The 60,948-nt window shown below is 36.9% G+C and overlaps 3 protein-coding genes and 1 long non-coding RNA gene across 13 annotated transcripts; all 4 read left to right on the plus strand.

The window, feature by feature from the left end:
- Positions 1–15,588: 15,588 nt before the first annotated feature.
- LOC122295858 lies at positions 15,589–18,700 on the plus strand. The gene is made up of 2 exons (XR_006238294.1): positions 15,589–16,035; positions 18,123–18,700. It is a non-coding gene; the product is annotated as an uncharacterized LOC122295858 (long non-coding RNA).
- A 641-nt stretch (positions 18,701–19,341) lies between these two features.
- Positions 19,342–52,495, plus strand: LOC122297036 (disease resistance protein RUN1-like). The gene is made up of 6 exons (XM_043106824.1): positions 19,342–20,020; positions 20,859–21,969; positions 22,498–22,782; positions 22,868–23,824; positions 23,908–23,919; positions 52,235–52,495. Exons 1-6 carry the CDS (start codon positions 19,512–19,514, stop codon positions 52,493–52,495), a joined length of 3,135 nt encoding a protein of 1,044 aa, XP_042962758.1. The 5' UTR covers positions 19,342–19,511.
- On the plus strand, positions 47,296–50,362 carry LOC122297657 (disease resistance protein RUN1-like). Its single transcript, XM_043107780.1, has 2 exons — positions 47,296–47,886; positions 49,127–50,362. Exons 1-2 carry the CDS (start codon positions 47,375–47,377, stop codon positions 50,286–50,288), a joined length of 1,674 nt encoding a protein of 557 aa, XP_042963714.1. The 5' UTR covers positions 47,296–47,374; the 3' UTR covers positions 50,289–50,362.
- Positions 52,496–52,689: 194 nt separating the features above from the next.
- LOC122297658 lies at positions 52,690–56,740 on the plus strand. 10 transcript variants are annotated; one of them, XM_043107790.1, is made up of 5 exons: positions 52,690–53,514; positions 53,656–53,760; positions 53,858–53,901; positions 54,038–54,179; positions 56,562–56,740. In XM_043107790.1, exons 1-5 carry the CDS (start codon positions 53,485–53,487, stop codon positions 56,598–56,600), a joined length of 360 nt encoding a protein of 119 aa, XP_042963724.1. In that variant the 5' UTR covers positions 52,690–53,484; the 3' UTR covers positions 56,601–56,740. The 10 variants fall into 10 exon arrangements, 9 of the variants coding, with proteins under 9 accessions (XP_042963724.1, XP_042963716.1, XP_042963719.1 ...); XM_043107782.1 differs by having other exon boundaries at positions 53,675–53,760; positions 54,008–54,179; XM_043107785.1 differs by having other exon boundaries at positions 53,675–53,760.
- Positions 56,741–60,948: the final 4,208 nt, after the last annotated feature.

Here is a 60,948-nt window from a genome sequence, read left to right on the forward strand (position 1 = left end):
CTTTAAGTTTTTAATGGGGTTAAATGATAGTTATGATTCTGTGAGAGGACAGATCATTTTGCTAAGTCCTTTGCCCTCATTGGATAAAACCTTCTCATTGATTTTGCAAGAGGAGAGACAAAGACAAGCAAGAAACATAGCCTTACCCACCTCAAAACCCTCTGCCCTTCTTGCCTACCAAAGCTTTCCAAAGAAAAAGGAAAAATCAGACCTTGTTTGCCATCATTGTGGCAAGGTAGGACATACAAATGATAAGTGCTATAGGTTAGTAGGCTTCCTACCAAATTTTAAGTTTACCAAAATCAAGTTTGGGAATGCCTCTACTGCTCCATATTCTGCAAACCAAGTTGCTGGACAGATTACCAATTCACCTAAGGAAATGCCTGCCCAAAGTGCCTCTCAACTGAACATCTCTCAAGCACAAGCACAACACCTCTTAGCTTTTGTCAATGCTCAATTTCCTCATATGAACTTGGAACAAACCAGGCCAATTTTGCCTACACCTGCTCCTGCCAAGCCAGACCCTCCTGAAACTAGCTCCTCGACCACACCTTACTCAAACTTAGCAGGTAATCATCATTGCCTTTCCTCTCTTTCTATACCTGTAGATCACTCTCATCTTAATGCTGTGAAACACTCTGATATTTATAACACACCATGGATCATGGACACAGGAGCCACTGATCACATGGTGTGCTCTACATCCTTCTTTGACAGCCCCCCTTCTTGCATACAAGCTTTTGTGCAACTCCCAAATGGCACAAAGCTCGAGTCACACACATAGACATTGTTAAGCTATCATAATCACTATCATTAACTGATGTCTTATGTGTGGCTTCATTCACTTTCAACATCATCTCAGTTAGCAAGCTTACTCAAAAACCAAATACCTGTCTATTTTTCTTAAGAGATCTTTGCTTCATTCAGGTCCTCTCTTCATGGATGACGATTAAACTTGCTAAAGTCCATGCTGGCCTATATTATCTGCTGCCTCCTTCTCATGACAGCAGCATCAACCCTCCTTTAAATCTTTCCAATCATGCTCGAGCCAACCAAGCAGCCATTCAACAAGATTTTGACTTATGGCATTTTAGACTAGGACATTTATCTTCAAAAAGAATGAATTTAATTCATTCTCTTGTTCCCAATGTAAAGTCCAAGGACCTGGCTCATTGTAAAATCTATCCCTTGGCTAAACATAAACATGTTCCTTTTTCTTCAAGTGTATCCACTAGTTCATTTCCTTTTGATCTAATTCATTGTGATATATGGAGCCCATATTCTAAAGCATCAATTCAAGGGTTTCATTACTTCTTAACCATTGTGGATGACTATTCAAGAATTACTTGGGGGTTTTTTAGTGAAACTGAAATCAGACACAAGGCCCATCCTGCAATCATTCCTTCAGCTCATACACACTCAATTCAATAGCAAAGTTAAGAAAATCAGAACTGACAATGGTCTTGAATTTGACATGGCTGATTTTTATAAAGATCATGGCATCATTCACCAAAAATCTTGTGTGTATACTCCTCAACAGAATGGTGTTGTTGAAAGAAAACACCAACACCTCTTGAATGTTGCTAGATCACTCCTTTTTCAAGCTGGATTACCCACTTCCTTTTTGGGAGATGCCATCTTAATTGCAGCATACATCATAAACAGGATCCCTACACCCCTCATTTCTAACAAATCTCCCTATGAAAGGCTCTTTTCTTCACCACCCTCTTATTTTCATCTTCGAGTCTTTGGATGTTTAAGTCATGCTAGCACTCCTAAGCACCATAGAACCAAGTTCGAGCCTCGAGCCAAACCATGCATTTTTCTGGGATATCCAGCCAACAAAGGATACAAACTCTATGATATAGAGAATCATTCTACCTTTGTTTCTAGGAATGTAATCTTCCATGAATTTGTCTTTCCTTTTCACTCCACTCCATCCTCTCATTCCTCTTTCCCTCAAAATCTGGTTCTACCTCCTCCACCACCAGATAACCACTTCCCATCTTCCCTTGATGAGCTGCACTCTGATGAACTACCTTCCACCTCCAATTCTACTCCCCAATCTGAACCACCTACTCTTGAGCCATCTCTGCCTGCTGCCTCTTTTGATCCACCTCTTCCTTTACCTCCTCTTGATGAGATACATGCCACCTCAGTTTCTAATCCACCTCCTCAAAAATCCACCAGAGATAGGCATCAACCTGCCTATCTCCAACAATATCACTGCCAGTTAGCAGAATCTCTACCTCTCAATACCTCCTCTCCACCCTCTACACTTTATCCCCTTAGCCATCACCTTACCTACAAACAACTATCTCCATCTCATCAATCCTTCTCTATTTCCCTCTCCCTCTTCTCTGAACCTCACTCCTATAGTGAAACTGTGAAATTTAAACATTGGAAAGATGCTATGCAAACTGAACTCAATGCTTCGGAAGAAAACAACACTTGGATTGTCACTTGCCTTCCCCCAACAAAACTGCCATTGGTTGCAAATATGTCTACAAAGTAAAGCTAAAATCAGATGGTTCCTTTGAAAGACACAAAGCTAGACTTGTAGCCAAGGGGTACACTCAAAGAGATGGTTTTGATTTTCAAGAAACATTCAATCCAGTGGCTAAACTCACCACAATTCATATCTTCCTTGCCTTAGCATCCATTCATAACTGGTTCTTATCTCAAATGAATGTTCATAATGCATTCTTACATGGGGATCTCAATGAGAAAATTTATATGGAGCTGCCTCCAGGCTATCACAATCACAGAGAGCAGATTGAAGGGGAGAAATTAGTATGCAAACTAAATAAGTCACTCTATGGACTTAAACAAGCATCAAGACAATGGTTCTCAAAGTTTTCTAACTCACTCACCTCTATTCGATTTCAGCAATCTAAATCTGACTATTCCTTATTCACTAAGGTTAGTCCAAAGGGGTTTACAGTACTCCTAGTGTATGTGGATGATATCATAGTGGGAAGTAATTCTCAAGAAGAAATTAATTCACTCAAGGCTTACCTTCACAGCTAGTTCAAGCTTAAAGACCTTGGACCTCTCAAATACTTCTTAGGCCTAGAGGTTGCAAGGTCATCTTCTGGAATCAATATCTATTAAAGAATGTATACTCTTGAAATCTTGGAAGATGCAAGCTTACTTGGTACCAAAACAATCTCTACACCTATTGAGTTGAATCATAAGTTGAGTCACACCACAAATAAGATTCTAGAAGACCCCACAGCCTATAGAAGACTCATTGGAAGGTTGATTTACTTGACAATTACTAGACCTGATATCACTTACGCTGTAAATGTTCTAAGCCAATTTATGGACAAGCCCTCACAAACACATATGCACTTAGCTTATAGGATTCTTAGATATCTCAAAGGATCTATAGGCCAAGGCATTTTCTTGTCATCAAAATCATCTTTACACCTAAAAGCATATAGTGACTCTGATTGGGCTGCTTGTCCCGACACTAGGAGGTCTGTCAGAGGTTTTTGTGTGTTCATTGGAGACTCATTGATAAGTTGGAAATCAAAGAAACAAGTAACTGTCTCTAGATCTTCAGCTGAGGCAGAGTATAGGGCACTAGCTTCCACAAGTTGTGAGATTGTGTGGCTTCTTGGTCTGTTAAGAGAGTTCAACATCTACCATGAACAATCTGCTCTACTGTTCTGTGATAACCAAGTAGCTATCCACATCACAAAGAACCCTATCTTCCATGAAAGGACTAAACACATAGAGCTAGACTGCCATTTTGTTCGAGAAAAAGTCCTAGCTGGAGTTATCACTCCTATCCGCATTGCTTCAAGGTTCCAATTGGCAGACATTTTTACTATGGCTCTATCAGCTTCTGTTTTTCAGTTTTTATTGTCCAAGATGGGAATCTTAAATATCTATGCCCATCTTGAGGGGGAGTCTCAAGAAACAAAGCATAAAGAAAAGCATTGCAAGCAAGAAAGACATGGAAACACTGAACACCATAGCTGCAACACACAAAGAAATACATGTGGCAGCAGCAAAGGCATAAATGAAATACTTTGCAATGACCAAGAAGTACATGCAGTAGAGAAAACACACTGTAGCAAAAGAGAAGTAGAAAGCACCTACAGAAATAAGAAAGCACTGATAAAGAAAAGCCAATGATCACTTGTGAAGTGCATGGTTACATGTCAGGGACTAGATATGTAAAGCCATGCTGTCTATAAAGCTGCAATCCATTACTTGTAATTAGAAAGCATATTAAAAGTTGGTTTTTAGATCTTTTGCTTTTCAGCTTTTTGTAATATATATACAGCAGTAACTTTGTATCACAAAACAAATCAATGAGAACAAGACTTCTCTCCATTATTGCTTGTTTATTTTCAAGTTCTGTTCTTATTTTAACAATTTGTGACGCTAAAATAAGTAGTAACAACTCAAATAATGTATAGCATATTCGGAAAGGACAATAGAAGACTGTTACGATATAAAATAAAGAATAAAATCACTATTTATCCCAAAAACTTAAGTTGATAAGAAGTGGTAGATTTTATTATCTATTTTATTCCTTAACAAAGACTTCATAGCATCTCTGCCCCAAGTAGGATAAATAATAAACTCCCTAGATTTATGATTGGGATTCATGATATTATAAGAAGCCCAATGGGAATTGGGATGTATTTTTCTTGGCTTCATGTCATCTGAAATCAACATTATTACTCCACATTAAAGGCAACATTGTTCTCATGGATTGATATGCATAATGCATATTTGTCGTAATGTCTTTGTATTTTGTGTTTTTTTTTTTATTAAAAAAAAAGAGCCAGAAGCCTCACACATAGAGACCCCATCCCAAGTTTATTGAAAAAGACCCTCACTTATGGCTGAGGAAAAACCATATAACAAGCCAAGCCTTTGGGAGGATTACAAAAGGAGCAAAAAGGCTAAAAAAAATGAAAAACAAAAATAACTAAACACAAAACCAACCAATCTAAACAGGCCAATAACAAAATTGAAAAAACCAATCAACTAATGATCTTCGAATATAAGCAGTGCCCATTTTGTCTAATCTGTACCACCCCTTTACAAGAAGAGGCAGTTGAGAACTTTCCTCATAAAACTTATTCTCACCCAAAAATGCAGTGCCCATTTTTATTGCCTTCTCTATAAAAATGGTGAATTGAAAAGACCCATCCCACAATCAAGTCTTTCAACTGATCCCAGAAATCCCACAAATACCACACTGTACATCTATTCTTCAAAACCCAATTAACAACCACCACTGAATCACATTCTACTTCAACATTTGGAAAACCCATCTGCTTGCATAATTTAATTCCTTTAATCAACACCCTTAGTTCAGCTTCATTGTTAGATCACGACCCAAAGAATTTGGAGAAACCGAATACCATAGTCCCCATCTCATCTCGCAAGATCCCTCCCCCTCCCGCCGGACCTGGATTACCAAGACTACTTCCATCTACATTAAGCTTAAAACAGCCTTGTCTCGGCTTCATCCATCTCAATACAAGAGACCAGAATTTATGGGGTTCCCTCACCTGAATATCCAAGTTCCGCAAGACCCTTATATCACTCTAATTAATTAATTTACCAGACTTTAAGTCGGTCGCCACTAACCGTGTCCAATGCTTAATCGAGCACCATATCTCAACCAAGTTTTCATACCTACCCTCCACCCTAGCAACACACCTCCTACGCCATAATCTCCACACAATAATACAAGGAATCAAACCCAATAAAGACCCAATCTGAGATGATCTTGAAGCTCTATTAAACCATACTTGCATCCTTTCCTTCCAACCTTGATGGCTATAGAAAGGAATACCAATCTCAGCTGAAGCTCTATGCCACAACTCTGTAGCAGCCTCTCCCTTGTTCAAAATGTGATCCAGAGTTTCAACATGTCTCTCCCTGCAGCAATTACAAGCTGAAACAATAAGAATTCCAATACGCCTAATATTTTCATCCACTACTAGACAACCAAAAGCAACCTTCCAAACACAAACCACAACTTGGCAAAGAGTTATGCCAAATCCATTTAGCCCATTCAAAATTCGGCACTCTTAAACCTATAACCTCCCAAGCTGATTTTGAAGAAAAACAACCACTTTTATTTGGCGACCAAATCAGTATGTCTTTCTCAGAATGTAAGGAACCAATTGTGTTCATTACCTCTGAAGCTTTCTGATCACCCAGAAACAAGGTCAACCTCTCCACATCCCATTCATTGTTAATCACCAAGTCCTTTACCATAATCTGCTCTATATCATCCACCTCCTCCCTCAAAGGACCGGACCCCAAAAACTTATCAAACCATAATGAGATATTACCTTCCTTTACTTTCCATTTTGAGTTCTCAATTAAAACCGGCAAGCACTCCAAAATTTCTCCAAAATATTGATCCTGTACTACGATTACAGCACACCACATTTCCATTTTTAAGGTATTTGGCTCTAAAGAACCTGGACCATAGGGAATCCTTTGATAACAAATTCTATCCAAACTTCAAAAAGAGAGACTTCTGAACCTCTGCCACATTCCAAACCCCTACTCCACCTTTATCAACTGGAATGCACATCTTTTTCCAAGACCTCCAACTCCTTTTATTTTTTCCTTCAAACTCTCCCCATAAAAACTTAGCAAATAGACCCTACACCTTAGAAATGATAGCTTTCGGAGCATGTACGACATACAACAAGTGCACAGGCATACTGGAGAGAACATGTCTTAAAAGAATTAGTCGACCCCTTGTGAAAGCAGCCTTGCTTTCCAGCCTGATATTTTCTTGGAAATTCTATGAATTAACGGATCGAAATGGCAGCTTTTCAATCTTCCATCCACAATTGGCACACCAAGACAGAAAAATGGAAATTTTCCTTCCTGAAAACCAGTTTCTACCAAAATCTCTCTCCTTCTACCAGAAGTGTGTGATGCCAGTCACAGATTACAAGAGATGCTCATGTTTCAAACCTTTGTAAAATATAGGTATATGATACAAATCTCAAAAGACACATGCACTTAGAATTTAGAATTAACAACCCCACTATTATATAGCGCAATCATGAAGTGCATGTACGAGCAGCAAACAACGACAAAGAAACTAGACAACAACAAAAAAAAAAAAAATCAAACAACAACAAAATAAAATAAAACAAAAATGCATGTAATGTATGTAATGCATGTAATGCATACCTGTCAGTCTACAGCACCAAAGCCATGTGTGGCTTGCGTCTTTCCCTTTTGGATGATCCACCTTGGTATCCATTTTCTTGAGAAGGGCTTTTCAATTCTCTTGGTGTGCCTCTTAAGCTCAAAACAGTTTGGTCGGATGTGACCAATCTTACCACAATGATGACACACGGGGCTTGCTTTGTGAACTCTTTGTCTCAAGAAGGTTGAGACATTCTTGGGGTCATTCATGTAATTCTTATCCCTTCTAGAAGGATAAGCAGTTCTACTGTTAATGAATGCAGGAGCATGCACAAAGTGACTCATTAATTTAAAACAGTTTGGTCTAATATGGCCTAGCTTCCCACAGTGATGACATATGGGGCTCATGTTGCGAGGCCTTGTCTTTTGGAAGGAGGAACAGACTTTTGCACTTGCATAGGCTTCTTACCCTTTTCAGATGGATGAGCCTTCATTTTCTCAGTCATTTCAGGAACAAACACTGTGGTTCTCACATTTTTACAAAAGGCTTTTGAGCTTGAAGGAGCATCAGGATTCTCTTCAAAATAGCCTAAACCACTTTTATCACTAGAGGACTTTCCTAAACTTAGGAGTTTGTCAAGCTGGTTTGTCCCAATGGAGAATTTCTGCGACTTAGTATTTAACAAAGTTAGCTCATTTTCATGAGTTGTCACTTTATCTTCCAAAGTCACATTCCTCTTTTGCAACTCATCTGTTAGACCAATGGCTTCTCTTAGTTTGCCCTAAAGTCCTTCATTTTCTCTTTTGCATAAATCTATTTCCTCAATATGTGCTTTATTGAGTTTCCTCAATTTCACACATTCCTTATACAACTTATCATAGATTTCCTGCAAGTCATCTTCATCCCCAGATTCATTTTCAGAAGCACTCTCAATTTCAACCACAGATACACTGCTATGACTTTTTCCTGCAACAGAGGAAGTGAAAGCCATGTAGTTGAGATTTTTCTTCCTGGGAGAACTCTCTTGTGAGTCACATGACTCAGACTCACTGTTAGTAAAGGAAGCAGCATTAGCTTTCTCTTTGTCCTTTTTGTAATTTGCACACTCAAATCGAATGTGACCAAAACCATGACATTCATGGCACTGAATATTGTCATTGACAGCTCTAGTTTCTCGCTTATACCTCCCTTCTCGGTTTTCTAAACTAGAACCTCCATTGAAACCCTTGTACCTTCTCTTCTCCTGTCTTGGGTTTTTCTGGGCAAACATCTTCCTAAATTTTTTAGCATAAAATGCTATCTCCTTGTCACTCATGGCAAGTTCGTCAGAAGATTCACCAGACTCCTCTCTAATAACATTAAGGGCTATGGACTTGTTTTTCTTATCCATAGGAAGAGTATGTTCATAGGTTTGTAAGGAACCCACCAACTCTTCAATTCTCATGTTGTCCAAGTCTTTGCTTTCTTCTATTGCAGTGACTTTGGGACGAAACCTCTCAGGAAGAGATCTAAGGACTTTTCTCACAATTCTGTCCTCAGGAATTCTATCCCCTAAATTAAAACGAGAATTGACAATATCATTAAGTTTGCTATAGAAGCCATCAAAAGTTTCATCATCCTTCATCCTAAGTTCTTCAAAGCTGGTGGTCAGCATTTGAAGTTTAGAATTCTTTACAGCCTTGGTACCTTCATGGGTAACCTCAAGAATGTCCCATGCCTCTTTGCAATTTTCACACATGGAGATTCTCTTGAACTCCTCCCGGGACACGGCCATGAACATCGCATTCAGGCCTCTGCTATTCCAACTACACTCGTTGACTTCATCCCTAGAGTAATTTTCCACACCCTTGGGGGTTTCGACTCCCTCAATGACTACAACCAGTTCTTTCCATCCCTTTGTTATGGAAGCCCACACTCGTTCATCCACAGACTTAAGGAAAGCTCTCATTCGAACTTTCCAATACGCATAGTTGCTTCCATCAAAAAATGGTGGAGATGTGAGTGATTGAGACCTATCCATTTAAACCACTACAGCAGGATCACACTCAGGAACTAAATCCTAGCGGAGTGAACCCGCTCTGATACCAATTGAAAAAGCAGTGGTTCTACACAACACTACACCTAGAGGGGGGGTGAATAGGTGTAATCTAATTTTTATGGCCTTTTGAAAATTTAATCAAACAAGCAGTTAATGAATGAATCAAATAACACAAATAATCAACACTTGATTTTGTTCACAGAGTGGAAACTCATTTGAAGAACATCTTCAAAATTTAAAACCACTATAGAAATTTTAGTTTGTTACAACCAATTTAGAGACACTCACAAAACCTTTGTAGTAGCTAAACTTGGCTTGCAACACCACGAGTGACCCACTCGATCTCTACACGCATGTAGTGTCGGAACTCCGACCTTCCTATAGCTTCCCACGAGAACCTCTCGATCTCTGCATCAACGGCAGCTCCGGACTCTTCCGGCCAACAAATATGTCCACTTCAATGGACTCAAGTAAGAGTTGATTTTGTGTATGTTGTGGTGGAGAAATGTTTATCCAAGAGAGAATCAACCAAATGGGGGAGAGTTTGCTCTAAGAAGTTCTTGGAGGCCCTTAGGGTTTTTGCTCTGATTCTCCACACATAGAACAGAAGTTAACCTGTTCTATTTATAGTTCCCATCAAATGAGGCGTTCAAAACCCTACATTGTAAGTGATCTGGAACATTGGCTCGAGCGAGGTATCGAGCGAAGGTCGAGCGCCACAATTTGCCAAAGTTCGCTCGAGCGAGTGTCGAGCGGTTGACTCTGCCTGAGTTCGCTCGAGCTCAGTGTCGAGCGAGGGTCGAGCGACCCACTCTGCCTGGGTTCGCTCGAGCTCAGTGTCGAGCGAGGGTCGAGCGGTTGAATCTGTCTGAGTTCGCTCGAGCTGCATGTCGAGCGAGGGTCGAGCGGTGCACTCTGCACAAGTTCGCTCGAGCGCTCTGTCGAGCGAGGGTCGAGCGAAGTCACTTTCTTTTGACCTATTATGAGCACTTCAAGCCTTTTCGCAACAACACTTGTTACAACACTATTTTACACAGGTTTTCACAAGAATATGCCAATACGCTCATTTTTCCCTCAACAAGTTCCATGCATCATAATTGAAAACCAAGGGGTTTGCACACAATTAGGAATGAGTCGACAAAAGAACCCTGGAAATCCAAATGCACATAAAACATGTTGCAAAAAACTCCAATTCACCCTATCATACGCCTTACTCATATCAATCTTCACCATCACATTTCCACCTCTAATCTTTTTATGCAAGCTCTTAGTCAACTCTTGTGCAAGAGTAACATTTTCAAATATACTTCTTCCCTTTACAAAAGCACCTTGCTCAGCCGAAATAATGTCATTCAACACCACCGACATCTTACCAGCCAAAATCTTGGAAAGCACCTTATAAATCACATTGCACAGGCTAATCGGTCTAAACTTATCAAAACTTTGCGGATTTTTAATTTTAGGAATAAGTACGATAAAAGAAGAGGTATAAAAATGAGACAATACCTCTTTGTTGTAAAAATATTACACAGCAGCCATCACATCCATCTTCACAATTTTCTAGCAAGCTAAATAGAACGTTGAACCAAACCCATCAGGCCAGGATTGCTATTATTAGAAATTGAGGCGAGAATTTCCTTAGCATCCTCCTCGGTTGGGCAATCCGAGAACCTTCCCACCATTTCTGCTGAAATCACTGGCTGTATAATAGAATCTAACTCTGGCAGCTGCACCGAATCTTCCTGGTTCAGAAAGTTCTCAAAATATCTCACAGCCCCAACATGAACTGATTCCATACTATCTAAAACCAACCCATCCGGCAAATACATATGTGAAACACTAGGGTTGCATCGTCTATTAGATATCATGGCATGAAAAAACTTGGAGTTATGGCCTCGCTCAGCAAGCCAAGTTTTCTTCGCTTGCTGCACTAACCTAATATCCTCCCTCTTATACCATAAATCTAATTTAGCCTTCGAAACCAGGAACTCCTCTTCAACCTCCTCCTAAAAAGAGGCTTGCAAAGATGATTCTAGCTGATCCTAGCTGATCCAATCTCTCCTCCAACTCTTTCATAATGCAATCAACCCGCCCAAAAGACTCCCTATTCTAAACTCTTAAACATTGCTTTAGCCGTTTCAATTTACCAGCCAGTCTACATAATCCTGAATCCCCCTCTACAAGCTCAATCCATGATTTTTCCATAGCCTTCAAAAAACCATAATGAGAGGTCCACATATTCTGAAATCTAAATGGCCCAGGTCCATATCTACCATTATCTAACACCATCCACACCAAAATAGGTGAATGATCTGGCGTTCTTCTACTTAGCAAACAAGCAGAAATTTCATTGTACCTTAGCAAACACACATTATTCATTAAAACTCGATCCAGCTGGGCCCAACTTCTAGCCAATCCTTACTGACCGTTGCACCAAGATAGTTGTCTACCTTCAAAACATAAGTCCATAAGACCATATCTATTTATACACTCATTAAAATCATCCATGACCAATTGCACTCTATGCCTTCCACCCACTCTTTCATCATTTGATCGAATAATATTAAAATCCCCGATCACTAACCATGGTACAACAACTAAAGAAATACTTGTTAAATGCTCCCACAACTCCTTTCACTCCAAAAGAGAACATTTTGCATAAATGAAAGAGCATAATATAGACTTGCCCCCTTTAGAGAATAAAGCTGTCAATGCCTGATTCGACATCCCCACAACATCCATATGAATATCTTCTTTCCAACATATCCAAATTTTTCCATCTTCCTCAACATTAGAGCAATAATTTGGAAAATTCAAGCTAACAGCCCATTGTTCAAGTCGAGACACCTCCTGAAAAGGCTTAGAAATAAGCAACACATCAATACTATGTTTTCTAACTAGCTTACATAACTTTCTTTTCGATGTACCCAACCCCCTCACATTCCACACCATTATTTTGTCAATCATAAATTCAATTTATGGGGTTGAGCCTTAGTCCTGTTGGACTTCCTTACAGATAGAACTTGAGTGATTTGCAGCTCCGACGCACATCGCGATTGTCCTCCTGGATCCAACGAGTAATCCTTTTTCACATCAACGCTAGCTCATTTTCTTCTTCAGATAAAATTGCAAAACTATTTCTACAAACCACCTCTTCCTCACCACCACCTTCTGCGTCCAACACAGATTTATCCACCTCACAATGCTCCACCTACATTAATGAAACTGCCTCCATGCCTTCCTCTTGACACCCAGATTTAGGCCCCGAATCCTCACCTACCTCAGCTACCACAATATTCATTCCCAACCCATCCTCCAACACCACTTCACCCTCCTCCACAGACTCCACCAAGATGGTAGATCCTTCCCTTTATCTACCAACTCAGATTCTTTGTTCTTCTCAAACACAACCATATCTTGAACTGGATTTACATTCTCAGACACGTGCTTAACACCCATACTCGAACCAATTTTGACAGCCAAGTGGTTTTTCTTCCCCACCTCCTGCCACACTTTCTCCTCCCCCTCCTTCCCTACTCCCTTCAAACCTTGTTTCTTGTTTAATTTCAGCCTAGGCTTCTCCCCAACACGATAAACCACAGAAGTGTGGCCTTGCCTACAACATTTAGTATAGTAGAAGTCTCTCTTCTCATACACAACCTTATGCCATTTTTGAAATTGCCTAGAAACCAACAGAAACCCCTCCATGGGTTCATCTTGTAAGTCAACTTCCACACACAATCTAGCTCCCGTTGCCCATGTCTGATAAAGCGTCACTTTATCAGTACCAAGAAATTTTCCAAACTGAGAAGCCAAGAGTTGCAAGCTATCCAATCTATACAATTGGAGAGGCAAACCTGGCAGAAAAATCCATTGAGGAGCAATGGACGGTTCTTTCCTCACATCGAAATCCATGGACCAATTAAATAAACGAAAAAGGCACCCAGCAACAACCCTCCCTTCTCGAGCCCATGCATGAAAATAATCCTTTTCATTAGTTAAGAGTAACAACACACGATAATCATCCATGAAGCTTATCATCAGAATTTCAAAAAAACCCCAAGTCTTGATAATCTGTCAGCATAAAACATCAATTGACGGCCTAACTGAAAAAAATTTCAAGACCTAGGCAAATTTCAACTCCTCTGCAACTCTATCCATCTCACCTTCCGAGAAGACAAAACCCAGCTCACCATCAATCCACTCAGGTTTCCAGGAAGAGAGTTTGAATTTTGACACCGGCAGTGGTCTCTGAAGTGCTTGAGCGAAAGACAATCTTGCAGAAAATCTCCTAGCTTTACCACCATCTAATCCACTAGACCTACATAGCGCCTCTCCATTAGTAATCTGCTGAGAACCCCCAACAGAAACCACACTGGTACCACCCCTTGTCTCTGCAACAGGGATTGCCATATGGCAACACAGACGGCCAAGGCCGTAGTCCCTCTTGGAATCGCCTCACAACAAAACCCTAGTAGAGGTGAAAAAATCGCCCTGCCACGTCAGATTCCAAGTGTTATAACGATTTGTATTTTGTGTTATTTTCTATATAAATTCAGCATCCAACATTAGCCTCCCTCTGATAATAACCTTTTTGTACGTAACCTTTGTAAGAGTCAGAATAGTATATATGATACACAGTCAGAACAAGGGGTTCTTATATCTTTTGGAGAAAGCTCTTTGTCAATAGCAAAACTTATTCTTATCTTCTTCAAGCACAAACATGCATTACAAGTATGCACGGTGAGCCAACTTGCACCCATTTACACAGCTTTAATTTGAACTAAAGTCCTCCTGCGTGCCAGATCGAACACCAACTAATTATTAATTCCCTGTATGAACTTGAGACTATTTAGATTTCCTGACATGGGAGCATTGAAAATTTATCACATTAAAGTAGTTGTTCCAACATCTTTCGATCTCTCCATGCCAACAATTGGGTCTTTTATGTGACAGCATATTATTAGAAATAATTTAACAGTTTATTTTATTTTATTTTATTGTTCGTAAGTCAAGTAGCACCGCATATACGTACACGGTTTTGAGCTTTTTCAAGTACCTTCATACGTAAAACACACGTTCATAAGGAAATGATCATAGTATGAATTAAGGTGTGTTGAAAGTTCCTAGATGGTTCATCCTTGTAATGTCTATGTCCTCTTGGACCATATGATGTTTGAAGTGACCATACCAATGAATTTCCAACCCGTTTTCTCTGTCCTAAATTAATGCCCGTAAATGCTACGCTCTTTTGGGCTACATCATGTTTAAAGTCAAAGACCGCACCATACCATCAACGACTTTCCCACCTAGTTTATGTGTCCTAAATTAATGCTCGTAATTTCTACGTCATTTTGGGCCATATCATGCTACATGTAATTGTCTTGTACTTAGATATAGAGATAACTGACAACTAATAACTCAAAGGAATTACATCCCCAGTTCTCACCTTTCTTTGACCCACTTCTCTTTATAATTGCACCTCTCTCGTCAACATTAATCACCCATACAAAGAAGATGAATTCTTCCATGGCCTTACAAGCTGGATCTTCCTTCCCGCTTTCGTCCTCTTCTTGTTCTTCTATCCGTCTGTAGACTCATGATGTATTCTTAAGTTTTAGAGGTGATGATGTTCTTCAAAAATTTATTTCTTATTTATTGGCTGCTTTAATTTGCATAAAAGGGAAATCAACTTACTTAGACAACAATCTCAAAAAAGGAGAGAAACTTTCGTAAGAATTTCTCAAAGCAATTGATGGATCAATGATTTTTATCGTTAGACTCTCTAAGAACTATTCAGATTCTAGGTGTTTAGATGAGCTATTGAAGATCCTTTGAGTATAAGGAAATGGTAAAACAAATTCTTTTACCCCTATTTTCCGATGTAGATCCATCAATGTACGCCATATAAAAAGATGTTTTGGAAAAGCATTCTCTAGAGTTGAATATAAGTTCAAGGCTGATAAAGTAAAGCTTACAGAGTGGAAGGTAGCTCTTGAAAAAGTAGCCAATTTGTCATGATTCGAATTAAGAGAAACGTATTTTTAATGAGCTGTCCTTATATATATATATATATATATATATATTCTATTATAATAAGTCATTATCTAACTGTAAACAGTAAATTTTCTTTTTCCTTATTAACTAAGTCCCCATTTCTATTTTCCATTTGTATTCTATTATAATAAAAAGACATTATATTAAGTTACAATTTGCCAAAAGCTCAGTGCCATATGCTGGTCTTTCTCCCCTTCGGTCGGTGTGTCAGCAATAAGTTACAATTGTCTTTTTCTATACATTATAATATGAAAACATTATGATAACTTACAATTGTCCTTTTCTATACATTATAATAAGAAAACATTATAATAAGTTCTAATTTGCAAAGAACACAATATGCTGTCATTTTTTCCCTTTTGTCCGTGTCTCGACAATAGAATACATGCATTGGAAGCTGCAAACAGATGCGCCCATTAGCAATATTTATTATAATAATAGAACCGCCCATGAGTACTATAAAATAGAATTAAAAGTGGGTACTACGTAATTGACTAAATTAAAGTCTAACCATTAATTATAAAAATAGTGCAACCAAAACGAAAACGCCAGGAGGCAACCCAATGGGCAAGTGGTGCAATAGTGAGCTTTAAAGTTCAAATACGAAGAGGCAACTTCCAAAGAAACCGAAGGGTCATTGAATTGTGTTTAGAAAATTCCTTTCATTTGTTTCAGTTTCTTCTCCGCTCTCTCTCTCTCAAATCAGGTGAGGCGAGGCCACTATTATTTCTGCATTCAACTGTGTTTCGGGTGTGGAGGTGCTAAGGTTCAAAGGAAAATTGAACATGTGAGTCTAACTGCTTTTGTGTGTTTATGGTATATCTAGTCTATTTATGCATTACACATGTTTGTTTATAGTCCTAAGAAATGAAGTAGCTGATACCATAAAACTTTTTAAAAAACTGTAAACAAATGGAACAACAGTTAAATTTGTTGGGTAATATTACAGTGTTAAAGATGTTCACATCCTTATAATTGGAATCACAACAAGAACCCTTCATAAGCTCCAAAACAGAACAAACAAAGCAGGCACACATAGACAGAATTAAATAAATTCTTAAAACATTTGTAGTGATGGAGCACAAAATCATAAGTAACAAAAAACAATCAGAAAGTAGAAAAACAACCTTTCTTAATTCCCATGCATCTAAATATATATATATATATGCTTAAAATAAAATAAATAGCTTATGATCTATTGATCACGTCAACATTAATCGACTAAATTATACATCCATCCATATAAAAACTACAAACCATCAAGAACTTCAAACTCAAAAATCTAAAAAAAAAAAGGGAAAAAATGGGAGAGAAACACAGTGAAACACACTGTTAGCACCAACTAGAAAGTATAAAAACAACCTTTCGTAATTCCCATGCATCTAAATATATATGTATATATATATGCTTAAAAATGCTCACACGTACATATGCATCTGATGTAAATTTCGTTATTCTGTACTTAATAAAACTTAAGAGATTAATAAAAATTAATAAAAAAATGTAAACAAATGGAACAACAGTTAAGTTTGGAAAAAACTTATCAAAGATAAGAGCTAGGCCAGGGGGTCTTTTTTCCTCTCACCTAGGCCAGGGGATCATCGTGAATCACAAAAGGTTTCACCTTCTGCTGTCTCTTCACTTATCCTCTAATTTTCTCCAGTTTGTTAGGTGATATTACAGTGTTAAGATGTTCACATCCTTATAATTGGAATCACAACGACAACCCTTCATAAGCTCCAAAACAGAACAAACAAAGCAGGCACAAATAGACAGAATTAAATAAATTCTTAAAACTTTTGTAGTGATGGAGCACAAAATCATAAGTAACAAAAAACAAATCACCACATGAAAAGCTCAAAAACAAATAAAACCAAATTCCTATAGGCAAACAATAAGAAGGAGAAAAATATAGCAGAAATAACTTAAAAAGCAACCACAGAAACTGAGCTGAAAAAAGGAGGCAAGTACCTGGATAAACCTAATACCCGAACAATTTTTTTTAAACAAGAAAAAAAGGAGAGACAGATTAAGCATCAAAAGAAAAATCAGTGGGGTTTATAAGCCACAAAGGAACAACAATAAACAAATGTGCAACCCAGCCATAGATAATCCTGGCTTTTGTTACATATATTAAAATATATATTTCTAAACCGTTCAGGTCAAGTAGAAATTAGTATATATTTTTAACATTTTACTTAAGTTGTTTGGCTAAAGTAGTTAACCAATATTGTCATTGAAATAGGGGTGGTTTTTTCTTTCAATTTCCCCATAAATTGCCTATATGTCATTAACATGATATCATGTTAATAGATTCTTCAAGTTTGGCTTATACACTCATCGTTTTATAAGTTACTTTACAAAAATGCCCCTAATTTAAAACATAGATGTATGAAAGGTTGTAAAAAGTGTTGTATGTCTATTATTTTCCTAACTTTCATATATCCAACCGTTGCCATAGGCTATTCCCTTTAGTGCTGGATAATCTCTTGCATGTCTGCCCTTAGTTGACCATCATCAATCTAACTTTTTCACTTGTGAATGGTTCTGCTAGTACTTGATTTTGTTTTTGTATCTCTTAAAGGCATGCTTGAGTATAATTGATTTATTAGGTTTGAAACAACGATAGCTACTCCAACACTCCCGAGTACTTGATATTGCTGCATCCATTAGCAATCATTTCTAGATGTTTTATAGCTATAATTCATTAAGAAATCAAGGGAAAAGGGTTGAAAACTTGAAGAACCCAAGAGAGAAAAGAACTTGCTACTGTCTGTTACAGTTTTTGCTGGCGTCTGTTTCAACTTTCTGTTCTATTTTGGATTTCTATTGCCTGTTGTTTGTGTGATTTTGTGTGGCTTCTTTGACTTGCAGCTTTCATGGAAGAGAAAACAAGAAAACCATGAAGAGATCTGGAAGTTTGGACTGTTGTTGGACTGGAAAATAAGTGAAAGAGGAGCGAAGGAAATTGAGTTTTAACCAGACAAAAGAAGTGTTGCTTTTGTAGCCTTTTAAAGGAAAAAAAGGTTACTTATAGGAGAAAGGAAATTGGGTTTATAATTTTAATTGTTGAGAAGTTGATGTGATTTTTTAACTGCAATCAGAACAATGTCCCTTTTTTCACCTTTGGGATTAATGAACTTGGTATGTGTGTACCACTAATCATCTATTTAGCATATCATTCTTACAGGGTGAGGGAGTTAAGCTCAAGGAAAATTCCATCCCAGCACCAAGATTGATGAGTACAAGTGAACTTGAGTAATAATATTATGTTTCTGGGATGGAATTGCTGATATTATGTTTTATGCTCCTATGCATTGGGCTATAATACACTGATGATTAATCTCATGTATTCTTTCAATTTTCTTATTGATTGTAAATTAACAACTGACTGAATTACACAATTTTGTTCCACATGCGAGGAGTCACAATTTGTTTCTTGTTTGGACACATTGTTGTCATAATTTTATTTTTTTATTTTTATTTTTATTTATTTTATTTTATTTTTTTCCAACTAGCTAGGTACACTTGCACGTTTACCTACTACTAGTTAATTATAATTTATCTATATTTTATGCTGTTTCTTATATAAATTCAACATCTAAACTACACTTGTTTCTTATATAGTTTATATCATTTAACTAATTTTTGCCTCCTATTTTTCTTTTATAATAATTTTGGCCCCCCACCCCCTAAACTTGATTTACTAGTTTGGTTCTTTTGAGAAAGCTCAGCTCTCTCAATATCCAAACCTGTTTTAATTATATTTTCCTATTACAAATTGAATTATTTCTTTTAAACTAAACATCCTAGGATTATTCTAATTAATTTCCTGTATATAAATTTTAGAATTTTTTTATTTTATTTTTTGACGTGGGAGCATTGGAAATTTATCACATAAAATTAAAATTTCCAACCATCTTTTATCCCCTCAAGCCAATAATGTCGCTTCAATAGAGTAACAGTACTAGTGGGCCAGTGGGGGCTTCTTTCTGGCTTTTGATAGGGTGGCTTCCATTCTCTTTCTTTCTTTGTCCCACTTCTGAATAGTCATGAGAAAATTAAATTGAGACACATCGGGAATATCGGTGAAGCCCACCTAGCCCTGGGCATGCCCATTGACGTGTCACTTTAATTGACTACAACAATGAATTGAGTGGTCGACGTTATTGCCAAGAAGTTGCCGACAGCACTACTCTATAATTAGACCTCTTGGTAAATGGTAATCGCTCATACTGAGAGTTTGTGAGCACGACTTCTTCCATGGCCTTTCAATTAGTAGCTTCTTCCTCCTTTTCATGTCCTTCCATCCATCTATGGAATCATGATGTATTCTTGAATTTTAGAGGTAAAGATGTTCGCCACAACTTTATTTCTCATCTAAAGCGTGCTTTGCGTCAAAGTGGAATCAAGACTTACATGGATGGCGTCGACCTTGAAAGAGGAGAACAAATTTCATTAGAACTTTTCAAAGCTATTGAAGAGTCACAAATTTCGATCATTGTATTATCTAAAAACTATGCAGAATCCAGATGGTGCTTAGATGAGCTATTGAAGATTCTTGAATGCAAAAAAATAAAGAAACAAATTGTTCTACCAATATTCTATAAGGTAAAACCGTCTGAAGTACGAGAACAAAAAGGAAGATTTGGAGAAGCATTCATTAAACTTGGAAAGGAAATCAAGGATGCCAAAAAGCCATTGCTGGAATCCTGGAAGGAAGCTTTAGAAGAAGTAGCCAATTTATCTGGATTGGAATATTTAGCAATCGGGTAAGCTTTGCCTGTTATATGTTTGTGTGCGCATATATATGATGCTATTGAGATATTTATTATGGGGCAATTAAATTGACACAAATCCATCCAGGATCTAAGAGATGCAATACCATACAAAAGGACAATATTTTATATTTATGATTATTTTTGGAATTGAACTTTATGCAAAACATAGTATATTAATTTACCAATAATTTCTGATTCAGAGATTTAATATCAACTACCACTACCATATTAGTTTCACATAAATTAGTTTTAAATTAGTTTATTAAAGAAATAGAAGAACATGATTAATAAATAAATAAATACATATATTTTCTTTCTTTTTGCCCTCTCTGACGTCTTTTGATGAATAGCAAGAAAAAGCTAAGGTTGTTCAATGAGAGTTGGAAAAAAATAATTAAGAAAAGGTTGGGAATTGTTTATCATTTGGGTCATATAAAGAACAAGGTTTGGACTGATCACAAGAAAATAAATAAGGTTTAAATGAGTAGTAGTTTTAAGTTTCAATTTGTTTCAAGATATAAAAACGCACAATACTCTTAAATTATACATTTCAGATTTAAGGGAGGGACAGATTGGCAAATGGGAAAAAGAATTAGTTCAAAAGTATGTTATAATTAAATACATACAAAAAATGAAAATGTAAGTCTGACAATGGCACACGATCACGACAAATGCACAATCAAATATTAAAATATTCAGATTTAATAATATATATTTTAACTCAAATCATATTTTAATATATATTTTAACTCAAATCATATTCATATCTCATTTATTTATCTATAAAAATGTTTGACTCTTTAAATTTTTTTCTCTTTTTTATTGATAGGGATGATGAGTCAGAATTTATCCAAAAAATCATTCTGTGGGTGAACCCAAAAATAGTAAATCGAACACCTTTAAGCGTTGCCAAGCATCCAATTGGGATAGAGTCTCGTATACGAGACATTTATCAGCGTTTAAGTATCGAAAGGAATGATATTATACGTGTGTTAGGGATATTCGGAACCGGTGGAATTGGTAAGACAACTATTGCAAACGATATTTATAATCAGATTTCTTCTCAATTTGAAGGATGTTGTTTCTTGACAAATATTAGAGAAACTTCAAAACAAGTGAGAGGTCTGATTCAACTACAAAATACACTTCTTTCAGAGATCTTAGGAACAAAATTGGATATTAATGATGTTGATAAAGGAGTCCATGTAATTGGGCGTAGACTTCAATCTAAAAGGATTCTACTAATTCTTGATGATGTGGATGACTTGGTCCAACTAGAAAAATTAGTTGGTGATTGTGCTTGGTTTGGTTATGGAAGTAGAGTCATCATAACAACAAGAGATCAACATATACTAGATAACTATGAAGTTGATTCAAAATACGAGGTGATGACTTTGGATGACAATGAAGCTCTTCAACTCTTTAGCTTGCATGCTTTCGAGGAAAAAGAACCACTTGAAGATTACATGGACCTCTCTAAACAAGTGATAAAATATGCTCAAGGTCTTCCTCTAGCTTTAACAGTGCTAGGTTCGGATCTAAAAGGTCGAAATATAGATCAATGGAAAAGTGCATTGGATAAGTATAGAAAAATTCCCCACCGAAAAATTCAGAACGTACTTCAAATAAGTTACGATAGTTTGGAAGTTAGTGAGAAAGAGATGTTCCTTGATATTGCATTTTTCTTCAAAGGAGAACCTTTGGCTAAGATCATGGAAATATTTGATAGTTGCGGTTTTTATCCGGTTCATGGTATCCAGAGGCTTATGGAAAAGTGTCTTATTACTACTATACCGGTTAATGATGTAGATGTTCGGATGCATGACTTGCTACAAAATATGGGTCGAGAAATTGAACGAGAAAAATCATCCAAAGATCCTAGCAAACGCAACAGATTGTGGTTTCACGAGGATGTTCGTGAAGTGTTGGAAGAAGATATGGTAAGAGTCACAAAGAAATTCTTGGATTTTACATTTATTTCCTTTCTATAAAAAGAAATGTGCTGGAAAATATTGACTTATGAATTAATACCTGCTTTAGTGCAAAAAATCCTTTAAATTATCAGGAATGAATTTGTAGTTATAAATAGAATTCGTTTATTTATTAAGATGAATCCCTAAATTAAGTACGATATGTAAATGTCCAGCTTTTTAGTTTCAAATATCATAATATTTTTTAATGTAGTGTCTACTGTCTCTTGTAGCTAGCGTTTATTTTATGAAAAGTTAAAACAGTACTCATTTACTTACATAAGTTGAGAAAGAAAAGATAGTCTTTTACATTTTAACATGTGAATATTTAGTATTGGAAAATAGCTTGAAAAGATAATGAGAGAGTAGTATTTTTTGTGAAATAATATACCGTCAGCTCGAAAATTATTAACTTTAGCAAATTCATGTAACTTATGAACGACTTTATATAGGCACTAATTTTGCTGACACTTTTATATATGCATTCTCTTATATTAGGGGCCAAATGAAATTGAAGGCATGGTAATAGATTTACCTGAAGGCGATGAGGAGATAAGATTGCATCCAGAAGCATTTCGACACATGAAAAGACTTAGGATCTTGATAAATCGTAACGCACGTTTTTCTCATGGACCTAATTATCTCTCCGAGAAGTTAAGAGTCCTTGATTGGTATAACTATCCTTTACCATATTTGCCACATAATTTTCAAGGGAAGAATCTCATTGTCTTTAGAATGCATGATAGCATCATCAAGGAATTAGGAGATGGATTCAAGCCCAAGGTATGTACAATTATATTCATCAATAATTTTTTTCTTTAAGTAATTTAGTAAACTCCATTCAACATTACTTTCTTTTCTTTTACAGAATTTGACGACCATGGCTTTCACGTGTTGTAGTTACTTAACAGAAATTCCAGATCTTTCAAGCACCCCTAATTTGAAGGAATTGACTCTCCAACATTGTAGAAGATTATTTAAGGTGCATGAGTCCGTTGGATCTTTGGAATATCTTTCTAATTTGGATTTTCACAGATGCTCTAAACTGCGAATTCTTCCAAGAAGCCTTAAGTTGAGATCTTTATGTCGGCTTGATCTTGGATGTTGCTCAAGCCTCCGTGATCTTCCTGAAATCGAGTGTAAAATGGAATCTTTACATGAATTGGTTCTAAAAGGCACTGCAGTAGAAGAACTACCTTTATCCATTGGGAACATTGTTGGACTTGAGCAATTATATCTAACCGATTGCAAAAACCTTATGCATCTCCCAATTGCTTTGATCCAGTTGCAATATTTACGCTGGCTTTGTATTGCTGGTTGTACAAATATTGTAAAGAATATGTGGGATGATGGACAATCCCTTGATTTGCCTAATGATTCTACAACAATGGAAGACAATATATCAAATTCAAGCACTGCATTACAAGTATCAAATATTCAAATTAGTTGTTCCCATTCAGAATCAAATTTCTTTCCACTATATTGTTTCTTTACCATGTTTAATTCCTCGACCAGCTTGCATTCGTTAGATTTATCGGAGACTGATATTGTTAGCCTTCCCACGAACATCAAAGAATTCATTACACTAACTCATCTTGACTTCAGAAATTGTCATAAACTTGAAGAAATAGCAGAACTTCCTCCAAATATAAGAACAGTATATGTTGAAGGATGCAAGTCACTAGAAAGATTTTCGGAAGTATCAGAAATATTGGAATTCAATGGAAGCCACATCAAATCGCTAGAAAGAATTGATCTGTCTGATTGCGACAAAATGCATGAGAATATATGGAATGATAAAGTGCAAAATCCTTTATTGTGGAAGGTATGTATGTGTGATCTCATTTTTAATAGTATGCTTGACTCAAAATTAAATTGATGATGATGATGATATTTGACATTTAACAGGGACTCTATGATCATGACGCTACTTTGTTTCCAAAAAATCAAATTCCAAACTGGTTCAAATATGTTCATGAGTTTTTAGATAATGAGATGAAGAAGGGGCCTGATCATGATGCCCGACTGAGGGGAATAGAAGAATGGGCAATAGATATTGAGGGGCCACACTATTTGGAGGACATTAGTGGAATTGTATTGTATGTCGTACTGTTTTTCAATGATGCTCGTGAGTGGCGTAGAGTTTTTCGTGATGCTAAGATTACCAGTAAGGGCTCAAATCATGTATGCAGTGTTCAGAAAGGGGTAGAATTGGTTAATATGGATTGGAAGAACGAGGGAGGAACTGGATATGATGTATGGGTAGGGTACTCCAATTTACAACCTTTTGAGCAAAAGGTTTTGGACAACTTGCAAGTCCAATTTTGTTTCAATGGTGGTTATCCTGTGAGTTTCGATGGTGGTTATCCTGTGAGGGTGCTGCCGTTTTATACAAGTTACAGAGCCAAGGTGGTATACAAGAATGAAAGGAGACCAAATAGAAAAAGAAAAATGGATGAAGCCAATGTTGCAAACAGTCCTCAACAGCAATTGACTTAATCATAACCCAAGTAAGTCACCCCGGTTCGTACTGTGTTTTTGGGGTTGACAATATGGACTTTGTTCTCTCTGTACAGAATAGAATTTTTCGAAAAAACAAAAAGAAAAAAGCACTAGTGTTGACAATATGGACTTTGTCATTACTCATGTACTGACAGTATTGCCATGCTGCTTCACTTTCAAGTAAACATAAAGAAATTGCCGCCAAGCACATAAAATTTGGGTTTAGGACACTATGACGGACTTGTTCTGTAGATTTTAATAATCAGTCTTTTATTTTCTAGGATGATTATTTGGATTGCTTTATACTTAAGTTTATGAAAAAATCACTTGATAGACTTCAACTAGGGCCATCAAACTTCCAAATCAGGTGGAGACGTACGATGATTCAAAGGACCCTGCCATTTTTTGTTTTGTTTTTGCCATTGCCCTGTTTTAAGGCCCATAAACTTTGTGTATAATGGACCATATATGTTCATACTAATTTATACTTTGCAATGAAATATGATGTTTAATACCTAATTTAGTCTTTTCCAATGAAATAAAGGTGGCCATTTGGTTACTATTTGATGTTCAAATTCCCTTAATCTACTCAGGTTGCATGTGTATTGCCAATATTGCCCATGTTAGTTGAGAAAGAGGACAACCAACATCTGGTTTTTTCTTGTAGAGTACTAATAGTTCTTTATTTCCTTAGACGGAGTACTTCTTTCATAGATTTTAATAATCAGTTTTTCTAGGATGATTATTTGCTTTGCTTTGGTGATCCCAAAGAATATCAATGTTAGAAAAATCACTTTCTTGTCCATTCCTTTAGTTTGAGTTTATACTTGGTTTTATTTTTGAACCAGAAAGGAATGAATAGACAATGAAGTTTCATATGGGGTAGTGTTTAGTGAACTTGGAAGCACTTGTGCAGAAGTGGGAAGAAGCAACTCTGGTTTCATCATATTTGCCAAAACGGGCAAAGCCTGTCAGCTCCAATCAACATAGGTGAGATTTTCCTTTAATTTTTGTTTGGTCTCTCTGGTCTTAAGACTTCATTTTTGTTTCATATATGATGTTACGATTTCCATGAATCTACTCGTGGGGTTGCATTTGTAGTGGCATTATGTCTCATGTTGGTTGGTTGGGATTATGGGAACTTCCTCTACTTATCTGAACTTTTGGGTTTAGGGACCTGTACAACATGTGCACTGATGTAACATGTCTTTATTTTCAAGGACGTCTTCTTTTGTAAACTTTAGTAATCTATCTATTCTTAAACTTCAAGGACAATAAGGTATAGCATTAATCTGAGATGCCAAATCTGATCCTACATGGTCCTGTAATTTAACCAAATTCTGCCCAAATGAAAGCATGACCTCTTAAGTTTCAAACCTTCTTGCCAACCACATTAACTTTTTCAGCCATCAATATTTGATGGCAGCTTCTTTGAAGGATTCCGGTGTTTGGATCTGAAAAAGATGGTCCATAACGAGGGTCGAGCTCCCATATATAAAATTTCATGCTGACTTCATGTGTAATGCTCTATTTTCCCTCGCACCCAATACTCTCATGAATAGGCGCTGACATACTTTTTACCAAGTAATCCACTTTTTCTTTACTTCACCTTCTCTATCTCCCCAAAGAGAAAAAGTCTGAGAAGAACATGGTAATAAACCTCAAAACTGATTTGGGCACATTCAGAACCAAGAGAAAATGAATTGGCATGCTTGATAAAACATGCTTAATCAAGACTAATTTTCCCCCATTGTTCCTTTTATTGAGAATAGGTACACCAAGATATGTAAAAGGAAACAAATTATCCCTAAAAAACTAGTTTCATCTAGCATAATATGTTTCCGAGAAACAAGAGCATTTTCTCCTTCCACTTACTCAATACTTCAGATAAACCCTTCAAGGATTTATTGGATTGATCAAGGAAGATAACAATGTCGTCAGTGTAAAAAAAAAAAAAAAAAACCAAAGCCAAACATATCCATAAAAATCTCCATTCAAGGCTACCACAAGCTTTTTCCATATCCATTTTAGCCATCAAATTGCATCCTTTTTACTCTTTTATTGAGACTAAGAGTGAATTCATGAGCCTCTCTGTATTTTGTGCTGTTTTCTACATAATTTCAACATCCAACATCAGCCTCCCTCATGTAGTAACCTTTTTGCATGTTGTGCCTATATCTTTTTTAGAGGAAAATGCTAGTTTGCCTCCTGGGTTTGTTCTTTGGATTAGACTGCTTGTGCATTTTAATTTTTTTTTTCCTTTTATTAAAATGTTTAAAAAAGTTACTACTAGTAAATTTGTGTTATTTTTTTAAATGTTAAAAGATGTTTAAAAAATATTTTAAAAAAATGAGATTGCACTAAAGCAGTAAGAGCTTAGGATTTTGGTATATCTATTGGACGTTAGTCTCAAAACTTACAATAAAAGTGCACCTAGACTAGTTACCTTTATAAAACTCTACATAGTATATATGATTCAAAGCAAGGACCAGGCCTTATTTCTTTTAGAGAAAGCTCTTCGTCAATGTCTATAACAACCCAATTGAATATTGCTAACGATGAGATATGAATGATTTTATTATGCCTAATTTAAGTTTAATGGGTCATTTTGGACAAGTCTACAAGTTATAACTCAATGAGTTTGGGCTTATGGAATTTTATTGGGCTTGATAATTAGAAAATTAAACGCTATTTAATCTTTTATGGACCTACTTGAATCTATTTATTTGATAATTGACCCATGAATTATTTTATGAGCTCCTTTGTTAAGACCATACACTTCGTAAGAGTTAAGACTTAGGCCCCAATAATTGAAATGAACCCTACCCGTTTCTTCTAAACCTGTGAAGATCCAAGGTCTAGTTTTTTTATAAACTCCACGCCATACACGTCTCCATTCCACTAGGATTCACGACAACACTATATATATATATATATATATATATACACACACACACACACACACACATTATAAACGTTCATCCACAACTTCCCTTCATGCCAAGCATAGGAAGTAACTCTAGCTGTTGTGGGGTGTAACAATACATAAATTTGTTTTTATCTTCTTCAAGCACAAACATGCATTACAAATATGTTAATTTTTTTTTTCTTTACAAATATGTTAATTGATAAGCCTACTTCCATCCATTTACACCCGGTTTTGAACTAAAGCCTTTTGCATAAAACAAACATTCAAACCATATATCTACTAATTAATTCTTTGTATGAACTTTAAGACTTTTGGAGTTTCTTAACGTGGGGTTATTGTAAATTTTATCACATTAAGCCGTAGTCCAACATCTTTGTTCATGGTTTGCTGACCATTAATGATAGTGTAAAAAATAAACTTACAAATATATATATATATATATATATTGTTAATTTATCTATAAACTTATATAACTTACTATTCAAATTCAAGGTGACTCAATCCTATTAAGGACAATGCTACCCCTACACTGACTGTTAGCCAAAATACCTCACAACAGCTGAACTTGAGCTTGACCCCTGCGTAACAAACTCTGCAGTGCATGAATATTGTATTCCTTAGCTACCGATCATTGTATTTAGAATATTCTGGATTCTTTGTAGTCTAGCCTCTATAAAAGGAAACCCTGTAGTTGCTATTGAATCAATGAAAAACAAACCAATATTCCAGTATTCCAACATGGTATCAAGAGCCTAAAAAGGACTCTTCGTCCATGGTTGAATCTGAATCTATAGTTGCTATTGAATCAATGAAAAACAAACCAATATTCCAGTATTCCAACATGGTATCAAGAGCCTAAAAAGGACTCATCGTCCATGGCTGAATGTGAATCATCTTCCATTCCTCCCATTTCTCCTTCCCTCCCACAACCCAATTTCTCCCACACCATTGCTGTGAAACTTACTCCTGATAATTACCTACTTTGGAAAACCCAGTTGGTCCCCTATCTTCACGGCAATCGACTTTACAAATATGTGGATGGTTCTTGTCCAACACGGAAACCTAAGCTTGATAATAAAACCCCAAACCCAGCCTACGCCCTCTAGTTTCAATAGGATCAGCAAGTAATGTCCACCCTCATCTCTTCTATGTCTGAACCTCTAATGGCCCAAGTAGTTCGCTATTCTTCCTCAAGAGCCGTTTGGCTTTCTCTTGAGTCAACTTATGCTTCCGTTTTCCAAGCTCGAGCCGTCCAGACCCAACTTCAATTGGCTTCTCTCAAGAAGGGTGCTGATACCATCTCTACCTACTTTCGTAGAGCCAAGGGTCTTGCCGATGTTATGGTAGCTGCGGGTCGTCCACTCCCTCTTGAAGAGTTCATTCAGTATCTTCTTGCTAGACTTGGTCCAGATTATGATGGATCAGTCACTTTTGTGACTACCCGGCTCATCTCAATTTCCCCTGAAGAATTACTTGAACACCTCCTAGCTCATGAAGCCAGTTTGCTTCACCACTCTGAAATTAGCACTGTCCCAACCGAAGCCTCTGCTAATTTTACTACAAAACTTTCCTCTAATTCACGTGGACGAGGAAATCGTGGTGGACATAACTCTAATCGCGAACATAATGGTGGAAGTTCCAATAAGACTAGGGGTCATGGCAACTATGCAGGTAACATGTCTCATAATTCATTTTCCTCTACTGACCAACGTGTGGTGTGTCAAGCCTGCAATCTCCAGGCCACATTGCTATCAATTGCTTGTACCGCTTTAACCAAGCCTACACTAGTCCATCACCCATAGCGAACTTCACCTCAACCAACTGCTCACCCGATACCAACTGGTATCCTGATACCATTGCAAGAAACCGTATCACCAGTGAGTTGAGTAACCTAAATTTACATGCACTCGAGTATGGTGGCGACGAACAACTTCTTGTTGGTGACAGCTCCTCAGTTCCTATATGACATTTTGGTTCGACCTCCTTCCTCTCCTCCTCATCTCACTTTCTACTTAATAAAATTTTGTGTGTTCCTTCCTTTAAAAAGATTTTGATTTATGTTTGCTAGTTTTGTATCGACAATAATGTCTTCTTCCAATTTTATGCTAACTCTTTTTCTATCCATGATTGCAAGTCGAGGAAGCGTCTTCTTCAAGGGACCACAAGTAACGGCCTCTACACCATTCCACCTTCAGCTTCACCACCTTTTGCTTTTTCAAGTCACCTCTCAATTCCTATGTGGCATAATAGGCTAGGACACCCTTCCATCAAAATCGTCCAATCCATCCTCCAGCAGCATCAACTTCCTTTTGAGCGCACTTTAATCCCTTTTTGCAATGCCTGTGCTCAAGCCAAACATCATAGATCACCTGCTTATCAACATATAAATAAATCCACTACATCATTTCAGCTTATATTTTCATATTTATGGGGTCCATCCTCGTATGTGTCTCCTAATGATTATCATTTTTATCACTTTTGTCGACGATTTTTCCATATACACATGGTTAATCCCACTCAAAGCAAAATCTCAAGCTCTCGATGCGTTTATCAAATTTAAAAATAATGTTGAACTTCAATTTAACACAAAAATCATACAATTCCAGTCGGATTGGGGGGGGAGGGGGGCGAATATCGTCCATTTTCCAATTATTTTAAATCGTGTGGCATCACTCATAGACTCACTTGTCCTTATACCCATACTCAAAACGGCATCGTTGAGCATAAGCACCGTCACATAGTTGATACGGGCTTAGCACTATTAGTTCACTCATCCGTTCCTCTTCATTTTTGGTCTCAGGCATTTCTTCATTTGGTTTATTTAATTAATATGTTACCATCTCCTACATTATAAAATAATTCACCTCATTTCTTACTTCGTAAAAGCCAACCAGATTATAACTCTCTGCGAGTATTTGGCTCTGAATGCTGGCCTCTAACAGTATCTTACAACCCACGAAAATTTAATTTTCGTTCCCTTTCGTGTGTCGTTTGTGACTAAGCCCAAATCACCGTGGTTTCTATTGTACCACATTCCTATTGCTCGAATGTACAATTCAAAAGATTTTCATTTTAATGAAAATAGCTTCCCTTACTCATCCCTGCCGAAGCCCACCACCTTTTCTCAGCCCACTCATACACTTCTTCCTAATTTTCAGTCCAGTTCTTCAAAACACCCCACTTCGTCTTCTCCATCTATTCATGGACCTCCCACTTTGTCTCCACCCTCTCCGTTACCATCACCGAATCCATCGTCACCACCACCTCAACTGCACACACACACAATGGTTACTTGTTCACAAACCGACTCCCTTCAACCCACTACCTTTCATGATGGCACCACCAAATGGCCCTTACCCCGTGCCTTCATCACTGACCTCAGTCCCATTCCTGAAACTCCTGCTACTTACACCATAGCCAAATAGTACCCTGAATGGCGCAACGCCATGACTAGGGAATTCCAAGCTCTCCTTGCCAACCAAACTTGGATCCTCATCCCTGCTTCACAAACAACCAAAACCATCACCTGCAAATGGGTGTTCCGAACCAAAAGACTTGCCAATGGTTTGATTGAATGTCGTAAAGCCTGTTTAGTTGCCAAAGGATTTCTTCGTCAGTTTGGAATTGATTTTGAAGAAACTTTCAGCCTTGTGGTTAAGGCCACAACGGTTAGAACCATGCTTGCACTTGTTGTATCTTGAAATTGGTCTGTCAACCAGTATGTATATGTCTTGTTCATTCTCTCACTCTCAATTATTTATTTGGGGAGCCAATGTTGTATACTTGAAGCATGAAAGCAGAGCACATAAAAGAAGAAAAATGGATTGAATTAATTATACCCCATTTCCTGTTGCTATTATTTCTTTGGAATTTCAGGTGAGATTTTCCTTTCATTTTTGTTTCTTCTCTCGGGTCTTTTATCCCATAATTGATCCTTTGCGGGTACCGTTTTATAGAAGTTGGGGAGCTAATGTGGTATCCAAGCGTGAAAGTAGAGCAAATGAAACGAGTCCTCAACAACAACTGAATTAATGATAGTCCCTGTTGCTTCAACATCCAACATTATTGCTTCACATTAAGGGCAGCGTTTTTCTCATTTATTGATATGCATGATGCATATTTCTCGTAATGTCTCTGTATTTTGTACTGTTTTCTACATAATTTCAACATCCAACATCAACCTCCCTCATGTAGTAACCTTTTCATATGTTGTGACTATATCATTTTTTAGAGAAAAATTCTAGTTTGCCTCCTCGGTTTGTCCCTTAGATCTGACCACTAGTGCATTTTAATTTTTTTTCGTATTTTCTAAAATGTTTAAAATAGTTACTACTAGTGAATTTATGTTATTTTTTTAAATGTTTAAAAAATATATATATATATTTTTTTAAAAAGTGAGATTGCACTAGGGGTGCACCAAACAGTAAGAGCTTAAGCTTCCTAGTTCTAAGAACATGCAATCGACATAAGGATATATAACTGACATACCAACTACATAATAGAAGACTTCATATCTATCATCTTTGCCCCAAGCAATTACATAAATAATAAACTCCCTAGAATTATGATTGAGATCCATGATATTTGAGGCACTTTGGGAATTGGGATGTATTTTTCTTGGCTTCATCCCATCTGAAATCAGCATTATTACTCCACATTAAGGGCAGCGCTATTCTCATGGATTGATCATTGATATGCATTGCATATTTATCCTAATGTCTCTATATTTTGTGTCGCTTTCTATATAAATTCAGCATCCAACATCAACCTCCCTCATATAGTAACCTTTTTGTATGTTGTGCCATTACTTACCATAAAAGTGCACTTAGGCCTCGTTTGGATATACAAATCACTCAAACTATCTCATCTCAATATCAAAACATCATTAAAATGTAAACACTTTTCAATTCTAAATCTTTAATTTTATTTCATCTAATTATTACCTAATCGTTACAACTTTTTCAAATTTCTAAACAAAACACAAAAAATAATTCAACTTTTTCAAATCACAAAACAAAAATAGTATTAAAAAATTATATTTTGACTCTCTTTTATCTTTATAATATTTTTATTCAACATTTTCTCTCTCATTTCCTAAAACCCCATATAACATCTTAACTCAAACTATTTCATTACCATTTACAAAATATCACAAAACTATTCATAGATTTCTGATCTCATCTCATTGCAAAGCTGGATAAGTAAGAACTAAATAAGCTAAATTATTATTATTTTTTTTAAAGGGTGCTAAGCTAAATTAAAACAACGTGGTACATCCAGATTAAAAAAAATAGTGATATATATACGTACAACTTTATGCACAATATTATATGTATTAAGTATTTATGTTCATTTTATTAATTATTTCTTTTTTAATTCGAATTTTAAAATCTTCATATATAATTTCTATAGCTGACACACAATGTATATGCATGATTATGCATGTAAAATTGTAAGTATAAATAATATTTTCAAGGAAAAGTGACAACAAACCAAAGACCCCAAGAATGGTAAAAAAGAAACAAGAATATGGCAGAATTATTATATTTATATAAATTCCATCCCGTTGCTACTGTGTGGGTGGTTTTGTTGCTGGACTTGTTCGTGCATGTGCTCTATGTTGTTCGTGATATGGTCGTGGGTTTGCAGGGGTTTAACTGCGTAGCAGGTTAATTTGGGATTGAATGGTTGAGTTGGGGGCGTTTTGGTTCTCTCTCTCTCTCTCTCTCTCTCTCTCTCTCTCTCTCTCTCTCTCTCTCTCTCTCTTTTATTCAATGCAAAGACACATATTACGTGTACATTTATATTATAGCGCTGCCCTCATGTAATGCATCAAATTATGTATACCTACATATTACCTGTACATGCCTTGCCTCTGTACTTGTTCCTCTATCTATTGCTGTAACTTATGATGGATTTTATTCAAGTTAACTATAAGATCATGGACTGCATTGTCTTGTGCAGGAGAGTTTTCTTATGATATTTATGTGGTCAAACAAAGCCAATCCCCCCTTTTAGCTAGCTTATGCTTCTCTTTTTGTTTCGCTTTTTTGTCAGTCTTCTAGTTCAATCTGAAATCTTTATTGTCTTGCCTCAAAACTCTTTTCAAGTTTCCCCAAGTTCATCCTCTATATTTGCTTTAAAACAAAGACCAGAGCTAGATGAGCAACGATTGCAATCCGAAAATCTTTTACCTGATTTTCTATCGATACTTTGGTTGTAGCTTAATAATCCATAGTAATCGAGAATTGTTTCATCAAAAATTCAAAATCTTGAATTGGGACAAGCTCCATTTGGTAGCTTGAAAAGGAGCTGTCTTTAGCTGCAGTTCAGATTGGTATTGCCCAGATTTGTCATTTAAAGTCTGTCCATCATTTAAGAATGTTTGGTGCTCATATGGCTAACACTCGAAGAAAAGTTTGTTTTTCAATTCTAGTGATCAAACTCTTGAAAGAACCCAGAAAATCTGAGGATCGATCTGATGCAATTATGCGGACCTTTTACATAGAGAGTAGATGAATAATCCAATGTGGGAATATATTTTGACTGGAATAGGTAAAAGATAAATCATATGATATTACCATTTATTGAGTTTGAGATAATTCAAGAACAAGCTGGATCCTACAAAGCTATAGAATCAAACGAACTGTTGTTATAAGGATTAACTCTCATGCATGGACCAAGTAAATAACCCTCAATGATTTTCCTTGCCATTCCTCTCCATAGCCAGAGAAAAGCTTGATTTTGTGTGAGAGTAGGAAGGGTGCTGTATAAACAGGTTGGACCAACTTGAGCAGTCTGAAACCAATAGCCTGAAAACAACTATCCAAAAAATAATGGCAATGAACAACTATTCTTGTTAAATCCCATAACTGATAGTAAAAGAAAGGAATCAACTCATGGAGAAAGAAGATAAACTTGATCTCGAGGACTTACGTAAATATGTCAATGTCATTGAGAAAAGATTCCTCAAAAGCAGACGGCTGCTCAATGATTTTCTCCTACCTGAATTACAAAAACAATAATAAATAACAAACAAATAAAAAATAGTAGAAAAACATAATAAACTTCACAACGTCTGACGAGGAGATATGTTGAGAACTTGATGAATAGCAGAGAAAAGCTAAACCAGAGGAAGAATACAAGAATTGTGTAATCTGATGTGAATGAAATCGATATTACTTGATGTAAAATACATGAAGGTCTTTGTAATATTTATACTACATAGAGAAATAAATGTATAACAGAAATAACGGTATTTTAAATCTTCTCATTCTCTTTTTCTACCTTTATCTTTTCTTCTTTGGACTTCAACTCCATGCTGTCAATATGAGAGGCTATACTCCAACACCCCCCCTCTAGATGAGCATGTATATTGATAATGTTCATCTTGCGCAAATTATGATGGAAAGGCAGTGATCCGAGAGGTTTGGTAAATATATCTGCTAGTTGTAATCTCGAAGGAATATAGAAAAACTTTATAACATTCTGCTGTAATTTCTCCCTAACAAGATGGCAATCGATTTGAATATGTTTAGTCCTCTCATGTTGTACTGGATTGGTTGCAATGGACAAAGCTGATTTTCTGTCAGTGTAGAGCATTGTAGGCTGAGAGTGATCAACACTGAGATCTTGAAGGGCATATAATAACCACTGCACCTCACATGTTGTGGCAGCAAGAGCCCTATATTCTGCTTCTACAAATGATCTACTAACTGTGGCTTGTTTCTTTGATTTCCATGAGATTAATGAATCTCCTAGAAAAATTGCATATCCTGTAACACTTCTCCTGGTGTCTAAGCAACCTGCCCAATCACTGTCAGAAAAAGCTTTTAATTGAAAATCTGAAGATGAAGACAAGAACAATCCTTGTCCTGGTGTAGCTTTTAAGTATCTAAGCACACGCATAACAGCTTGATAATGAGAAACTGCTAGTTTAGCATGAAACTGGCTAAGGACTTGAACAGAATAGGCCAAGTCAGGCCTTGTAACTATCAAATGTAACAGCTAACAATAACCGAATTGAAGTAAGTTTTGCCACTAGGGAAAAAGTATCAAAGAAGTCTAATCCTTCTTGTTGAGTGTAGCCTTTTGCTACCAGCCTTACTTTATGTCTTTCTATGGTTCCATCAGCCTTGTATTTTACTTTAAAAACCCATTTACAACCTATGGTCTTTTTATTTTTAGGTAGAGTAACAAGTTCCCAGGTTTTGTTTAATTCTAAAGCAGTGAGTTCATTTTTCATAGCAACTTGCCATTCATGAGATTTTGCAGCTTGTTGATATGCTTTGGGTTCTTTGATAATAGAAATTGAGGCTAAGAAAGCTTTGTGTGATGCTGAAAGTCTACTGACAGAAATAAAAGAGGATATAGGATAGGGATTACCTGTGTTAGAGGAACAACCAATGACAGTAGATGAGTTGATTGCATGAGGAAACAATGAGGCAGTACCACAATAATAATCCTGCAAAAATTTTGGTGTTTGGTTAATTCTTGATGATTTTTTGACAGTAGGGATAGGATTTGCTAAGTCAGTTTGATGGTTGATGTCAATATGAGAGGAATCTGAACTTGCTAAGTCAGTTTGGTGGTTGCTGTCAATATGAGAGGAATCTGATTCATTAAGAATCAGTGATTAAATATTTTGATCAGAAGAGATAGGATTATTTATATGAGGGGAATTATGTTGGAATTTTGAAGGAGGAAACAGAAAAGTAGGTATAGCAGAATTAACTAGAAGACTTTTGAATGGAAAGTTGGTTTCATGAAACACAGCATTTCTGGAAATAATGACTCTATTTGTGTTTAAGTCCATGAGTTTGTAACCTTTGACAGCAGAAGGATATCCTAAAAATAGACATTTTGTTGCTCTTGGATCGAACTTTTGTCTATGACTAGTAATTGTAGATGCAAAGCATAAGCATCCAAAAACCTTTAAATGAAAAAGATTTGGTGATTTGTGAAATAGCATTTCAAAAGGTGTTTTGTTTTGGAGAAGAGGAGTTGGAATTCGATTTATGATATGGGCTGCAATCAATACACAATCACTCCAAAAAATTAAAGGTAAGTTTGCTTGAAACATCAAAGCTCTAGCTGTGTTTAATAAGTGTTGATGTTTTCTTTCAACTACTTCATTTTGTTGTGGAGTTTCTACACAACTTCTTTGATGTACAATTCCATTGTCACTATAAAATTTTGTAAGGAAAAATTCTGAACCATTGTCTGTTCTTATGGTTTTTACAGAGGTATTAAACTGATTTGTAATCATTTTACAAAATTTGGCAGTAAAGATGAGACCTCAGATTTAGTTTTAAACATATACACCCAAGTGCATCTTGTAAAATCATCTACTATAGTGAGAAAGAATTTAAAACCAGAATATGATATAGTAGCAAATGGGCCCCATATATCACAATGAATCAATTCAAACTCTTTATTAGAAATACTTTGTGATACAGGGAAAGAAAGCTTTTTTTGCCTTGCTAGTGGACAAATTTCACACATTTGTACAATCAAATGTTATTGAATTGTCTATTTGTCTAAGAAAAGGTATTCTAGAATTTGAGACATGACCTAATCTGTAGTGCCAAAGGTTTGGCTGGTTTTGAGCAACAGTTGATGCAAAGATTGGTGTAGAATTAAACTGATTTTGTTGATAGGAATTAGCTTTTGAGGAAGCTTGAGGTAGGTGATAAAGGCCTTGTTTCTCATAGGCAATCCCAATCATCTTCTTCATTGATTGGTCCTGTAAAAGGCAATGTGAATCAAAAAAAGATAGACAAAGATTAGATTCTTTGGTTAGTTTAGAAACAAATAATAGGTTGAATGAAAAGCTTAGAACACACAAGACATTATGCAAATGTAATGTGCTAGAAAGACTTACAGTTCCAATATACAATGCTAGAACAGTTTGACCATTAGGAAGATATATGAAATTTGTAACTGGTTTAGGAGTAGAAGAATATAGTAGAGGTGAATAGATCATATGATCTGTTGCACCAGTATCTAGGATCCAAGAAAATTCAGAATTTAACTTGGTAGAAACAGAATTGCATTGACTGAAAAGATTACCAGAAAATTGAGTGGTGGCTAGATTTACTGCTGCTGTGGATGTATCAATGTTCTGAGTAGTTGAACTCAAATTGGCAAGTGCTATGAGTTTATTGAATTCTTTAGCAGTTAGACTAAACCTTTGGTTCTCATTACTGTTTTTAATATAGACCTCTTCAGTTGAAATGGCTGCATGTGCAGAAGGAGGGTTTCTTTTTCCCTTAGGTCTAGTCCATCCAGGGGGATAACCATGCAATTGAAAGCACTTGTCAATTGTATGACCATTATAGCCACAGTGAGTACAATGCAGTGAGGATTTCTTCAGCTTGTCTTTGATGAACTTGGACTGATTATTCTGATTGGGCTGAGTGTAATGCTTTGCCAACAAAGCATGTGTGTCATTACTTGTGAAGTTGGTCAATTGTCGCTGACTTTCTTCTTGAAGCAGCAAGGAAAACACTTTAGAAATGCTAGGCAATGGGACAACAAGTAACAATTGACTTCTTACTGAGGCATAAGAATCATTCAATCCTATTAGAAATTTCAACACGTAATTTGATTGTTGCCTAAGGAGCAAGAAATTGAACAGATCACAGGTGCAAGAAGCCATCTTGCCACATGTACAGGTTGGAAATGGCCTATAATTGACATACTCATCCCAAAGGGTCTTGAAAGCACTGAAATATTCTGTAATCGAGGATGAACCCTGGTTTATACAGCTTAGGGATTTTTCAAGATGAAAAATCCTTGGTCCATCACTTCTCAAGTATCTTGTTTTTAACTCATTCCAGAGGTCTACAGCAGATGCAACATAAAATAAACTATTTCTAATATCTTTAGAAATAGAATTCATGAGCCAAGAAAGTACCAAATTATTGGCACAAAGCCAAGCAGTATGATTAAGACGCTGATTAGCAGGAGGAGCAGTAACTGAGCCATCAATGAAAGCTACCTTGTTCTTCACAGTTAGGGCAATAGTGATTGAACAACTCCAAGCAATGTAGTTGTCTCCTGCAAAGGCTTCTGAAACCAAGAGAGAACCCGGATTATCACTAGGATGAAGATAATATGGGCTAGAGGAATCATCTGAAGGGTTAAGAATACGAGATGAAGCTGAAGAATTAGGGGAGTTTTCTTCTGCCATGTTTCCAAGAATTGGAAAGAAAATACAAGAATTGAGAAACAAGAATTGAAGATTCTCGAGCAGAAATATGTAATTTGAGTAGAAAGAGTAGAGTTTGCAATGCAGATTGCAAGAATAGAGAAAAGAAAAATATGCGGAAGCAGTTTTTGTGATTTTTCAATCTGATACCATGTCGAGAACTTGATGAATAGCAGAGAAAAGCTAAAATAGAGGAAGAATACAAGAATTGTGTAATCTGATGTGAATGAAATCGATATTACTTGATGTAAAATACATGAAGGTCTTTGTAATATTTATACTACATAGAGAAATAAATGTATAACAGAAATAACAGTATTTTAAATCTTCTCATTCTCTTTTTCTGCCTTTAGCTTTTCTTCTTTAGACTTGAACTCCATGTTGTCAATATGAGAGGCTATACTCCAACAAGATACTGCATCTCTCTGCCTTTTTATGTACATTGCCCCGTTTTGGGCCTTGTAAACCTTATATGTTTATCACCAACCTATACTTTGCAATGAAATTTGATGTTTAAGACCTAATTTACAACGAAACTTCTAGATGAGGTGGAGAAGGACCATGAGAACCCAATGGACTAAGACAATTTATACTTGCTAGAAATGTTTTCAGAATAATTATATATTATATAATAATAATAATAATAATAATAATAATAATAATAATAGTATTTTAGTATTATACACTTTGTTTGGAACAGATATTATAGAAGTGTGGCAATATAGAATTGGCGCATTTTTTCTATAAAAGATTCGATTTCGGGGGTGGTTGAGATTGGGCCATTGGGCCATCGACACCTATTTATAAATCAAAAACTCTATGCGTAGTTACTACTTTTCCATACTCCCTTGCGCATTCCACTAATGTGATTAGTTGCTTCATTTTTTTAAATATAAAATAACTGTTTAGGCCAGTCACATTATAAGTTGAGTGTGCAAAAAATATGCCAAAGTGATTATATGAAGAAGAACTCTTTACAAATATCTCATTTTCAGTTTAGATAGATCGAAAGATAGAGAGAATAATTCAGCTTTTGATAATTATGATTGGGATCCATATTATTACATGCAGTTGATCTTGGGTTAATTTTTTAAAAATAAATAGCAGTCTTTTGATTTTAAAAACGAATTTCTTTTAAAAAGAAATATAAACCAATAATAGACATTTGAGTAACTTGGTTGATTACTTAATTGTGCGTAAAACACACAAACAGTACTCTGCTTGCAGAACGAATCAATCACGTTGATCAAGCGCATAGAATTATCAAAACTACAATTTCTAGTACTTTTCCACCCAATTTTCTCGGAAATAGGTTCATTACATTTAAAATGCTGGTAGCTCCAAGGAGTTAGGCATGTGATTCAAGTTTAAGGTAAGTGCAATTAAAATCTCCAATAATTTTGTTTCTTTATTCTATGTGGTAAACTCCTTTCAATTTGTTTTGTCTTTTTTAACTGACAACTATAACTTTTCGTGATTGTAAATTCTTAACAAAAATCTCGGATCTTTCAAGCATCTCAAATTTGAAGAAATTGATTGTCAGAAGGTGTAAAAGTTTAGTCGAGGACAATCTTTCTAATATGATTTTTTTTCCGATTCCTCTTACCTCAAAATTTTTCCAACAAGTCTCAGGTTGAGATCTTTACGCTACATTGACCTTTGTGGTTGCTAAAGCTTTCATGACTTTTCTGAAATCGAGTGTGAAATGAAATTTTTATGTACATTGAATCTAGCTAAAACTGCAGTGGAAGAACTACCTCTATCCATTGGAAACCTCACTGGACTTGATAATTTAATTCTAAGTGGTTACAAAAACCTTATGTGTCTTCCAATTAAAAGCATTCATCAGTAAGGGTGTAAAAAAAAATCGATAAACCTGTAAACCGGACCGGACTGGACCAAACTGGTGGGATCGGTCCGGTCCCGAGTTTGGTTTGGTTCGGTCCGGTACCGGTTTTATTTTAAAACCGGTCAAAATCGGTCCGGTTCCGATTTTTCTTTTTATAAAACCGGACCGGACCGGTTTATATATATTTTAATTTTTTATATTGTATATAATATTTATATATAATATATAACTATATATAAAATAGTTTTGTATTATATGATAAATTTTTAAATAATATAATATTAAATTTTAAAATGTTATATCATTTTGTTTATTGTATTAATAGTTATACTAATATTATATAGTGCATATTAATAATTATACTAATACTATATCACTATATATTATAATATACTATAATATATTATCACTATAGTATTATAGACTATAGTATACTAGAGACTATACTATAATATAATATTAAATATATTAATGTACTATATTTAATATATAATATAGTACATTAAACTAGACCGAACCGGACCGGAAACTGGTAAAACCGAAGTACCGGTTTAGGAGGGTAACCGGTGCGTAATCGGTTTTGAAAAATATAAAAGCGGACCAGTTACAGTACCCCTATTCATCAGTTGCAACATTTAAGCCAACTTGGGATTGGTGGTTGTACAAATCTGGTAAAGAAGATGGGGGATGATAGACTATCCATTCTAGCTACTGAGTCTACTATATATAATGGATCATGCATATACATTGCGTGTCATGTGATTATGCGTGTAAAATTGTAAGTATAAATAATATTTTCAAGGAAAAGAGACAACAAACCAAAGACCCCAAGAATGGTAAAAAAGAAACAAGAATATGGCAGAATTGTTATATCTATATTATACAAATTCCATGATGTTGTAAACTTAAGTTCAAAGGATAAGCGTTTAGCAGCCCCATTCAGCAGCCCCATTCACAAGCCTGATATATAGGATTTTAACCACACAAATGGGTGCTGATTTTTCTCTTTTTTTACAATGCTAGATTGCATCTTATAGAAACTAATTATTGTAAAACCAGTAGATAACTTCCCTCTCAGATCATCTACAAGCAAGGACTTCTTTCGACATCAGCCATAGCTACTGTGACGGCGCATGATCATATTTAAGTTTTTGGGCCAACGTCCTTTCCTATGGTGTGATAAATCTTCAATTCTCCCGCATCAGAAAATCCCAAAAGTCTAAAGTTCATACAAGAAAGTCAATGGAACAATTTTAAAGGGTGTTTGATTTTGACGTTTGTTTAATTTACGTGGAAGGAAAGACTTCAATTTAAAACCGTGTAAATGGTATTGTAATTTGGCTTACCAAGAAACTTTCCACGCAACTTCATTTAAATTTGTACTTTGAAAAAGATAATTAAAATAGATTTAAAACTATCTTAAATCAATATTATTAGCGTGGGAAGATTGAAAAAGATGTTGGAACAACTACTTTAATGTGATAAATTTTTAATGCTCGCATGTCAGGAAATTCCAAAAGATTAAAGTTCATACTGGTAATTAATTAAAGTTCTAACCTATACATATGACTTAATCCTAGCACACCCAACTAGATCCATATTCTTGAACATGTTGAAATATTTCTGCACACGCTTAGCAAACGGTTAAACATACCCATTCACATATGCACAGAAACGTATTTGCAATTCTCAAATCATAATTCATGAACTGTCATGTCAAGTACAGGTTTTAGAAAAGAAATATTTCATTAAGCAACAAATCATAGATTGAGTTCAAGAAACATTAGTCAAACAATCAGCAGCTAACAAGAGATATAAATCAACAGACATAACCAAAAGCTGTTGTTCCCCCAAAACAAAAAAATGTGTTAGTACAAGTAACACTCCCCCTTACTACTCCCCCTCAACAATATCTCCCCCTTTTTGTCACAAGAGGCCAAGGGTCTCAATCATCACCATCGGCATCCTCATTATCCTCATTAAGCTGCCTTTCAATGTCATTGAAGCGTTGAGTCACAAGTTGCTGCAGGTTATCAACTTTCACATCAAGGCTGTCGAACCGGGCTTCAAGGCAAGCTAGATACTCAAGTACCTGCTGAAGACTGGGCTCCGACGAACCGGGGGCTGAGGAGGATGGCTGAGAGCTGGATGGGGCCGAGGTAGACGGCTGAGAACCAGATGGTCGGGAGCTCGAAGGCTGAGAGGAGGGAGCGGGAGGGTGCTCAACACGGAGAGGGTGTGGAGTTGTGTGAGCACGACTCAGCTGGACCGTCCTACAACCAATAGGAGCCTTAAGTGCAATTCGAGGCTCTTGAGGATGTAAAGCAACAGACTGGGAGAGGGCCAGGCGGGTGATTAGACACGGTAAGGGCAAACCAGTCTGTGTTTTGGAGGACCGATACGCCTCAATAATAACCCGACACAAAAGACTTCCTAGATCAATGGAGACACCATTGATCAAGGCATACAGCAGAAGGGCACGGTCAAGACCCACATCACTATTATGACCAGTAGGATCTAAGTTCGTAAGAACAATCCTACTGAGAATGAGGTGATCAGGGGTAAAACGAGCAGTTGAAATAGGGGTTGTCCCTTCCCAACTACTAGGCCGACCACAAAGACAACTAGCAATGACTTGTGGACTGGGAGGAGATGTCCGTGAGTAGGGAAACTCGGGATAGGACACACGAGGGGCATTTAGCAGAGTCGCTATCATGCCAGAAGTTACTCAGAAAACAACGTTCCGAAGACTGACTTCAAACGAGTCATCAACAGACACGTCATGTATGTTGGAGTGAAACTCCCTAACCAACTCCACAGAAGGAGTGGGATGACCAGTGGTCAATGCCTGCCACTGGCGAGACTCAAAAATGCGGAGAATGATAGTCTCGGTAAGCTCACCTAAGACCACTTCACGCTCGACTATGGGAGTACGATGCGAGAAGTTCTGAGAATATAACTCCTGGGCCCAGGCACTATGGAAGTGAGCTTGAGCGGGTGCAGGGGGTTTTGGTGAGGACGAACACGTCGAGACATGGTTTCGGCTGTAGACAGAGTCAAAGACGTTAGACAAGGCTAAGGCAATGCAAAGACGTGATGAATGCATGCATGCTGACACAACAATGCCAACCGACAATGTAGGACTTGGTGCATGCCCTATGCCGCTCTTCATTTTTCAAAACAATGATAAATGTCTAGTTCAAAGTGTCCCATATGCATGCCAATGCCAACTCATGTGAATGACCAACATGCATGCTAATGCCAACCCATGTGCATGACACATATGCAATGACAACCCACTTGCAAGCCAATGCCACTTCTAAACCAAAACACCTTCAAACCCAATGCAATCCTAGTTAAACGATGTCCCAAACCTAGGATAGACATGAAATAGATATGGGGACAATGCTATGCCAATGCATGATGAAAAAGAGAATACAAACTTCATTTAGGCATTTTATCGAACACTTGGAGTGCATCCAAGTGGGAAACTCGAGCATAAGCCCATGGGAGTTCCAAAAACTGCCTAAATACACTCAAAAACCCAACAATGGCTCCACAATAGCCTCAATAAACCAAAAGAAATGGAAAACAATCGAAGAAAAATCTCAAATACCCAATCCGAAACCTACATGCATAACACTCGGAAAACACCCAAAATAAATACACCAAATCATGAAAATACTAAAGAGAAAGGGCTTTACCTTGATTTGGAGATGATTTCGGAAGGAAAACACTCGATTAAACGAAGAAATTTGAGAAAAGAGGGAAGAAAATCGCACGGGAGGAGGAAAAAGCACGAAACAGAGCAGTCTGCTCGAGCGGCTCGAGCGGCGCTCGAGTTTTATAGCAGGAGTTCACTTGAGCGAACTTAAAACCCTCGAACGGCTGTCGAGCGGGTTTCGCTCGAGTGGGGTCGAGCGAGGGTCGAGCGAGACCATCAGAAAAGCACATTTTGCCCAGTTTTGAAGTACACAACACTCACATGACTTGGGCAAATACTGGGAATGTCAATTTTCACACCAAGAGTACATATCAAATGTAGAGGAGCATCATATTCCCATAAAACACGCAGTTAAAAACAAAGTATCACCAGTAATATAGACGTGCGTGTTTAAGGTGGTCCTTGCTCAATCAAGAAATTTCAACCGTAAGGCGTGAGCGGGGTTGGGCTGAACATGAAACCATAAGGGCTTGGGAAGCTCATTCAAGACACAGAAAGTCAAACTCAATGCTGCTAGGACCTGAATCTTTCTGTTTAAATACTTGTTTAAATACTTCACTTTTTCTTTTCCTTTTGAGATACATATTTTTGCACAAGTGAACCATGATGAGGTCGTCTAGCCCGTGGTCAATTCTGTATGTAGGTAGAGCTTCCTACCACTTTTGATTGCCTCCCCAATGAACTCACAAGTGGTGAAATGTCAATTGACCGAGTTTGGAGTGAAGTGTGTGATGCTAGTCACAGATTACAAGAGATGCTCATGTTTCAAACCTTTGTAAAATATAGGTATATGATACAAATCTTAAAAGACACATGCACTTAGAATTTAGAATTAACAACCCCACTATTATATAGCGCAATCATGAAGTGCATGTACGAGCAGCAAACAACGACAAAGAAACTAGACAACAAAAAAAAAAAAAAATCAAACAACAACAAAATAAAATAAAACAAAAATGCATGTAATGTATGTAATGCATGTAATGCATACCTGTCAGTCTACAGCACCAAAGCCATGTGTGGCTTGCGTCTTTCCCTTTTGGATGATCCACCTTGGGTTTTTCTGGGCAAACATCTTCCTGAATTTTTTAGCATAAAATGCTATCTCCTTGTCACTCATGGCAAGTTCGTCAGAAGATTCACCAGACTCCTCTCTAATAACATTGAGGGCTATGGACTTGTTTTTCTTATCCATAGGAAGAGTATGTTCATAGGTTTGTAAGGAACCCACCAACTCTTCAATTCTCATGTTGTCCAAGTCTTTGCTTTCTTCTATTGCAGTGACTTTGGGACGAAACCTCTCAGGAAGAGATCTAAGGACTTTTCTCACAATTCTGTCTTCAGGAATTCTATCCCCTAAATTAAAACGAGAATTGACAATATCATTAAGTTTGCTATAGAAGCCATCAAAAGTTTCATCATCCTTCATCCTAAGTTCTTCAAAGCTGGTGGTCAGCATTTGAAGTTTAGAATTCTTTACAGCCTTGGTACCTTCATGGGTAACCTCAAGAATGTCCCATGCCTCTTTGCAATTTTCACACATGGAGATTCTCTTGAACTCCTCCCGGGACACGGCCATGAACATCGCATTCAGGCCTCTGCTATTCCAACTACACTCGTTGACTTCATCCCTAGAGTAATTTTCCACACCCTTGGGGGTTTCGACTCTCTCAATGACTACAACCAGTTCTTTCCATCCCTTTGTTATGGAAGCCCACACTCGTTCATCTACAGACTTAAGGAAAGCTCTCATTCGAACTTTCCAATACGCATAGTTGCTTCCATCAAAAAATGGTGGAGATGTGAGTGATTGAGACCTATCCATTTAAACCACTACAGCAGGATCACACTCAGGAACTAAATCCTAGCGGAGTGAACCCGCTCTGATACCAATTGAAAAAGCAGTGGTTCTACACAACACTACACCTAGAGGGGGGGTGAATAGGTGTAATCTAATTTTTATGGCCTTTTGAAAATTTAATCAAACAAGCAGTTAATGAATGAATCAAATAACACAAATAATCAACACTTGATTTTGTTCACAGAGTGGAAACTCATTTGAAGAACATCTTCAAAATTTAAAACCACTATAGAAATTTTAGTTTGTTACAACCAATTTAGAGACACTCACAAAACCTTTGTAGTAGCTAAACTTGGCTTGCAACACCACGAGTGACCCACTCGATCTCTACACGCATGTAGTGTCGGAACTCCGACCTTCCTATAGCTTCCCACGAGAACCTCTCGATCTCTGCATCAACGGCAGCTCCGGACTCTTCCGGCCAACAAATATGTCCACTTCAATGGACTCAAGTAAGAGTTGATTTTGTGTATGTTGTGGTGGAGAAATGTTTATCCAAGAGAGAATCAACCAAATGGGGGAGAGTTTGCTCTAAGAAGTTCTTGGAGGCCCTTAGGGTTTTTGCTCTGATTCTCCACACATAGAACAGAAGTTAACCTGTTCTATTTATAGTTCCCATCAAATGAGGCGTTCAAAACCCTACATTGTAAGTGATCTGGAACATTGGCTCGAGCGAGATATCGAGCGAAGGTCGAGCGCCACAATCTGCCAAAGTTCGCTCGAGCGACATGTCGAGCGAGTGTCGAGCGGTTGACTCTGCCTGAGTTCGCTCGAGCTCAGTGTCGAGCGAGGGTCGAGCAACCCACTCTGCCTGGGTTCGCTCGAGCTCAGTGTCGAGCGAGGGTCGAGCGGTTGAATCTGCCTGAGTTCGCTCGAGCTGCATGTCGAGCGAGGGTCAAGCGGTGCACTCTGCACAAGTTCGCTCGAGCGCTCTGTCGAGCGAGGGTCGAGCGAAGTCACTTTCTTTTGACCTATTATGAGCACTTCAAGCCTTTTCGCAACAACACTTGTTACAACACTATTTTACACAGGTTTTCACAAGAATATGCCAATACGCTCATTTTTCCCTCAACAAGTCCCACTCGCCTACTTTTTTGACTATATGCACATGCGCTGATGAGTATTGATAGATATTATAATGTTCAATGCATGTGGTCGACGTTACTGCCAAGAAGTTGCCGACAAGTTTCCACCCACTTCTCTATCATTATTTATTTGCCATAACACTACTGATCTATATTCTATAATTGGACCCCTTGGTAAATACTAGTAATCGCGGATACTGAGAGTTTGAGAGCATGACTTCTTCCATGGCTTTTCAATTAGGAGCTTCTTCCTCCTCCTCATCTCCTTCCATCTCTCTATGGAATTATGATGAATTCTTGAGCTTTAGAGGTGAAGATGTTCGCTATAATTTTATTTCTCATCTAAATCATGCTTTGCGTCAAAGTGGAATCAAGACTTATATAGACAACAATCTTGAAAGAGGAGAGGAAATTTCACCGGCACTTTTCAAAGCTATTGAAGAGTCACAGATTTCGATCATTGTATTATCTAAAAACTATGCAGAATCTAGATGGTACTTAGACGAGCTATTGAAGATTCTTGATTGCAAGGAAAGAATGCAACAAATTCTTCTACCAATTTTTTACCATGTGGATCCATCAGAAGTACGGCATCAAAAAGGGATTTTTGGGGAATCCTTTAATAAACTTGGAGATAAGCTCAAGGATAATGCAAAGATGCTGATATGGAAGAAAGCTTTGAAAACAGTAGCCGATTTGTCTGGTTTACCATTAGCGAACTTCCGGTAAGCTTTGCCTACATGTACTTTGTCATCATGTGTATGCATATATGATGCTATATATATTTGGGATATTTATGGGTAAAATTGATCAGACAAATCCAAGATCTGAAATGAGGGAACAGGTGAAGATAAAATACCATACAAAGAGAAAACTATTTGATATTTGGGATTATTTTTTGCATTGAATAATTATATGCAAAACATGGTCAGATTGTAGAAATCCTTTCTTATTATGGGATTATTCTGAATATTTTGTGTTTATGATTATTTTTGGAATTGAACTTTTTATGCAAAACATAGTAAAATTAATTTAGAAATCCTTTCTGATACAAGGATTTAGTATCAACTACCACTACCACATTAGTTTTACCTAAAGTTTATTGAAGAAATAGAAGAACATGAAACAGATAAAAAATATATATATAGATTTTCTTCTTTTTTGCCCTTTGTAACGTCTTTTGATTAATTGCAAGCAAAAGCTAAGGAATAGAGGAATATATATGGAATTTCGTCCATCAATAGACTGTTCAATGAGAGTTGGAAAAAAATAACTAAGGAAAGGGTGGGAATTGTTTATTATTTGGGTCATATATATAAAGAATATATAAGATTTGGATTGACGACAAGAAATAATAATAATAAAATAAAAAACAGCTTTAAAATATAAGTAGTGGTTTTTAGTTTTAATTTGTTTCTAAATATAAACAGTCACAAATACTTTTAAATTATACATTTCAGATTAATGGGAAAAATTTTAGTTAAAAAGTTTGTTATGAATACATACAAAATTAGAATGAAAATCATGTAAGTCAACAACGGAACAAGGTGATCACGACAAATGTACAATATAATATATTAATATTGAAACATTGGAAGGAGAAAGCGGGCCGGCTACTCTTTGATATCATAATAAATTACTCCTTTAACTCAATCGTATTGAATATGGGAAAAGCTTGTATGCCTCCCCCGACCCATGCATTTGACCGCTCAAAGTGACTGCTGGTCAACATTTTTTATTTTTTTATTTAATGATTAAGGAAGTGATTTTAAGTATATTAGTATATTTTTTTTATTTTTTAAAAATATTTAAATCTATTAAAAAAATATGAAAAAAAAGTGACTAGCGATCACTTTGAGCGGTGCTACTCAGGTGGCAGAGTAATACCGCTCATTGAATATATGTCATCTACCTAGTGTGCAATGGCTGACTCTTTAAATTTTTTTTTTCTTTTTTTATTGATAGGGATGATGAGTCCGAATTTATCCAAAAAATCATTATGTGGGTGAACCAAAAAATAGTAAAGCGAATGCCTTTAAGAGTTGCCAAGCATCCAATTGGGATAGAATCTCGTATACGAGACATTCATCAGCATTTAAGTATCGAAAGGAATGATATTATACGCGTGTTAGGGATATTCGGAACCGGTGGAATTGGTAAGACAACTATTGCAAACGATATTTATAATCAGATTTCTTCTCAATTTGAAGGAAGTTGTTTCTTGAGAAATATTAGAGAAACTTCAAAACAAGTAGGAGGTCTGATTCAGCCACAAAATACACTTCTTTCGGAGATCTTAGGAACAAAATTGGATATTAATGACGTCGATAGAGGAGTCAGTGTAATTTGGCATAGACTTCAATCTAAAAGGATTCTACTAATTCTTGATGATGTGGATGAAATGGTCCAACTAGAAAAGTTAGCTGGAGATCGTGCTTGGTTTGGTTCAGGAAGTAGAGTCATCATAACAACAAGAGATCAACATATACTAGATAAATCTAAAGTTGATTCAAAATACGAGGTGATGACTTTGGAAGACAATGAAGCTCTTCAACTATTTAGCTTGTATGCTTTCGATGAAAAAGAACCACTAAAGGATTATATCGAACTATCCAAACAAGTAACAAAACATGCTCAAGGTCTTCCACTAGCTTTAATAGTGCTAGGTTCGGATCTAAAAGGTCGAAATATAGATCAATGGAAAAGTGCATTGGATAAGTATAGAAAAAATCCCCATCGAAAAATCCAGAGTGTACTTCAAATAAGTTATGATAGTTTGGAAGTTAGTGAGAAAGACATGTTCCTTGATATTGCATTTTTCTTCAAAGAAGAACCTTTGGCTAAGATCATGGAAATATTTGATAGTTACGGTTTTTATCCGGCTCATGGTATCCAAAGGCTCATGGAAAAGTGTCTTATTACAGTTGGTTGGTCTGGTGATGAATATGTTTGGATGCATGACTTGCTACAAGATATGGGTCGAGAAATTGAACGAGAAAAATCATCCAAAGATCCTAGCAAACGCAACAGATTGTGCTTTCACGAGGATGTTCGTGAAGTGTTGGAAGACGATACGGTAAGAGTCACAAAGAAATTCTTGGATTTTACATTTACTTCCTTTCTCTAAAGAGAAATGTACTGGAAAATATTGACTTATGAATTAAGACCTGTCCTAGTGGAAAAAATCCTTTAAATTATTAGGAATGAATTCGTTGTTATAAATAGAATTCGTTTATTTATTAAGATGAATCACTAAATTAAGTACCATATGTAAATGTCCATCTTTTTAGTTTCAAATATCAGAATATTTTTTAATGTAGTGTCTACTTTCTCTTCTGGCTGGCGTTTGTTTTATGAAAAGTTAAAAAGAGCACTCATTTACTCACGTAAGTTGGGAAAGCAAAGACAGTCTTTTATATTTTAACATGAGAATATTTAGTATTGGAAAATAGCATGAAAAGATAACGAGAGAGTAGTATTTTTTGTGAAATAATATACCGTCAGCTCGAAAATTATTAACTTTAGCAAATTCATGTAACTTATGAACGACTTTATATATGCACTAATTTTGCTGACACTTTTATATATGCATTCTCTTATATTAGGGGCCAAACGAAATTGAAGGCATAGTAATAGATTTACCTCAAGGCGATGAGGAGATAAGCTTGCATCCAAAAGCATTTCGACATATGAAAAGACTGAGAGTCTTTATAAATCGTAATGCACATTTTTCTTGTGCACCCAATTATCTCTCTGACAAGTTAAGAGTCCTTGATTGGTATAACTATCCTTCACCATATTTGCCACCTGATTTTCCAGGGAAGAATCTTGTTGTGTTTAGAATGCGTGATAGCATCATCAAGAAATTAGGAGTTGGATTCAAGCCCAAGGTATGTACAATTATATTCATCAATAATTTTTTTTTTCTTTAAGTTATTTGGTAAACTGCATTCAACTTTTTTTTCTTTTCTTTTACAGAATTTGACATCCATGGCTTTCAGATCTTGTAGTTACTTAAAAGAAATTCCGGATCTATCAAGCATCCCTAATTTGAAGGAATTGACTCTCCAAGATTGTAGAGGATTAGTTAAGGTGCATGATTCCGTTGGATCTTTGGAATATCTTTCTACATTGTGTTTTCAGGAATGCTCTAAACTCCAAATTCTTCCAAGAAGCCTTAAGTTGAGATCTTTAAGCCAGTTTGATCTTGGAAATTGCTCAAGCCTCCGTGATCTTCCAGAATTCGAGTGTGAAATGGAATCTTTACGTAGATTGGATCTACGTGGCACTGCAGTAGAAGAACTACCTTTATCCATCGGGAACCTCGTTGGACTTCGGGAATTATATCTATCGTACTGCAAAAACCTTAAACGTGTCCCAATTGCTTTCATCCAGTTGCAACATTTACCGAGGCTTTGTATTTTTGGTCGTACAAATATTGTAAAGAAGATGAGGGATGATGGACAATCCCTTGATCTGCCTAATGATTCTACAACAATGGAAGACGAGATATCAAATTCAAGCAATGGGAGCACTGCATTACAAGTATCGAATCTTCAAATTAGTTGTTCCCATTCAAAATCAAATTTCTTTCCACTATATTGTTTCTTTACCGTGTATTGGTTAGATTTATCGGGGATGGATATTGTTAGCCTTCCCACGAACATCAAAGGATTCGTTACACTAACTCATCTTTACTTGAGAAATTGTCATAAACTCGAAGAAATAGCAGAGCTTCCTCCAAATATATTAGATGTACATGTTGATGGATGCAAGTCACTAGAAAGATTTTCGGAAGTATCAAAAATATTGGAATTCAATGGAAGCCACATCAGATCACTAGAAATCATTTTTATGGACTACTGCAACAAAATGCATGAGAATATGTGGAATGATAAAGTGCAAAATCCTTTATTGTGGAAGGTATGTGTGTATGTGTGATCTCATTTTTAATAGTATGCTTGACTCAAAATTAAATTGATAATGATGATGATATTTGACATTTAACAGGGACTCTATGATTACGACGCTGCTTTGTTTCTAGAAAATCATGAGATTCCAAACTGGTTCAAATATGTTCATGAGTTTTTAGATAATGAGATGGAGAAGGGGCCTGATGATGATGCCCGACAGAGGGGAACAGAAGAATGGGCAATAGATATTGAGGGGCCACACTATTTGGAGGATATTAGTGGAATTGTATTGTATGTTGTACTGTTTTTCCATGGTGGTAATGGGTGGCAAAGAATTGATCGTGATGTTAAGATTACCAGCAAGGGCTCAAATCATGTATGCAGTGTTCAGAAAGGGGTAGAATTGGTTAATCGGGATTGAATGAAAGAGCGAGGAACTGGATATCATGTATGGGTGGGGTACTCCAATTTACAACCTTTTGAGCAAAGGGTTTTGGACAACTTGCAAGTCCAATTTTGTTTCCATGGGGATTGTTCTGGGCGTTTTCCTCGTGGTTGTCCTGTGGATGATTTGCCGTTTTATACAAGTTACAGAGCCAAGGTGGTATACAAGAATGAAAGGAAAGCCAATCGAAAAAGGAAAAATGGATGAAGCTAATGTTCCAAACAGTCCTCCACAGCAATTGACTTAATCATAACCCAAGTAAGCCACCCCGGTTCGTATTGTGTTTTTGGGGTTGACAATATGGACTTTGTATACAAGAACGTTAATGCTTTCATAACACTACTGAACTTGTTTTGGCGTGTAAACTCTTGCGATGGCCGGAACAGAGCATGTCATATCCAGGGAGGAGTCACTCTCCAGGAAGGTTAGTTTTGTCAGAGAAGAAGCTGGTGAAAACATGCAGACAGGGGCAGATCATTGAAATTGAAGAGGAAGCGAATTCAACGTCCAAGATGAGGAAAGAAAATCTTGAGAAACTACAGGGAAGCAGGAGCCAATATTTCCCGAAATTCAGCTGAGAAGACTATGCCAAAAATACAAAAGGTTTTGGCCTTGCTGTATGGACACAAAAATTTCAAAAAGTACTTTGAGCCAATAGTGGTATCACTCGGTCCTATCCATCATGGGAAGAAGGAATACCAGGCAGTAGAGGACTTCAAGCTTGGAATGGCAAGCAAGTTCGTCGAGGAAAGTGGCAGGTCGGGTGAATTTTTGCTCGGGAAAATTGCGAAGAACATCAAGCAACTGAAGCAGTACTTGAATCAAAAGGTGGTCGAGAAGTATGATGATGAGACCCTTGCCTGGATGTTATTTGTTGACGGGTGTGCAGTGTTGCAATCCATACACTCTGCATTTAAACCAGGGCTTATCAAAAAGTTGAAGATAAAAAATGATCAGATGGCTATATGACAAAGTTTAAGGCCCATAAACTTTGGGTATGATGGACCATATATGTTTATACTAATTTATACTTTGCAATAAAATATGATGTTTAAGACCTAATTTAGTCTTTGCCAATGAAATAAAGGTGGTCATTTGGTTAGTATTTGATGTTCAAATTCCCTTAATCTACTCAGGTTGCATGTGTACTGCTAGTATTGCCCATGTTGGTTGAGAAAGAGGACAACCGCATTGATTGTCAAGAATATTATTGCTCAAATGGTGGTTTACTTTCGAGTAAGGTGGTTAATTCTTCACCATCTGGTTTTTTCCTGTAGAGTACTAATAGTTCTTTATTTCCTTACATCTTTCATAGATTTTAATAATCTGCTTTTCTAGGATGATTATTTGCTTTGCTTTGGTGATCCACAAAGAATACCAAGGTTAGAAAAATCACTTTCTTGTTCATTCCTTTAGTTCGAGTTTATACTTGGTTTCATTTTTGAACCATAAAGGAATGAATAGACACTGAAGTTTCATATGGGGTAGCGTTTAGTGAACGTGGAAGCACTTGTGCAGAAGTGGGAAGAAGCAACTCTGGTTTCATCATATTTTCCAAAACCTGTCAGATCCATTCAACATATATAGCATTTCCAAGTTTAGCATTTGCAGCCCAAGTGGTCTGCCGGCCCTTGTTGCTACTATTTCTTTGGAATCTCAGGTGAGATTTTCCTTTCATTTTTTTTTTGTTCTCTCTGGTCTTAAGACTTCATTTTTGCTTCATATATGATGTTAAGATTTCCATGAATCTACTCGTGGGGTTGCATATGTAGTGGCATTATTGCTCATGTTGGTTGGTTGGGATTATGGGAACTCACTCTATTGATCTGAACTTTTGGGTTTAGGGACCTGTACAACATGTGCACTGATGTAATATGTCTTTATTTTCAAGGACGTCTTCTTTTGTAGAATTTAGTAATCTATCTATTCTAACACTATTGGAATTCAATCGGTAACCTTACACAGGAGAAAAGAGGGATTCTTAAACTTGGGGCATCAATCTTCCAGATTAGGTGGAAGAAGGACTATGATTATCCGTAGGTAGATTTGGAGTTAGAGCTTCGACTTGTTTGACATGGACGAATGACATGTACGTGTAAAAGGGCTAAATCTTAAGACCACCACACTAGTGGCACTGTCATCCATCTCTCTCTCTCTCTCTCTCTCTCTCTCTCTCTCTCTCTCTCTCTCTCTCTCTCTCTCTCTCTCTCTCTCTCTCTCTCTCTCTCTCTCTCTCTCTCTCTCTCTCTCTCTCTCTCTCTCTCTCTCTCTCTCTCTCTCTCTGTGGTTATTTATAAGGTTGAACAATTTGGATCTAGCTGTCAATTTTCCCTTCAGCACCTTCTATAGCTGAAAAATCTGCAGTCTGATTAGTTTCAATATATCCGAAGATCTTGGTGGGTAAAACTTGACACCATGCCCATCTATACCAAGAAATTAGATTAGCCTTTACAGGTGTATCTTTCCCCCCTCCGAGGACAATAAGGTATAGCATTAATCTGAGATGCCAAATCTGATCTTCAATGGTCCTGTAATTTAACCAAATTTCGCTCAGATGAAGGCATGACCTCTCAAGTTTCAAACCTTCTTGCCAACCACATCAACTTCTTGAGCCATCAATATTTGATGGCTGCTTCTTCGAAGGATTCGGGTGTTTGGATCTGAAAAGGACGGGCCATAACAAGCATCGAGCTCCCATATATAAAATTTCATGCTAACTTCATGCGTAATGCTCTCTTTTCCCTTGCACCCAATCCTCTCTCATCGATAGGCTGACATACTTTTTCCCAAGCAACCCATTTTTTCTTTACTTCACCTTCTCTATCTCCCCAAAGAGAAAAAGTCAGAGAAGAGCATGGTAATAAACCTCAAAACTGATTTGGGCACATTCAGAACAGAGAGCAAATGAATTGGCATGCTTGATAAAACATGCTTAATCAAGACTAATTTCCCCCATTGTTCCTTTTAATGAGAATAGGCACACCAAGATATGTGAAAGGAAGCAAATTATTCCTAAAAAGCCAGTTTCATCCAGCATAATATGTTTCCTAGAAACGAGCATTTTTTCCTTCCACTTAATAAATACTTCAGATAAACCCTTCAAGGATTTATTGGATTGATTAAGGAAGATAACAATGCCGTCAGTGTATAAAAGAAAACCAAAGGCCAAACATATCCATAAAAATCTCCATTCAAGTCTACCATAAGCTTTTTCCACATTAAACGTTATGTTGGGCCCTAAGAATTATCCACGTGGGCACATGAAGATCTAAGCAACGTGCACCAGAGCTAGACGAGTAAATTATGAAGGAGAGGTATAAATGCAGCTCATACTTTGGATACACAAATAATGGATGTTGTTCCAATTTAGCAGGATCTTATGATAAATGCAACTTTGGATACAGTCGCTAAGCAGCAAAGTGCCCTGAAAGCAAAACCTGTTTTGACACAAATTCCATGATAGGTGGATATGGATGGTAAATGGTTTTTCTGTATTTGCCATCTTCTAGGTTTAAGGAGTGGGACTTTGAGAAAGGGTGGGGGAACACTGCAGAAAGCGTTCAGGAGAATGTTAGGATGCTTTCTGAGGTACTCCAAGCAATGTTATGAAAATAATATAATGTCGATTAGAAAATGTGATACCCAAAAGAAAATTTAGTTCAAAAGAATTTCTAGAAGTGAGGAACTTTTAAAAAGTAAATTTAGATAGAAAGAATTTCTAAAATTTAGAAAATGTCGATTTACCTCAATTAATTTGGAGCTAGCCGGCAATCATGCTACAAATGGGGAATCTTTTAATCTATAGCTGGAATTCAAGTGTTGTGTTGGCCCTGAAAATTTTCATCTACAGCTTTATTACAGCAAATATCTGCTAAAAACACTTGCATATTGCATTTTTATGCCCTGTTTTAGCCCCCATAAACTTCGTTTCTGATAGACATTGTTTCTCATCTTTCAAGACTTAATATAGGCTTTGCCAATGAAATTAAGGTGGTGATTTGGTTATTATTTGATGTTAAGATTCCCTTAATAATCTACTCAGGTTGCATGCGTATTGGCAGTATTGCCCATGCATGTTTGATGCGAATCAGAAGAATATTGCTCAAAGGGTACCTACGCTCCTGAGACACATTTGGAAGAATGTTCTTTTCCTTCCATTGGAACTATACTAATTGGAAGGATGTTTCAAGATGACATGAATGTCCTTGACTGTTTCTGATGCTCTGTGATGATATATCCAGTCATGAAATCCTAAAAAACTTATATCGACATTCTATGATTTGGATGTATAATTTATATGCAATCCTAGCAAAAGTATTTGGTTAGTTTATATGCCTGCCCCGCAAAATTCATATATATATATATATATATATATATCTAATAAAGCAACAACTAGCTAGGTAACATTGAATGACGTGAGATTGAGTTCCTTTGAGTTGGAAGTCGTGTCAGTAAATTTACTGGGGACAAGAAGTACGGTTTCTGTCACTCTGTGTTCTTCAAACAACACTATTGGCTTGCCTAGAAAGATGTTTAATTCAATCAATTCGGTCTGAAGGATGGAGAAAATAGGGAACATGTGTTCAACCAATATGCGTAATATAGTCAGCATGGAGGTTCCCATTATAAAGGATTAACACTGTTGTTGGCTTTTAAGAATTCTAAATCTCATAAAAATATATTGATGTACATAGCAGGTTTTTATACAAATCATTTGAACAATCTAACTATGGAAAGCAGTAACGTAAATTCTATATTTACAGAAAGTTACAACCAAATAAGAAACTGATCCTAGAATTATGCTTCCACAAATCTTTGCTGATTTTACTATGTCTGTTGACTGTGAGCTGGCTTTGAGTTGGTTGTAGGATCTTCCTTGATACGCCCCCGCAAGAACGGGCTGCCATCAGTAAGTCCGATCTTGGTTTTGAGTTGATCTTTTTTTTACGCGAGAGAGGCTTTGTGAGTAAGTCTGCCAGCTGATCATTGGTATGGACATGTCGTACTTGAATAACATTTTTTTGAACCAAATCCCTGACGAAATGAAGGTCTATCTGAATATGCTTCATTCTTAAGTGCTGAATTGGATTGAAGCTAAGATGTGTGGCACCTAAATTGTCACAAAGCAATAAGGGTGGCTGTTTGAGTGTGAACTTCATTTCTTGAAACAGTGAAAGTATCCACATAGACTCAGATGCTGCAGTGGCCAGCGCCCTATATTCAACTTCGGTGGATGACCTTGCCATTGCTCGTTGTTTCTTTGAACTCCATGAGATGAGATTGGTACCAAGTAAAATGGGGTAAGCGGAGATGGAACTTCTATTATCCAGATTTTCTGCCCAGTCAGCATCAGAAAAGCATGTGAGTGTTGGACTGATGTTTTTTTGAATGGTTATGCCATGAAAGATCGTGTTCTTCAAGTAACGAAGTAATCGTTTTGTGGCTGTCCAGTGAGTCAGTGTAGGACGATGCATGAACTGAGATAACTTGTTGACTGCAAAGCTGATGTCAAGTCGAGTTAGAGAGAGATACTGCAGGGCTCCAATGACACGACGATACTCAGTTGAATCTACTGCTGAAGTGCCATCATCCAGTTTTAGATCAATCGAGGTTGATAATGGAGTTGTAACATCCTTAGCACCATCCATGTTTGTTTTAGCCAAGAGATCACGGACATATTTATGCTGTGTTAAGAACAATCCATGACTTGTAGGAATAACTTCAATGCCAAGAAAGAAATGCAAGGGACCCAGATCTTTGATGGAAAAGTTTTGGCCAAGCTGAGTAATAATATTTGCCACAAAGTTTGAGTCATTTCCTGTGATGACTAAATCATCAACATACACTGAGCAATAGACAATTATTGAACCAGCAATGTAAACAAACAGAGAAGAGTCAGACTTGGTATTCAGAAATCCAAACTGAATCAGTGCTTGCTTAAGAGCAGAATACCAAGCACGGGGTGCTTGTTTGAGACCGTATATAGCCTTGCGAAGACAGCAAACATGGTCTGGTTTTTCTGGATCCCAAAAGCCAGGGGGCTGCTTCATGTATACTTTTTTCGTAAGATGTCCATCCAGAAATGCATTATTGACATCAAGTTGTCTAAGTGACCAATCGTTTATTACAGCAATGGACAACACAGTACGGATGGTAACGGGTTTCACTACGGGACTAAAAGTTTCTTTATAGTCCAAACCGGGTCGTTGATTGAAACCCTTGGCGACTAATCGCACTTTATACCGTTCAATTGAACCATCAGCCAGCCTTTTTATCCGAAAAACCGACTTACATCCAATGATATTGCATCCGTGTGGAGGAATTTCCAGCTGCCATGTACCATGGCGCATGAGAGCTGTGAGCTCAGAGGACATTGCATCTCTCCACCGAGAATCAGATAGGGCCTCACTAACTGTGTTTGGTTCCAAGGAGGGTTGGATCGGATGCCCAGTGACTAGAAATGATCTTTTCGGTCTATAAATATTATTCATAGAATGAGTTACCATATTATGGCTTCGGGTCACAGGTGGTATATCAGAACCGGATGGGGGTGGATTATTTATGGGAGAAATAATAGGCAAATCAGATAAAGAGGAGGAAGGGACACATACCTGGTGAGAAATTGGTGGAGGAGACGAGTCCATCAGAGGCGCCGAAGTCTGGTGAGTACCCGATGCAGGAGGAGCAGACTTGGTGCAACAATTGGTGCAACGATTTCACGGAACTCGGGACCCAATCCATTTAAGATGTAGAGAGTTAAATCATCATCCGAAATGGGATGATCAATAATCGCAAGCTCATCTGCGATTATCTTGACTGCATGCAGAAAGTCAGTGACCGAACGACTGCCACGAATGTGCAATGTACGATTCTCCTTGAGTTGCATCGCACGGGTTCGGGATTTTCCTGCATATAGACGAGTGAGTGTTGTCCAGGCATTATGGGAGGTTTTACAGGATGCAAGAAGTGGAGTGATGGCAGGGGAAGTGGACGCAAGGATAGCATGGAGGATGAGTTTATCTTGGCGAATCCAATGGGAATTCGCTGCTTTTGAGGTGGCAGAATTTTCTGCATCTATGACCGGACATGTAAGCTTGCCGGTAACAAAATCAATGAGATCGTAGCCAATTAACAGTGCTTCGAATTGGGCTCTCCATTGAGGGAAGGTAGCAGGCGTAAGTTTTTCATTGATGGTAGTGGAAGCATTGATGGTAATAATCGGATTGACAGAGGAGGACCCAGGAAGTGTATTCATTCGGAAGGAAAGTATATCTCGTTAGAGACCGACTCAATGATACCATGTAAAGGATTAACACTGCTGTTGGCTTTTAAGATTCTAAATCTCATAAAAATATATTGATGTACATAGCAGGTTTTTATACAAATCATTTGAACAATCTAACTATGGAAAGCAGTAACGTAAATTCTATATTTACAGAAAGTTACAACCAAATAAGAAACTGATCCTAGAATTATGCTTCCACAAATCTTTGCTGATTTTACTATGTCTGTTGACTGTGAGCTGGCTTTGAGTTGGCTGTAGGATCTTCCTTGATACCCATATCCCCGCCAAGTTCCGGTGAAAACTCCAAAAGCTGATGCTACAAGCAAAGACACAGTGAAACAGGGATGCCAGAGTCTATTCAAGCCCGAAGATGTATCATGATGAGCAAACATCATTACAGCAGATACATAATTATTTAGCTTATCATGGGTTGGCAGTTCTTGGCCTAAGCTAAGTAATTATCAAGAACAAGCTAAGAAGCCGCCACTGGCCGGCCACTAGTGTTAATCTATTTAGCTAAAAAAACACAAAACTAAATTTTTATTTATTTTTGATTGTGCATGTTTGATTGTGATTTTCAATGAAAACTTGTTTGAGAGAAGAATCCAAAAGTACCCCTCTAAAGTTCACATGGCAAATATAATTAACTTAAAGCATGGGTGATCTGATCTGGACGTGTGTTTTACGTATGAGAAATACTACATATAGTTGTCATAAAGTGTACCAGCACCATGTAGTCACTTTAAAAAAGAATATAGTCTATTATTAAAAAATTAATTTTCCTTTCATGTGGTTTCGTATTTATTCACTTTTTTCAAAGTGATTGGACAACGCTTGCACACTGACGACTGCAAGTATCATTTTTTTACCAACAAAAATAAAATGTTATATTATTTGTAATAATATAGTGTCACATAAAATATCGAATTGTGGCAGATCTATATTTAAGATTATATACCTAATTAAACCATGTATCATACTCATGTAAACACGAGTTGTACATATATAATTTAATTTTTTAAAATAATAAACTGATTAGAAGAGAGAGATATGTTAAGATGAAATGAGATGAGATGGTTTGAATAATTTATTTGAGATGGGATGAATGGTATTTAAAATGGAAAAGTGGTGGCTGCTTTCGGCC

The sequence above is a fragment of the Carya illinoinensis genome, chromosome 15, assembly GCF_018687715.1.
Source record: "Carya illinoinensis cultivar Pawnee chromosome 15, C.illinoinensisPawnee_v1, whole genome shotgun sequence".
Taxonomy (NCBI): domain Eukaryota; kingdom Viridiplantae; phylum Streptophyta; class Magnoliopsida; order Fagales; family Juglandaceae; genus Carya; species Carya illinoinensis.

Excerpts from the sequence above, each read along its gene's own strand:
- LOC122297036 (XM_043106824.1), top strand. The coding sequence starts at position 19,512 with ATGGCCTTTCAATTAGTAGCTTCTTCCTCCTTTTCATGTCCTTCCATC. Across the intron at positions 20,021-20,858 it reads TTGGAATATTTAGCAATCGG|GGATGATGAGTCAGAATTTA; the intron begins GTAAGCTTTGCC and ends TTTTATTGATAG. Across the intron at positions 21,970-22,497 it reads AAGTGTTGGAAGAAGATATG|GGGCCAAATGAAATTGAAGG; the intron begins GTAAGAGTCACA and ends CTCTTATATTAG.
- LOC122297657 (XM_043107780.1), top strand. The coding sequence starts at position 47,375 with ATGACTTCTTCCATGGCTTTTCAATTAGGAGCTTCTTCCTCCTCCTCA. Across the intron at positions 47,887-49,126 it reads TTACCATTAGCGAACTTCCG|GGATGATGAGTCCGAATTTA; the intron begins GTAAGCTTTGCC and ends TTTTATTGATAG.
- LOC122297658 (XM_043107781.1), top strand. The coding sequence starts at position 53,485 with ATGACAAAGTTTAAGGCCCATAAACTTTGG. Across the intron at positions 53,761-53,857 it reads GTGGTTTACTTTCGAGTAAG|GATGATTATTTGCTTTGCTT; the intron begins GTGGTTAATTCT and ends CTGCTTTTCTAG. Across the intron at positions 53,902-54,014 it reads GATCCACAAAGAATACCAAG|TGAACGTGGAAGCACTTGTG; the intron begins GTTAGAAAAATC and ends GGTAGCGTTTAG.